The sequence below is a fragment of the Corvus moneduloides genome, chromosome 3 (genome assembly GCF_009650955.1).
Source record: "Corvus moneduloides isolate bCorMon1 chromosome 3, bCorMon1.pri, whole genome shotgun sequence".
Taxonomy (NCBI): Eukaryota; Metazoa; Chordata; class Aves; order Passeriformes; family Corvidae; genus Corvus; species Corvus moneduloides.
Genome location: NC_045478.1, coordinates 87,538,802 through 87,592,778, shown reverse-complemented (window position 1 = coordinate 87,592,778; position 53,977 = coordinate 87,538,802). Strand labels below are relative to the sequence as shown.

The 53,977-nt window shown below is 42.0% G+C and overlaps 2 protein-coding genes across 2 annotated transcripts; one reads left to right on the top strand and one right to left on the bottom strand.

Annotated features, from left to right (window-relative positions):
- The first annotated feature begins 13,524 nt into the window (after window positions 1-13,524).
- SCCPDH (saccharopine dehydrogenase (putative)) lies at window positions 13,525-23,313 on the top strand. Its single transcript, XM_032102621.1, has 12 exons — window positions 13,525-13,813; window positions 13,989-14,101; window positions 14,938-15,018; window positions 15,479-15,608; window positions 17,133-17,182; window positions 18,634-18,764; window positions 19,345-19,462; window positions 20,403-20,522; window positions 20,639-20,695; window positions 21,654-21,765; window positions 22,606-22,687; window positions 23,122-23,313. Exons 1-12 carry the CDS (start codon window positions 13,594-13,596, stop codon window positions 23,225-23,227), a joined length of 1,320 nt encoding a protein of 439 aa, XP_031958512.1. The 5' UTR covers window positions 13,525-13,593; the 3' UTR covers window positions 23,228-23,313.
- A 3,008-nt stretch (window positions 23,314-26,321) lies between these two features.
- LOC116441082 (protein ELYS-like) lies at window positions 26,322-47,436 on the bottom strand. Its single transcript, XM_032102620.1, is given in 25 exon segments — window positions 26,322-26,509; window positions 26,595-26,742; window positions 27,878-28,009; window positions 28,105-28,249; window positions 28,436-28,623; window positions 29,357-29,503; window positions 30,545-30,601; window positions 30,713-30,836; window positions 31,136-31,229; window positions 31,694-31,798; window positions 32,571-32,711; window positions 32,898-32,987; window positions 33,074-33,164; window positions 35,182-35,310; window positions 36,069-36,130; window positions 36,597-36,778; window positions 36,866-36,998; window positions 39,270-39,420; window positions 40,869-40,953; window positions 41,627-41,743; window positions 42,900-43,107; window positions 43,908-44,087; window positions 45,981-46,121; window positions 46,124-46,234; window positions 47,310-47,436. Coding segments are annotated over 25 exon segments (3,234 nt in total). The 5' UTR covers window positions 47,431-47,436; the 3' UTR covers window positions 26,322-26,357.
- Window positions 47,437-53,977: the final 6,541 nt, after the last annotated feature.

Below are 53,977 nucleotides of genomic sequence, written 5' to 3'. Positions count from 1 at the left end.
CTGGAGAGGGGGAGCAGAGCGGGGCGGTGCCACCTGCTGGTGCCGGTGGGATCCTCTCGGCTCCTGCCTCGGACCGGGTGAGCACAGAGCCGTGGAATATCCTCAGCTGGAAGAGACTTCACAAGCGCCATCGAGTCCAGCTCCTGGCCCTGCACAGCACCATCCCCAGGAGTCACACTGTGTGCCCAAGTGCATTGTCCAAGCGCTTCTTGAGCTCTGTCAGGCTGGCGCTGTGACCACTTCCCTGTTCCAGCGCCCAGCCACCCTCTGGGTGAAGAACCTCTTGCTAATATCCAACCTAACCTCCCCTGACACAGCTTCAGGCCATTCCCTCTGGTCCTGTCACTGTCATTGGAGAGAAGAGATCCTGCCCCTCCTCTTCCCCTCAGGGGGAAGTTGTAACTGCGATGAGGTCTCCCCTCAGTCTCCTCTTCCAGCTGAAAAAGCTGTGACCTCAGCCACTCCTTGCATGGCTTCCCCTCTGGGCCCCTCACCATCTTCACAGCCCTCCTTTAGATGCTCTCTAATAAATTTATATCTTATATACCAGCACCCAGAACACAGTACTTGAGCATCCATGGCCTGTTTAGATCCTAATGAGTGATTTTTAAGCTAAAATGTTCTAGTTTCAGTTTCAGCTTCGCCTGATGCATCTTATTTATTCCTCTAAAGAAGATTAGTAATTAAAAAAAAATAAAAATAAAAATTGTTGTGTAAAAAAAATACAGAGTAAGCAGGACAACCAGAGCTCTTAGTATTTACCTCTGGTATAGAATCATTATAGGACATGAGAAAGTGTTCATTAGAAATTACCTTTCTTCTGCAGAGGCAGGTATTGCTGTTAAGCACATAATGAAATACAAGAGCACTTTGTCTCCAGGCCCATTAATGAGCTTTTGGTGGTGCTACATCAGCACTTGCTTTGTTTTAGTGATGTGCTGGTTTTTAACAAGGCCCTGGCATGCTGCCATTAACTTGGTTTTATGTCTCTTTGGTGTGTTCATAGCCGCAGGCCAGATGGTTTCAGCATTACATTCTTCCTCTAATGTGAAAGCTGATCACGGTGCTCCAAATTACCTTAATTCCACATGCTATATATATTTTGTTGTGTATCACTGTGTGTTCAGCATTAGTCATTTCAGCTTAAACCAAACCTAGGAAATTTTGCATTTTGGAATTAGGCAGCAGGTAGAGCTGGTGACTGAGCACAGCTGTCAATGGGGCTGTTACTCTCTTGGGAAGCCTCAGCTGCCACTGGACTTGTAGGACAGGGTAGAGCAATTGATTTGAAAAATTCCATTTCAATGTTTAGTGCATGATTAAATGGTAAACTAGCCTGGGAGGTGTGTGGAGACAGTGCAGCGGTTTCTACTACCACAGCCTTTAGGTGTTTCCCCTTCTTCTAGGATCTTTTGCAAAAACAAGCAAACAAAACTCCTGTTGATGGGCCTGTGATGAGTCTGATGTGATGGGCAGGGAAATGCCTGGTAATGTCAAATGCAAAGCTCCAGTTCTTCATCCTCTTCCTCATTTGGGCAAATTAACTTTACAGCTTTCACTCATGCTTGGCTGGTGGGATAATACTTCTCATGCTGCTCTGATTAACTTCATGGCTGCTCTCTTGCCCACTCTTAAATGCGTATCTGGATTTGAGAACTCCAGAAATGAGCTCTCAGTGAGGCAAGGCAGTGTGAACACAGGAACTATGTGGGAACTACTTCTGCTGCACCCAGAAGAGGGTAGGACTGTAAAAACTTGTTAGTGGCATATATCTAGGAGACAAGAGGTTTTTTGGTGAAACAAGAATCTTGAAAAAGTAAGAATTTATTTAACAGAAGCTAATCTGTGGTTGTGGCTGAGCAATGCAGTAAAATGCAGTCTCATGAGCATAGAAAAAATGATAACAAGACAGAGACATCAGCAGCTGGGAACAGTATTGCTGGTGCTCACAGTTTGCTGTAGCAGCCAGTAGTGCCTAGACAAGAGAATATAACCAAGACAAGGGGTTCCACATTCTTCTGTAGCTTAAGCTCATTGTATACAAAAAGATCCCTTCCTTTCTTCATTCCAGGAGGAAATAATTAAACTGGCAGGTAGAGAAATGACATTAGGAAAAACAAACATGTCTTAAGCTGCATGTTCCATGAGAATTATTTTTTTTCTATTTTAGATTTTTTTAAAAGTTACTGTAAATTTTGAACAAATTTAAATCTTTTCCAAACATTGCAGATGGGATGTTATTGTGGGAGGACCCAAAATCCTGGGGGAATTTAATGAATTGCAAAATCTCCTCTTTAGTCTAACAGTGGCTTTGTCTTAGATTTCATATGTCATGTAGAAAATTGAGCAGTCTGAATTTTAAAAAATTTAGGGATGCACCCATTTGCTTATTCCATAAGCTATCAAGTGAGCTGATTTGTACACCAGCCTTATTTCTGACAACTGCTTTGAATTCATTCATTCATTGTGGCAAAACCCTCTATTACCCTCCCTTCCATGTTTTAGAGAACATTTATCTTACCCACAGCAGGAATTTATACAATCCTGCTGCTTTTGTTTTGCAAGTGGTTTAGAAACAGTTTTGTTCCAATCTGTCTCTAGCACCATTAAAACTGCATTTGGTCTTTTTAGCTTTTCTAGAAACTTCTGAAAAGAAGAACTTAGCTCTGTGAAGCAGAAGTGGTGTGAACTGTTACCATACAGGTACAAAGATCCTTTGCCTGTTTATTTGCTTTGAAAGAATTTGTGTTTGAATTTAGCTTCTCAATCAATAGGTGTATCGTAGCCGGTGGTGATCTCTGAGCATAGAAAACCAACACAATTCACTAGAGGGAGCCCGGACACAATTTCTGAGCTTAGCAAGGAGCTATTACACCTCACCGTGTTACTTGCCATGTGTTTTGTTAGTAAATCTCTCCAGCTGATTAACTTACAGTTCCCACGTGGGCAACTACATAGCCTGCATTATGAAAAGTACCCTGAGATTTCAATTGCAGGTAATTTGCAAATCAATACTGAAGTGGGCAGGGAAGTCTCAGATTTTAATTTGTTTGTGAGCACTGGTAGATACTACCAGAATACCTTTTTTGAAACCATAAAAATGTGTCAGAAGAGTTTTGTTTCACTTCCTGCCTGCCTATTCCTCCTAGTGCTTTCCTTCCCCTTCACTAGAATGTCAGATCCATGTACTGACATCCTTCTGCTGCACTTCCTGCTCCTACAAACCAGTGTATCTACCTCAGACGCTCTCCTGGCAGTGTAACACACCTCAGCCAGAGCCCAGCCTTTGGCCTCTGCCCCCGACCTAACCCACTCACCCATGTACAGCACATTAGGTTTCACATTAGGTCTTTATCTTATGCTTTGCCCTTATCTTTCCTTGCCCCACCACTGTGAGCTGCAAGTGCAGGTTTGGGCACCACTTGTGTTGCTGCTGGAGGCATTCTGAGAGGAGCAGTCGACTGCACTCTACAGCAGCGAGGTTCTGTTGGCTCGCGGTAACTGCTGTTGGGAAAGTGTTTATCTGCTGTTGCAGAAGTGATTAAGGAGTAAAGACCTTTAACAATGTGGTCAGGTATTATCTGCCATCAGGCAGTCCTCCCCATGTCATGCAGTCGCTGCTCACGTGGAGGCCTTTGCTCTCGTTCAGGCAAGAGTCAGCGTGCGGCAGGCTTGGGATCCGCTGCTGCACCATGCTAGCTGATTTTTTCTTTAAAAAACACTTGTAAAAAAGTTTGTCTGCCACACCTTGGGAGCCTTTTTTGCTGGAGAAGACTAAAATACTGATAAGAGAAAAATCATCTGAAACATTTAGGACAGTCTTGGGCACTCTGCTAGAGGGGAGGTGCTACAGGGGACTTTTAACCTTATCACCCCACACATGTTCAGGTCATAGTAAAAATTGTTAATAAGGTCAATTCCTTATTTCATATGCACTGAGCCAGCTTCAGCAGATGACAGATAAGTTATTATTCAAGTAAAGTGTTAAATAACTGATTCTCAGTCCAGGTTAAACACCTTGATGATATCCCAGAAATTCGTAAAAGTGGGAGAGAACTGTCTCTGTGTTGGTCACTGAGACTCTCATTGGCACAAACCAATGCAGGGCTCTTCACAGGCCTTGCAGAGTTATCTGGTGTGTTGCAGGTCTCTCAAGAACGTGGCAAAACATGCTGCACAGCAGATATTCCTCATGTTGTAAGACTATTTAGTTCTTTAGGATTTCTCAGATTTCAGTTACTGGTCCTTCATGCTGCTGAGCAGCCAATTCTACAAAATGAGGGGAATTTGCTGTCTCTGCATTACATTCTGTGGTTTTGTTCTTTCCATCCTCACAGTAAATGCTCCATGCACTGGTTGCTCATGTTAGGACTAAACTCAGTTGTGAGGCAAGGCAGTGGTCTGAAAGTTGAACTTCTGTTTTCTACAGAATGAACAAAATTATACAGTTGGTTAATCTTGTGGCAATTCTCAGAAAACCTCCTTATGAGATGTATTTGTGAGCAGAAGATTTTGAAAAATGTGTCCCATTCCAACATTACAGACAATAGGTATCTGTTAGGATCTTTGCTATGAGGAGATGGAAGACACCTTGCCTTTGTCCATACTACAGACAGATCTAAATTCAATTACAGCTGTGCTGTGCCAAGGTCAGTTAGGGGCTGTTGAATATTAACTACGTGGGAGACACAGACGGAGCAGCTTTGATGTGTTGCTCCTGGCCCTTATTTCAGCATAGGAATACCTCGTCAAGATACGCTGCCTGAGAGCACCATTTGAAACTCTGCTCTTACCCCAAAACTCTGCAGCAATTCTGCTGCACAAAACATCCACACAGAACAAAGCCAGCTGCACAAAACTGAATGGTGTGCTCTCTTCTCCCACTTTCTTTCACAGGAACAGGAGGGAGAAAAGAAAAGCTCCACCACTGCACCATTTCTTCTCCCCTTATCAGGAACTCCCTGCCCTTCAATCTCTGGCAATTCATGAGGCAGTAGCATTGTGGTAATGCAATATCTGCCCCCTTACCCCTCTCTGGCTTCTTTAGGATCTCAGGGACACTCCTTAGGCCTCAGCCTTGATTATTGGCTCGTGGGCAGTCAGCTTCCCCTGAGATTATCAGAAACACTGTCTGCTCCCAGGAACTTCTGTTGCCTAACAAGCTCCTGTTTTCTAACAAACAGCCTTGAAAACTTATTTTTGTCTGAGTAACAGCCTAAATGGAATAATATTATTCTTAGATTTTCAAGGAAAATTCCAGTAACTACCAGATTGGATTGTGGCCGCAGTGGAAATTTACAAATGACCAGAGTCAATCATCTTGCAATCCCATAAAGAGTGGCTCTAAGTGAGACTCTTTGGGATCCCCTGGGCTGCAGCACATCTTGCTCTGAGTGGGACATCTCTAGAGCTCAACAACTCGCAAGTTTGTGATACTCAGAGGACCACTGGCGACAGGGCCTGGGCTGATACCCCCACTCCTCAAGGCTCAACTCCTCAGCTGTTGAGAGATGTGAAGGCATCTGACGTGAGTACTTCACTGAACTCAAGGGGAATTTTTCACAGGTATATCTTTGTACATGTTTCTTTGTATGTGTGCGTGCACATGTGAATTGATTTTAATGTGGTACAGCAAACGTACTATGAGTGTTGCCATTCCACATTCAGAGTTAAATTAGATTCATAATTAAGCTCTTGTTGTGCTTATAGCAAATCCTATCGGATCATTTTGTAAATATTAAGTTAATCAGTGATTAGGTTGTACTACATTCCTGGGACATAAACCATTGATCAAGTCTGATACTAAGTTTAGCAAGGGGATCTACTCTGAACCTCATGACTCAACAAAAGAGGCCCCTTTGCCCTTTGGCACCCTTGCCTTTCTCCATCCTTACACTTTTGGATCCCCAGTCTATGCATAAATCATTCTAGATTGGTTCTAATCTGATTTTCCTTTGTGTGCTTTATCTGAGTAACAGTGGTAGAGTGAACCTTGCCATTGAACTTTACTGTGCTTTTGCAAATTTATGTGATACATATAAATTTATAAATTTAAAAGATACATATTTATCTTGCTTTTGCTGATACCTTTGCCAGTAATTCTGTAAGCAGCTCAGACCACTCATTTGCAACAAACTTCAGTGGGAGAGGGTGGCTTCCAGGGAAGTTATGATGGCACAAAGGTTTTAAAACCGCTATAGGAGCAGAAGAAATAACTATGTGCTCTGCTTGCAGAATGAGAGAGAGAGATTTGCACTGAGCTGCTGTAGTTTCTGGGATGAAGAGCAGAGTTTTGTGAAGGACCATCTTTCCTAACCCTTAACCAAAAGGAAGCAGGTGCTGTGGATGGCTGGCCTCCCACCAGAGCTGTTCAAGATAGTAGTGAGAAAAAAACAAAGTCTTTGGAGGTCAAAAAATGGAATATATTACCACTTTAAAGGTAGCTACAAGGTTTTTGAGAACAGTTATACATGTGTAGTTCAGCTTTGATTTTTAAATGTAACAAAAAATGAGGTGTGGTTTTGCCAGTGTGTAAACTGGATAATCTGATAGTCCTTCTTTGTCTGTGAACAGACAGTATTTAACCTGAGAGAAGAAAAGTACTTGTGGATACCCTTCATGAACACTGACAGATCATTCAAATGCACTGAACAGAAGCAACTGGGTGTGGGACCAGGCACTGAACGGGCCCCCAAGGAGTTCTGTAGGCAGTGAAAGTCAGTGGAGTACAGGGAATAACATCAAGGAACTCTAGGTTTTTGCCTGTGAGCAGTTTTAGCTAATTAGAGCATACAGATATTTTCCCTTTATAATGACCTTGCTCAAGTAAGATGCAAGGAGCATTTCAAGGACTATTAGACTCTGGTTTTATATTCACAACATACTTGGGGGAAAGGTGGCTAGAGAATTTTACAATTCAGTCTAACACCAAAGACTGCAGACAGTAAATAACAGGAGATCTATCCAGCCATCTACTTCCTCTTGCTGCAGCATAAGGCTTCCTCACAGTTAACATTCTGGTGCTTTGCCACAAAATTACAGTGTCAGTTTCAGATGTCCTGTCCATTGGCACCCGTCGAATCACAGGACTTGTTCTCCTATCGACCCCTCCCTTGCTGTGAGGAATGGGTTGTGCTGATCCCTCTGTTTGCTCAGGTGGCACCTTTTCTTGTACTCCAAGTCCTTCACCTTCCATCCCTAAAAGTTACATCCTCAGATATTTCCAAAGTGTTATCATGCCTCTGTAGCTATTTTTAGCTTGATAATATATACCTTGAACTTAGGATTTTTTTCCTGGAAGGTTTCTCCATTCCTATTCCTGGATAATTCATTCTTTCCTGGGTGATTTTCATGCAACTGTCTTCAATTTGTAACAAAGTGGCTGAACTGGAATACAGTGTTTTAAATGACACTTTCAAATGGAGACAGGTTTTTATTTCTTTCTATGCAATCTGATGCTCTGCATTGCTAATGTCTTCCACATTTATCATCCTCTGGGCAAAATATTTATCTTTGTTTCTTTTAGCATAGCTGCATTCCTGGTTTTAACTTCTCTAGTATAGATTAGCTTGCATTTTCTGAATATTTTCACTTTTCATTTCTTACCAGCCTTTAAATTATTTCTCTGCAACTATGGGAGAAAGTTCCAAATTTTTAATTGTTGTCATCAAAATGAATACTGAGCTGGGAGGTACTGCAGAGCCCTCGGCAAGAAAACTCTGACATTTAACTCCTTATGTCTTAATTTACTGTGTGGCCACTTTTATTGTAGAGCATTCAAATGCAGCACTGGTTATTACTTAATGTCACCAGAGAAAATGTGGTCTTCCTCTACATTGTCTTATTTGGTCTCCCTAAACTGAAAAATCATACATTTATCAGTTTTTTCGTGTCTGTGTTCCAAGTTCAGTGTGAGAAGTGGTAACTGCAGTAAATATGGAAGGAAGAGCCTGAACTCCAGTGAAAATCAAAAGTTTTGATCTCTGCTGTACTTCTATTTGTCAATTGTGCCTTCATTTCTTTTTCTCAAGAGATTGTTTAGAGCTGTGTATGAATGGAAATGTGCACAGAGCTTACTAAAAAACAAAAAGATGGGATCTGCAAGTGTTATAGGTTGTCATCTGTTGTTTTGTAATCTCCCAATTTAGAAATAAGCAAAATAGGTAGATGAAACTTTGTTAATGTATTATTATTACTTGTCTAAATATATGTTTGGCTGAATATATATATATGTATACATACATATAGATAAAGATGGTCCTGCACTCGGGGCGCAACAACCCCATCCATCACTACAGGTTGGGGGGCCAGTGTCTGGAGAGCTGCCCAGTGGAAAAGGACCTGAACATGAGCCAGTGTGTGCCCAGGGGGCCAAGAGGGCCGATGGCACCTGGCCTGTATCAGGGATAGTGTGGCCAGCAGGACCAGGGCAGGGATTGTCCCTTGGACTCGGCACTGGTGAGGCCACACCCTGAGTGCTGTGTCCAGTTCTGGGCCCCTCACTGCAAGGAGGACATGGAGGTGCTGAGCATGTCCAGAGAAGGGCAACAGAGCTGGGGAAGGGTCTGAGGCACAAGTCTGATGAGGAACAGCTGAGGGAGCTGGGGGTGTTTAGCCTGAAAAAAAGAAGGCTCAGGCTCTTGTCACTCCCTGCAACTGCCTGAAAGGAGGCTGTAGCCAGGTGGGGATTGGCTTCCTCTCCCAGGGAACAAGTGACAGGATGAGAGGAAATAGCTTCGAGTTGCATGAAGGGAGGTTTACACTGGATATTAGGAAAAATTTCTTCATGGAAATAGTGGCCAAGCATCAGAACAGGCTGCAAAGGGAAGTGGTGGACTCACCATCCCTGGAGGTACTTTAAAAATGTGTAGCTGTGGTGCTTAGGGACACAGTTTAGTGATGGACTTGGCAATGTTAGACTTATATTTGAACTCAGTGAACTTAAGGGTCTTCTCCAACCTAAATGATTTTATGATTCACGATTGGGATTTTTTTTTTAAGGTTAGATGACATTTTCATTTTAAAATAAAATTAAAGTAAAAGAAAGAAAGCATTACTGAACTGCCACATGTAGCAAGCAGCTGCCTGTTAGGTTGTCCACAGTTTTTTAGTTCAAGCTCCTCTTTTTTGTCCCAGTCTAAATGGCTCGGTTTATTACAAATTTTTAACTTCTGTATGGGTTGGCATTTTGGAGCCAATTGCCTCTTGATTAGAAAGTAATATTCTGCACAAGTTAAGGATAAGACAGCACTAAAAACTGTGGGCTTTGTTCCAGAATCTTTTGTTCTCACAGTCTTAGAGTAGTGAGTAACTCTAGCAAGTGTAGCAGGTACAGAGATGCCTGCCTTTTTGCTTTTTCTTTTTCTAAATCCCTTTTATACTCACCCATATAACTCTTCATACCCTGCAGTGATTTACCCATGCATTGTTAATCAACCTTATTTCCCAACACCTCTGCCTACTCTTACGGTCTATTTTTCTTGTGTTCCATAGTAACTTTTGCAATTATGCAAGTCAACGATCTTATTTCATCCTTGGAGGTACACGACAATTACTATGTTGTGTTTAAAAAAATTGCCTTCATAGAGCATTGTGTAATTGACATCATATAGCACTCTTTCTGCTACCTTGTTATTATTTTAATTTAAAATTGTAGTAATAGAACACCTGCATTTCCACTTTAATAAACAAAAAGTGCCCTAAAGTTATAAATGAGTATAAAAAACATAACCACAAATATTGTTGTCCAAGAAATATATAAATATTAATATAAAGGAGTTTATCAGAACAACTGCTGCATGAAATGAAGGGGCATATGGGTGCCTTTATAAATGCTTGCACGGATTCCTCAGACCCTGTTAGATGCTTCAGATGGAACAGGAGAAGCTAGCAAAGGGAGGCAAGCCCATTTAATTTCAGGAATTTGAAAAGATACAACACGAGAGTGTTGTGTGTGCATCTTCACTTGTGTGCTTTTCTATCCCAAAGAACTCAGCAGGGACCTATAGTAGTCAAAGTTATTTTAGACGGAATCAGTCTAGCTAAAGGAGGATTTAAAGTACTGAAATCCTGAATTATCTGTATGCAGATACATGTGGAAAAAACCCCTACCTTCAAATCTGAGAAAAAAGATTTTAAAAGAAACAGCAGTATCTCTTTATTTGGTGAGTTTCTAAAGCTGATTCAGGTTGGAACCTCCTTTGCAGAACTGCACTTGGCAGCAGATCTGACATTTCTTGTCTTCCTATTGGACAAGGAAAAACTGTAAATCATCCCACTGCTTTCCCACAGAATATTTTTTACACTCCTGCATTGGTAGCACTAACTAGGAAAACAGGTTAACCTTTGCCTTTAGTCAAGCCTGCTCTAAGTCTCCCATTTAAAATCAGAGCCTTGACATCGCCTTGATGTTTGCTATTTTGAAACCTACCTGCCTACTTATTAGTTACACAGGCAGGAATGTAAACTGGCTTAGAGACTTTGAATTTTGCTCTCTTTTTATCCAGAGAGCTGGAGTGAAACTGCATACAGAATTTTCAACCTGCCAGAGGTGTCCCAAGAAAAAATTACTTGGAGCTACCATAGTGATACTTTATGTAAGCAAAAAGGAAAAAAAACCCCTAGGTTTGCACATGTTTTGATAGCCCTCTGCTTGTTTCTCAGGTGTCCTTCTGCAATTCTTAAAGCCTGATTTCTTGCTTGTGTAAGCTGCAATTTACATGAATTTTCTTGCTCCAGCAGTGTGTTTTAAAGAAACATTGACAGAGCTGAGATTGAAAGAGCAGGTGAAATCTTGAGAGCTGTAGATTGATTAACAGGGTAGCTCTGCCCAATTCAGTGAAATGTTTCAGTCATCAAGAGGAGACAGGGCACTCAGCACTGCATGCAAGCTTGTGCTTGCCAAGCCACTGCCTAACTACACAATGAAGGTCTTATCAAACACATACGGTCCGAGGAGGCTTGTGCAGTCCCAATGCTTAACAAATGGTTGAGTCAGAATCATAGGTTTATAAACTGCATTGCTTTCTGGGAGATAATGTGGAGAGGGAGAGTGGGCAAGAGAGAGAAACATCTGAAGCAAAGGGGTGAAGAAAGCAGGCTGAGGATTCCAGCCAGCCCTGCAAGCTATGTCAGAATCCCTCTGCAAATCTACAGAATTATTACAGCCTCCTGTATAATTTTATTTATATAATTTATCACTGAATAATTTTAAAAGTCTGAAAAAATAATTATTTTTGTTAACTTCAAAATGGGGGGAAAGTGTCTAATGTTTATTGTTGCAATGTTTTTTCAAAGCTTTTGCAAAAGAGAAAGGAGAATGGAAGACCAAAATCAGTGGCCTCAAAGAAGACTTTGCTTTGGCAGTTGGTGGCAGCAGAGAAAAATTGAGCGTAAGAGCAAAGTAGCTCAGAGGAGTTCCACATCATTGTGAGTGCAGGTGGAAATTATCCTGGTGTGTAGGAAGGGGAGGAAGGTAGTAGAGACAGCTTGACTAAGAGATGTTCAGTGACCTCAAGCACAAGAAACTGGTTTTGCAGGGTTGCTCTGTAAATCAGATCAACAAAATTATCTGAATTAAAAAGGAGAACAAAAAAAGTCTTTGTCCTTCCCTCCCCCACTCTTTGTTTTTTGTTAGACTGAGTTGTTTCACTGGCACAGCTGATGGTGTAGGCCTACAAACAACTGCTTCAGCACTACTCAAGGAGTTGATACTGATGCTTAGAGGAGAGGATCTGCTGCCTTGGAGATGAGATGTTTAGCATGTATTCAGAAAGGTCATTACTCTTCAGTACAAATCTGAGAGGGGAAAAGACTGGCTAGGTAGCAGTAATTTGAAAAAGCCTCTGAGGTGGAACAGATCATGACCTGCAGGTGCAGCAACAATGTGACGCTTGCAGAAGAAAAAAAAAAGAAGGCAAATGTTTGAGTCATGTAGAAACAGATGCAAATATGCTATCACATAACCTTCTCAACTGATTTAGCACTGACAGTGTGAATGTGCGGTCTAGTAGTGAACAAACATTAAGTTACAGGAAAAAGTAAATTAGCTGGAGATAGTTCAGAAGAGAACAGGAGAAATATATGTTCGAAGTGGCCTGTAAGGAAAAAATGCAAGGAATCTTTTTATTATAGGAAGGACTGAGGAGATGCATGACAGTTTCCAGCTCTGCAGCATCTTTTTATGCACTCTTCAAGCATTAAATCTTTTGTCAATGGCCTCAAGAAACAGAAGAAATAGTATGGACCTAAAACTACAGCTTCTAGCTGTAGAAGATCTAGAAGATCTAGCTTCTTGTCTCCTGCCATATGTATAACAAATGCAGGAGGAGACTGCCTGAGGAACGGTGTGCAAGCATCTATCACTGGAGGTTTTAAAACAGGTTAGACGGGCCTCTGTTGGGAACAATCCAGATGTGGTAGGTGCTCCCTGGGAAAAAGGGCCAGTGAGCAGGATTAACAAGGCTGCTTCCCATGTAACTTGCTGCGAGCCTCTGGAATTCAGGTGAGCAGCCTGGCCATGAAAAGCACAGAAAACATGGCCTCACCACTCCATGCAATCATGGATGCTCCGTACTGAAGCGTCTCTGCAGGGCCACTGCTTCCCCCTGCCACAACAGGAATTTCACATTTTGTGCTGTTCTGCTTTTGTCATTGAGTGGAACATAAATGTTTGCTGCAATTGTGGGGGAACAGTGTTTCATTTTACTTCTAGGTCATTAAATTTTTCTCTTTTATTAGTAACAGTCCTCTGACCACCTGTGTTACCTGTGCTGAAATGCCTACAAAAGCAGCTTGTAGCAAAGAGCCATGCTCATCATGAGAGAGGATGTCTGCCATGGGACCAAACAATGATGACCCAGAGGTGGACCAACAAGTTGATCAGAGGGATGGAGCACCTCTCCTATGAGGAAAGGCTGAGAGGATTGGGACTGTTTAGCCTGAAAAAGAGACAACTTCAGCATGACCTAATTGCAGCCTTCCAGTATCTGAAGGGAATTTACAGGAAAGATGGGGCAAGACTATTTACAAGAGCATGTAGTGACAGGAAAAGAGGGAATTGGTGCAAATGGAAAGAAAGTAGGTTTAGATTAGATATTAGAGAAAACCCCTTTACTGTAAAAGAGGTGAGGCTCTGGAAGAGGTTGCTCAGAGGGGTTGTAGATGCCACATCCCTGACGGGGTTCAAGCCCAGGTTGGATGAGGCTTTGAGCAACCTGATCAAGTAGAAAGTGCCGTGGCAGGGGGCTTGAAATGAGATGATCTTTAACCCAAATCCTTCCAACCCAAACCATTCTATGATTCTACGGTGGCCTCTCGCTGTAAACGTCCCTTACGCCGCTGGGCTCCAAGCCCCCTCGGCCGTACTTCTACTTCCTCACGGTGCGACAAACCCCCGCGAAACAGCACCTCTCCCCGTCCCCAGCTGTCGCAAGGCGAGCAAAGGCCACCCCCGCCCCTCACGGGCCGGGCGGGCACCGGCGCAGCCCGGGCGGAGCGGGAGGCGGGGCCGTGCCCACGGGGCCGGCGGGGCGGGCCGGGCCCAAGATCCCGGCGGTGCCCGGTGCTGCCGTCAGTGCGATTGGTGCTCTCGCCATGGCGGCTGGTAACGGCAGCAAGACGGCCGGGCGGCTCTACGACATTATGGTGTTCGGCGCCTCGGGCTTCACCGGCCAGTTCGTGGTGGAGGAGGTGGCGCGGGCGGCGGCGGCCGCCGGCGAGGGGCAGCTGTGCGGCGGCCGCCTGCGCTGGGCCGTGGCCGGGCGGAGCCGCGAGAAACTGCGGGCGGTGCTGGAGCGGGCGGCCGAGCGGCTGGGTACGGGCCACGGCCGGGGCGGGGGGCGCGGCGCCGCGGCCTGGGGAGGCCCAGCGGGTCAGGTGTGCGGGGAAGGGCTGAGGGGCGAAGCGGGGCGAGCTCCGGCGCTGCGCCGGGGAGGAGGGGGCTCGTCCTGGGCAGGGCGATGTCGGTGACGGCGGTCTCCGCTGCGCAGGGAAGGCGGCGTTCGGGGAGGAGGTCGGCGTGCTGCTCTGCGATGTGGGCGACGCGGGCTCGCTGGCCACCATGGCGAGACAGACCCGGCTGGTGCTCAGCTGCGTGGGCCCGGTGAGTGCGGGGATGCGGGCAGGGCGGTGCCCCCGCGGCCTCCTCCCCCGGGGCCGCGCCTCGGCTGCGGGCGGCCGGGCTGCCTGCGCCTCACCGGGGCACGGAGAGCCGCCGCGGCCGCACAGGGACGACACAGCTCTTGGAACTCGACCCCGGAGTTCCAGGTACAGCCGTGTAGTGCAGTGGCCGAAGGGTTTCCCACCGCCGTCGCAGGCGGTGCGGTTCACAGACAGGTCTCCGCACTGAAATACATCGGGATTTGTTTTCAGTCTTTCACAGGCAGCCTAAGATACTGATGGTAAAGTTTGGCCCAGCGTTTTGGGTTGGTCCAAAACGTCAGTGGTGCTAGGGTTAAGTAAGGAACTGGAAGAGGGGCCCACAGGCTTGCTGCCATAAGCACTTGGCCCTTTTAAAACTTACAGCGGCAGTATTTCCACTGCATTCAGAGAGCATCAAAGTGTGCGAGCTGATAGTTGGGTCATGATCATGTCTTTGAATTAAGAGTGTTTAAGTAGAGAATATGCTGATAATAAGAGTGCAGAAAGTGTAAAGTGAAATTAGTGGCAGTATTCAAATGGTCTTGGTGATCTGATCTATGAGAGGAATCAGATGCAGCAGTCTGCAGCAAACTCCGTTATCAGCAATGAAGTTGTTATGCTTTCTTCTCCCCATACTCCCAAGAAATAGAAATGCTATTGCATTTTAGACCCACTTAGAAAAATCAATAGCCACCAAGTTCCTTTTCATTGTAGGGATGTACTTTAGGTAAAGCACATTGGGTGAGTTGTGGTGTGCGGGTTTTCTTCTGTTACATCTGGTGTTCTTTCCTTCTATAGTATAGATTCTTGGGAGAACCTGTGGTACAAGCTTGTGTTGAAAATGGTGCAAGCTGCATTGACATTAGTGGAGAACCCCAGGTATGTGATAGTAAAAAACTGCTACCTTATATCAAGGCTATGCAAAAGGAGGGTTTGTTCAGTATGTTTCATGTTTCTGCTAATGTTTCTTAACATGAAGACAAATTCTGCCTCCTGATCTGTAATTTTAAGGTGCAGTAATTATTTTAAAGTACACTATACTTACTTTTCTTGCTTTTATGACAAGAGCCTCTTCGGTTCTCCCTGGAAGTCCCAAATTGCTGAATTCTGCTTCAAGCCTCTGTTGTGATTCTGCATAGGGATTTTGTACATTTCTTTTGACTGCTGTGAAACTTTCGTACTATAGACCAGAAATTATATATAGATATATAAAAAGGTACTTGTACGTGGTTTGAAGCATGGAGGGTGCTATGACATGACTGTGAAGCGCTGATGGCTAATACTGGGTATGGCTAAGAATGAATTTCAGCTTAAAATATTTGTTCTGACTGTGTTTCAGTTTCTGGAAGGAATGTACCTGAAATACAATGAAAAAGCTGCGGAAAAGGGAGTGTATGTTGTTGGAAGCTGCGGCTTTGACTCCATACCAGCGGATATGGGAGTAATATACACCAGAGACAAGTTGAAAGGTGACTAGAATAAGTGTATTTTTATGGTGAAAAAGAAATGCAGATTATGCTGTTATCTGGTTTCCTAAAGCAGCCATGCTCCCGTGGAAACTCCTTCAGCGTCTCTTTTGGCCTGCCTTTACCAGGTGACCAAATGCGGTTATGGTTAGCTCAGTTGTTCAGAGCATGGTGCTAATAACACTGAGGTTGTGGGTTTGATCCCCATGTGGGCCATTCACTTAAGGGTTGGACTTGATGATGCTCGTGGGTTCCTTCCAACTCGGAATATTCTGTGAATCTGAGAGGACAGAATGTTCAGCTGCGAGGCGCACGCAGGCTGCTCAGCCAGTGTGTGGATGTCCCTAGGCAGCCTCAGCACACTGCCTCTTGTACAGTGAGAATGTTGTAGGGAAGAGACTGTGGGAAAGGGTCCACAGATTGGTGGGTAATCAGGTTTCCCGAGTTTTATTTTCAACTGCAAGCTCCGAGAAGCTGTTGTGTGAGTGTAAGTAGCAGGACAGTGCCATACAGTGCCTTTTACTTTAATAGCAGCTAGAGGGTAACTGAAAGATGAGAAATATATTTGAGAAAAAATCTGAGAGGATTTAATTCTATGTAAATAGTACTTGATCCTGATCTCAAATAAGAGTACTCTGTTCATCGTGTCTGACTTTCAGTTGGGAGGGCCCATAAAGAGTATCCAAATGTTTTGCTTTTATGGACTATTAAAAAGGCTGCTAAATGGGATTGGTTTAAATTGGAGTGAGCATTCAGTTGAAAAAACCTCAATTCAGATCTGACTGGAGGGAGAAACAGGGCATGGAAATGAGTATCTGGATGTTCGTGAGGTTGTAATTTGATGTTTGATACCTGTTTTGAATAAAGATGTCTTTTATCTCTTCCTGTTTTGACTTTATGGCATTACCACCTGTCTATCCAGTTGCTTGCTGTACCAAAACTTACCCATACACAGTTTTCCAATCTCAGAAGGAACTAAGCAAAGCAAAACAAACCAGAATTTGGAGGTGTTGTGTTGTTCTGCTGTTCATCAAACTAAGCATTCTTTGCAAAACACAAGCTGTGATAAAACTAAATGTTTTGGGATATTTTGTATGTTTTGGTTTTTTGGGGGAATTTTTGTGTTGATTTGTTTTGGTGGTGGGTTTTTTGTAGTTTAGGCGTACCAAAATTTTAAGTCCATATTTGCTTTCAGAGTCTACATCATCCTTTATTTTGAAACTTGGATGAAAACTAAATGTAGCTCTTAATATAACTTCCCTTTTTTCAATGATTTTTTTATATTATCTCATTAATTAGATAAAACAAAAAATTAATGAATAGAGGTAATACTAGTGACCTGTAATACTTGCTAACTCAAATAGCTGTGCATCTTAATGTTGTATTATTTTGTTTTGAGATAAAGACATAACTCTGCTTTTTCAGCTGATAGTGTCAGTGGCCTGCTGTTTGAGTCTACTGGAGCATTCTCTGGCTTTGCAGACTAATGACTGCATGTGCCAAGTAATGTTTTCTCCTTTCTTACAGGTACCTTAACTGCTGTTGAGAGTTTCCTGTCGGTGAAGTCTGGGGCTGAGGTTAGTTGGTTTCTACCTTCTTAAACTCTTACGATAACATCACCATAGCCCATCAGAATAACTGTTGCTACATTAAGTCAGACCAAGGAGCAAGCTGGCAGTTCTTTGACGATGTCTAAGAACTTTATTCTTTAAGAGCTACTAAAAGTATCTCAAGCAAACACCCTTTTATATGGTCTGTTTGCAGAGCTGTCTACCTACGCTTTGCTCAGGTAAGCTGTTTCAAGAATTATTTGCAGAGATGTGGGAAGGATTCTTACACAAGTGAAACTGTAACAGGTCCATAGTGTGTTGCCAGTAAGCTTAGTGTTTGGCTGTTTGGGTTTTTTGTTTGTTGGTGGGGGGAAGAGTTGTTTCAATGTAGTTTAATGCATGTAATCATAATACCTGTAGGTAGGAGTTGTAATAATGTGTAATATATGTAATAATTCTAATGTCATTGTTAAAACAATGCAGCAACAATCCAAGCCAGTCTTGATCCCCAACAACCAAACGCTGCTGGCCCTGGCATGAGCACACATCGTGCCTTACAAACCATCTTTGTTCTTACAAACATCTGGAGGAGTGGAGGAAGCCCATGGAATGGCAGAATAATATCTGTCCATTAAGGAAGGGGACATAGTAGTTAATGGGAATGTATAAATCTGTATGTTGGGTATGAAGATGTTTAAATAAATAGCGTAAGTTCAAAGTGTTGGTAAGAAGGGATTTCAGTAATGACAGTTAACTACCCTGAGATGGTTAGAAGAGATACAGATATGTATTAAATTCTGTGGGCCCTGAGTATGTTGCAGATCACATGGAATGAGGCATGGAGATTGCATTGGGTCTGGCTGAGCTGGAGTTAATCCCCACAGCAGCCCTCTCAGTGCTGTGCTTTGTGAGGCCGCTACAGAGGTGTCAGTAACACACCCATGTTCTGGCTACTGCTGAGCAGTGCTGGCACAGCACTAAGGCTGTCTCTGCAACATTGCCCCTTCGCCTGTAGGCTGGGGTGGGCAAGGTCCTGGCAGGGAACATAGCCAGGACAGCTGCCCCAAACTGATATCAAAGGGATATTCCATAAACTCTGTGAGTTCTGCTCAGCAATAAAGACTAAGGGAAAGGAGGAAAAAGGGTGGAGGTAGGGGAGTGGGGAGGCATTTGTTACTATGACACCTTTGTTTCCATGTGCAGCTGTTGCTTTATTAAATTGCCTTTATCTTGACACATGAGGGATTTTTGTATCTTATTTTCTCCTCTCCCTATTTTAGCTAGGAGGAGAGTGATAAGAGTGTCTTGGCAAGCACGTGGCATCCAGCCAAAGTCAATCCACACCATTTCAGTATACTGTCACCATAACACTTACATGTAATAATTGTAATACATGTAGTGATTCTAATGTCATTATTAAAACAATATATGAAACCTTTAAATACTGAACTAATCACTGTTTCATGGTGTGTCACAAGGGTGTTTGTGTACACGATGGGACCTGGAAGTCAGCTGTCTATGGCCTTGCAGATGAAGGCAACCTGAAGAAGCTTCGAAAAAAGATAGGATATGCCCCTGTTCCAGTAGTTGGTGCAAAGCTTAAGAAAAGGTATAAGAAGCATAAGATGCAAAATATGCAGTCTCCTAATAGTTTCAGTATTTATGATACAGATTGCTAACACAGCATTAAATACTAAAAAGATGCATCTAGGCCTTTAGTAGAGTATGAACACATAGATGCTCATCTAGTAGAATTGAAGATAAGTTCAGTTTTACTGATTTTTTTTTTTTTTTTTTTAATATCTTACTGAAAAGAGAACATGTCCCAGCATTTACTGGGTTTCAAAGTTAACATGTTCTAAAGGACTTTTAGTGATATGGCAAACTTTTGCTTTCAGAAGTGATTAGTAGAATGGAAGTAAAAAAATGAAAAGACTGTTACATTGATTATCAAATTCAACTTTGATATAGTGCATATAATAAAGTATATATAGTGATACATATATGTAGTGAATTTTGAGTGAGGCAGGGAGGTATTTGGAATTGCTTGCTTTCAGTGAAAAGTGATTATGTCATAAAAATGCTTGAGAGAAAAGTGGTAATGGTAAGGCCATTATGGTCAGTTTCTTTCAGTTTGTGTGAAGACTGGAACTTCTTTTTTTCTGACTTAATTTTTGTTTCATTTGCAGAGGGTTTTTGTTTTACAATCAGGAATTCAAGGAATACTGCATTCCATTCATGGGATCTGATGGTTCTGTTGTGAAAAGGACTCAGCGTTATTTGCACACCGAGTTGCAGGAAACACCTGTACGTTACTGTTGTTTGTACACTGTGTCTTCTGGGTGCACTGGCCTGTTTCATGCTACTTGAGACTGTGGCTGATGAGCCTGCCTTTGGCTGTTAGCATGATAGTTATGAGAGTGTCTTGTAGGGTTCTCCTGCTGCCTGATTTCTGGGTATGTATTTGTAGAGAATGGAAATCGTGAGTCACAGAAATATTTGAAAGGTAGCCTTCATGATAAATACATGAAATTCTGTTTCTGTGCAGAGACTTTTCTTACTGTGTCAACAGAGCTTCTAAAAGGATCATAATTGTTGTTGTGTAGCTATAGCCAGCTCAGTATAGTGTAGTAAATAGTCTGATAAAGAATTCATATGCTGCTCATTTTTATCTTTAGATTTCTTTGATGCTTGGGTCTCCAGCGTGCAGAGTAAAGGCAGTGTGACGTAATGGTGGAAAGGATGCTTAATTTTTGTTTTCCGTGGTTTCCTGAGAGGAGACGAGCACCAACAATCTGTGTAACTGCTGTACAGGGTCACAGGCATCAGTTAAGAGATGAGGGTGAGATGGTGCTTTAAGAATATACTTGGAAGCTACAAATGAGAAAGGCTTGCCACTGCTATTTCAGTTTCTCTTAAAGAAAAGCACAAAGAGGAGAAAATGAAGATCTAGGAAAAAAGGCTGAAATTGGTTAGCAAAACACATCTGTAAGGTTTTCTGTTCTTGTTTACCATGTTTGCTCCCTCATCACTCTGTAATTACATTGTCTTCCCAGAATGAATGATAAAGTGAAGCATTCTTCAAACAGTTCCTTAGAACTAAGATAATTGTTTAAGGCCCTATTTAAACTGATATCTGCTGTATGAAACAACTGCATCTTAATTTGGGGGTAGATTGATTTATAAAAATTAATTGATGGGAAAGATTGATGTAAATCTTATCACTGAAAATATATTCTTGCTTCAGGTCCAGTATGGTGGTTATGTGAATGTAGGTGGTCTTGGCTCTGTTATCAAGCTGATGTTTGCGGGCATGTTATTTCTTCTTCTGGTGAAGTTTAACTTTGGAAGAAAACTTCTGACAAAAGTAAGTTTTCAAAACACAGAATAATTTAGTGTTTGGAGATACCTTTTTCCCCTCTAATTTACTGTTGGTCTTTTTTTTTGTCGTCTTCCTTTTTTTCCTCTCCTCTATTCATGTAGTACCCGGAATTTTTCTCTGCTGGACGCTTCACAAAGGAAGGGCCAACCCAGAAACAGGTAACTGACAGTTCTATGCCACAGTTATTGAATACATTGTTGTGGTAATGGTGGAATAGTAATTTAGAGTCAACTACTTAGCCTCAAAGAAATAATTTCTAAACGAATCACAGAATATTCTGGGTTGGAAGGAACCCACTAGGATCATCAAAGTCCAGCTTCTGGCCCTGCACAGCACCATCCTCAAGAGTCACACCATGTGCCTGAGAGCATTGTCCAAGCACTTCCGGTATTCTGTCAGGCTGGTGCTGTGACCACTTCCCTGGGGAGCCTGTTCCAGTGCCCAGCCATCTTCTGGGTGAAGAACCTTTTCCTGATATCCACCCTAAACCTCCCCTGGCACAACCTCAGGCCTTTCCCTCTGGCCCTGTCACTGGTAAGCAGAGAGCAGAGATCAGTGCCTGCCCCTCCTCTTCCCCTCAGGAGGAAGTTGTGACTGCAATGAGGTCTGCCCTCGGTCTCTCCTCCAGGCTGAACAGACCAGGTGCCCTCAGCCACTCCTCACACAACTACCCCCCTAGGCCCAAATTCACATTGCGTGTGCCTGTTCAGATAGTTATTGGATATTTAAATAATCGTGCCTTTTGCTCTTAGACATCAAAGTATGCGTAACTCCTATGAGAAATAAATGGGTAATGTTGCTGGGCCTGATGTATTTCTGTGGATGGCTCAGAGCACTCTTATCAAAGGTGATGACCAAGGGAGACTGATTAGAAAAAAGTCAGGACTGAAAGCACTGAGAGAACAAACAGACTTTAGTACAAGGACAATTCCAACAAAGTGGAAGGAATTAAAAATTTAGATTATACCTTTGAAGCAGTAATCCAAAATAACTCTTCTCATGTTTAAATGGATTATAGTATTTGGCAGGATTCTATATATAGAATTGGGATACTTTTGCTTTCCTGGTAGCAATCAGTTTCTGTTTTGGTGACCATGCTTGTCTTGTCTGCTACAGATGGATGGAACCTCTTTTACAATGACTTTTTTTGGTGAGGGTTACAGTGAGGGACAGGATCCCCAGAATGGCAAACCAAATGTGAAGATCTGCACTGAAGTGAAAGGACCAGGTACGTGTTAGTAGCAGTTGACTGCTTTTGCCTAGCATTCCCTGCTCTAAAATAGGTTTATGATTGTATTGCTGTCCCTTTTCACCCTTGAGAAGCACTTGCAACATGAACAGTCAACAGCCTTTACAGTGTATTAACTTGGATACTAGAATTCATTTGATACCTGGTTTTTGAAATAGCCAGTTCATTTGCATTCTTGTCATTTTCTTTCCTCTGACTTTCCCTGTTCTAATTTTCATTTTTGCAGAGCAGACCTACTGAAGGAAGGGGGCTTCAAAGGATAGTTTTTAGTTGTTATAGCCTGGACTTAATACTTTGTTTATTCCCAGTTCCCTGAGAGTGAATTTAAACAGGTCTGGTGTGGTATAATTTCTAACTATCACATACTTCTGATCAGGTTGTTCCTTGAGAGGAGATGATACCTGAAGTTTGGAGGGAGCAAGAATGTACATTCAGGAAGGAGTTACTATAGTATAGCTTCTTTAAATAACTAGAGATGTGGCATAATGCAAGTGTCTCACAGCAAAACTCTGAATTTAGGCACAGGATGGGAAAAGCTCTTGCTGTGTCAGAGAGCCTTCTGTCACCATGATGTGGTCACAGTTATGTGGTTAGAGGTGGTTATGCGAAGCAGTTATTTGTCTGGATTAGATCTAAAGGACTTCACCAGCTACCTGGTCTGATTACTAGGTGTAAGAAAAGCTGTTCTTACATGGAGAAGGCTATTTCATTGCCAAAGACACTATTCTTCAGAATGCTGTAGGGGAGAGCAAGATTACATTCTACATTTCACCACACTGTACTTCATTGGGGGGGTTTTGTTTTGTTTTGTTTTGTCAGAGCCTGGATACATTGCTACACCAATTGCAATGGTTCAAGCAGCTGTATCTCTTCTGGAAGATGCAGCTTCTCTGCCTAAACGGTAAGTACCTTTCCACGCTGAGCAGCTTGCTCTCCCTTAAAGCTACTGTGTGCAAATGTTGCTCTTTGAAAATCCATTTAACAGCCCTGTGGATTTGTGTTACCTCACCCAACTGGCTCTGCAAGGGAGGTGCTTCACCATGAGCTGATTTAAAGCCACTTGCTCTTCACCAGAAAGGATGTACTCACAGGCTTTTAGTCAGGCTTTTGCATCAATGTCTTTATCGTCAGTTAATGGAATGGTTTCTGTAGAGTTTGCTGGATGCGGAAATGAACCTATGATTATAACCACCCTGCCATATTAATCACCCGCTCTTTTCTGGGACAAAGTGGCTTTTTCTTTCTTAGTCAGGGAAGCACATCTTTAACTTCACAGAAAGGTGTCCCTCACTCACTGTGCCACTAATGTTTTTCCTTTTTGATTTGCACTAACAGGGGTGGCGTATATTCTCCAGGAGCTGCCTTCTCCAAAACAAAACTGATTGATCGCCTCAACAAACGTGGTGTTGAGTTCTCTGTTATTAGCAAGCCTGAAGTCTGAAGTCAAAACATAACTGTATGAACTAATACCTTTCCTGGGTCTAACTCTAATAAAACTCATTTGGCTGCAAAAGCCTAATCATAAAACAGTTTCACTGTGCTATTGTTTGCAGCAGAAACAGAAGAAAATTTGAGTTAAAAGCTATAATAGTATTTGCTATAGTGAGCAACCCCCTAAAGGGTGGGTATTGAGTGTTAATTCATAGACATATTAAATTGGTAACTTCTTGGGTACTAATTCTGGAATTTTAATCTCATTCATCTAAGTTCAAGTTCCTGCTTCATGGACTCACTATAGTATCTGCTTCACAAGTAACCATAGCTGCCTTGCTTTGCCCCATTCTGCAACTCTGTGAAGCAGGCAGCCTGGGAACACAAGTGCCTTAGCAGATGAAACGACTAGTTATTCCTCACGTGGTTGGCATGTGTCTTTATTAACATCTTCAATGAATCTTTCCTTTATTTAATAACTGTTCTTAGTGCAGATCTATGTGTCGTTTCTGTAGTTAGGTAAGTAGTAGTTATCTGTATTGTGTTTTGCTTCTGTAAAGAAGGAGGCTTGTTCTGCTGATTGTTTTTGGAATATGACCTGAAGTAATCCGGGTTCTGGCTGCACTGTTTCACACTACTTGACACTGTGGTTGATGAGCCTGCTTTTTGCTGTTAGCATTAAGAATTATGAGAGTGTCTTGTCCTGTTGTCTGATTTCTGGGTTTGTATTTGTGGGCAATGGAAGCCTTGAGTTACAGGAATATTTGAAAGGTAGCCTTCATGATTTTCAGGAGTGTGAATACATTAAATTCTGTTTCTGTGCTTTTTTTTTTTGTTGTATCAGTAGAACTTGTAAAAACTCTGAAAATTACTAATATATATAAAGGTCATAAAAGTCTCCCTCGGTTGCATCACATTCACCTTTTGTATTAGGAGGGAAGTCATAGACAACTTGATGTTTTACAGTGTCATAGCTGTATTGAAAATTGCTTTATGGATGTAGTTCACTATATGGTGGTGTTTTAGGTGCTGCTTCTTAAGTTTATGCTGTCACTGCACTGTCTTCTGTAACCTAAAGTTAAAAGACGTCTGTTATTACTTTATTCATTACCAAACAGACTAATTTCACACCGAGCTAGATGAAACTGAGGACACTGAAACACTGCTTTTCTGGTCACATCACCCCTGAATGTGAAACATATGAACATGCTCTATACTACAAGTGAGAGTTTTTGTATTTGAGGCACTGAGATCAGAGCAGTCCGTGTGTGCAGTTCACAGGCTCTGGTTCTGGTATTTCTGTTCAGAACTGACCATTTCCCACTGCCCATGACCAGGCAGCAGTGTTCCAACACAAGGTGTGTATGTAACCAGCAGTGACCATCACAATGCAGTGCCCTCTGCACTGCTCCACAGCCAGAGTGACCCACTCTGCCTCGGACAGGGTAAAATACAATTGGCTCCCCAATGCTTAAAGCCTCAGTCATGACAACAGAAAGGTTATTTTTCAAATTAATTTCCTGAAGAAACAAAAATCTAGCATCTTGTTATCTGCACTGTTATCTCCTATCCCAGTAATTTGGAATTTCTGTGCTGCTCTTTTAAAAGGCACACAACCATTACTCCATATGGCAGCACTTTCAGTTACTGTATTCCAGATGCCTGTCAACAAAGCAACAGCCACAACTTAGTTCTGCACTAATTAATCAATCTGCACATAAGATGAAGGGACAGTGCTGTAAAAATACCTACATATCTTCATCTAGCAGTGTTCAGGTCTTCCTAGCTCAGAAATATCTTACAGTATTGAAAGAGTTAAAAAGGAGAAGTTCAATAGTATAGATGATATTTCATAACAAGAAAAAGGTTATAATTTAAGGAGATGGCAATGATTTCATTCATGTAGGCAAGGGCAAAAAGATCAGAACCAGGTGTTACCGCCTTGCATGGTAACAGTTTAACACAAAAGTAGTAAAACTACAGAGTCAGCACTGAATCTGACAGAGACTGAGATCACTGACATTGCTTAGCTGCCATTCATGTGACTGGATTAAGAGTGATGCATGCACTTCTTGGTTGTAGAAATCCACATCAAACTATAAAAAGCTACTCAGCACTTAAATACTGACATGGTTAAGCCACAAATTTTATCTTTAAGTAGCTAAGTATAGATCAAAAAGTCCACGTTCAACTTACTTTGTTCCATTCAATAAAAACAAGCGTATTTCTCAAAGCTGTGGGACAAGGTGACCACTGCAAATAACTGAAAATTAAACTTTCCCTCTGTTCCCATTTTACTGCTTTGAAAAGGACTGTGTATACAATAACCACATGCATACTAAAAATACCTCACAATTTTAATCCAGGGGCGTTTCATTTTAAACCAAGCTCACCAGCTTTTGGTTTGGTTGGTTGCTACTGACTTCTTAAAATACAAACCTTATTTGTAAGAGGAGTTTCCAGTAAATTCAGCTCTGATGCTCTTGGAAGATTCTTTTGGGAGCTGGAGCGATGTGTATTTGATCTCAGGGGGCTGGATGCCATGGAAGAAGTAGAAGCTCTGCATGGGGACTGCTGGCTCTCATCCTGTGCCACAGAGCGGGAAGGAACAGGACGAACCACCAAATCCAGTAACCTGTTAAAACACACAATTTAAACTAGGAATATAAAATAAACAAAAAAAAATCATGCTGTGATCATCTCAGATGATGCAGAACGGAAACATTCAGTGAACAAGAAATACAGGTGAACCCTCACTGCTGGGGTGATATATTAGGCCCACATGGAAGTGACAGGCACTTCTTTTTGTCTGTCAAAGTCTATACACCAACAGCTTGGTAGTAGTCAAAGCTTTAGTTTCAGCTGTCTTAAACTCTGTAAGCACATTTACCATAATGTAAATACATGTATTTGCATTACTAAGGTTATAATATGAGAAATAAATAAGTCTCTCCAAATAGCACTTACGAGGAATTGTGTCTCAAATGTTATATATTTCATGTGCAAAAAAGCAAAACAAAGCTGTATTCACGTGTACCTTCCCACCAAGACACTAACATAGTTCAAACAGATTTCTCTCCTTTTTCTCTCTCTATCCCCTCAAACACATAGCACAAGGCTAAACTTTGTTAAAAGGCTGCTTACTTATTATATTCTGAAAAATTGGTTTTCTTGTTTCCTAGCCATGCTTCTTTAAATCTGGACAGTACTTTAGTGATGAAACTTGTTCTTGGGTGCACATTTCCTGCATTACCCTGCCTTGTTACTGTTGATAAAGGCTTTGGCCTTGGCACTGTAAAGCAAGAGGGAAAAATATCAGCCTTGTGTAATCAAAGTGATGGCCGGCTGTACATCGTATTTCCCTTCTCTAAAATTACCTTCTCTTAAGACTGATGAAGGCAAACGGTACGGCTTGGCTCTCTCTACTGCCAGCTTCCTTTGAACTGTGGGAAGCACCTTGCCATATTGGTCTAATAGAGAATTTCTGGCAACTGCTCTCTCTCTCAGGTGAGGATCACGGTCATTCTGACAACGGAAATGTGTAAAGCACGACGTTAACAATTACAAGAAGTTCATTGCACAGAACTATCTCTGCTCGTTCTGACTAGGGCCTAAATTTGCTCTACAGCTACAGGAGAACACCTCTGCTGCACACAGCAAGTGCCACCCAGGAGCACACATCAAGTTCACCTGGTAGTTTTAGCTAAGTGCAAGAAGACTGGAATAAAAGTAGAACATAAAACTCCTAGTTAAAAGAACTGTGGCACTCTGCAGAGCCTCATTCTCATACACTTGTTAACACCTACAATTTTCAAATGGCTTATGGAAGAGCAGGCTGTCCCCTGGTTATCCTGAAATACAGATGTCTGAGATGACTGAATACACAGGGCAACTGCAAATTATGTTGGACAAAATGATGAGAAATTAAAACGAGTTAAGAAAATCTACCTACACACACCTTCTGTTCTGGAACACAGTTTTCACACACAGGACTTAAACCTTCCAAGACTACCTTGTAAGTTGGATTTACTGGAAAAATATACTTTTAAAAAAACAACACATGTATCAGAGAGCCCTAAGAGAAGTTCACATAACACAAAATTTAATCTGGATATTTTGAGAAACATAGGTTAGAATTTATGTCATAAAATTGGTACCATGAAACACAAGTGGTTTGAGAAAATAAAAAACCCAAAATCACAACTAAACCCCACTACATGTATTTTACCTGTCAAGCATCCAGACTGTTCTCAGCTAGAAAAGCAAGATACAGGAAGTGACATACAACATATTCTTTATTCCACAGAAAAAAGTGACACAAGTAACTTCCATAGTCTAAGCCATACATAACAGAGGGATTTGAGGAACTGAATGAAAAGATGGGATGGTAAAAAAGATACACATTTATTCCTAAGATGCAAACAAACTTTAAGTAGAGTCAACCATGGTCTGCAACATTTTATAAATTTACACGGCAGTTTGAAGTAGTAAAATTATTTCAGACAGCTTTTAGGTTCAGCTGTAACTTTGCACATAGGAACTTATTCCTAGTCTTTCAAAGAATGGTATAAAGCCAAAGCAGGATTTTTATTGAGGACTATCAAAAGTGGTTAGTCACACCAACCGAAACCTGCACACTCAGCGGGATGTCTACCCTTACCGTCAGATTGGCCTTCATGGACTGATTCAGCTGGAGCGCTGGGATGTAGTTGGCACGCTGCAGATGGTGGACTAAAAGGAACTCACGATTCTGAACACCAGCATTGGTCTGTAAAAACTTCTCCAAACACTCCTGTGAGAAAGAACACGTTTCAAACATCTACTACAATTCTGCCTCTTCTCTTGCCAGAGACGATTAAGATTTTTTTGTTTCTTCTCCAAACTCACTTTTTCCGTGTCTGTGAAGGGCAGCTTCAGCAAATCCTCCATGAGCCCCATCTCCTGACAGATTTCATACATGTGCTTGAGCAGCTCTTCTACGGTTAACTTCGTGGTGTGCTGCTGCAACAGACCCCAAGCCTCCACCATGCACCTGGAGGTAAGTTTTTGGACATGGAAAGGAATAGGAACACTAGAGCCACCAAGATGCCCCACAGTGATGCTATTCATTCAAAGATCAAATGGATCAAATGGAAATGGAGGGGAGCCCCATTTGTAGCATCAGTTCTCCACATTTCCCAACATGCGGATGCCAAAACGGCAGGAGAGATTTCCTTACCTGTTGGACAATAACACGGTGAGGAACAGCCGCACTTCACTGCTGCTGGACATCGACGGCTTCATCATCTGGATGTACCTGAGGGCTCGCCTGTGCTCTCCCTGGCACATGAGGGATTGAATTATCCTCATGTGTTGCCATGACACAGTCTTGATTGTAGCTGGATGGAAGAGCAGGGCCAGGGAATTCTGGAGAAGTTGAGAGCAGCTTCATTACCACAGACTCACAAACCCGTGCAACAAACACGGGCAAAACTTTCTTCAGCAAGGCTGGAGGGGGGTTAAACAAACTTAGATGTCTAACTAACAAAATGCTTGATCCAGGGCACATCAATAAAAGTTCTTCAGTATTTGCAGAAAAGAAGGAATCAAGCCAGACAGAACAAAGTGAATGCTTTAAGAGGAACATTCAGATTTTTCTAAGTTAACAAAAGTCTGTGGACAAACATTGCTTTTTATAAATATATGAAATAATAAGTTACTCGACCAACAAATTGATTCTATTGACATGGTGACAAGTAAAGAACAACCTTCAGCATCAGAAGAACAGGTTGAAAAGTCACTTCTGCAGTCTTCTGTCTCAAATCTTGCTGCTACTTGCAGCACAGTTTCCACAGTTAAAAGTACCCAAAACACTCTTTTAGAAACAGTGCCCAACCAGTCTGCTGAAAACCTAACCATAGATGGCTTTGAACATTTAAATATTAAAATTAATAAAATTGATTATGCCTTTGTTTTAATCAATTTCCTGTCAAAGTAGTTAAAGCAAAATTTCAAATCATGACTTATTGCCCAAGATGTCAGAGCTGTGTTACAAAAAAGTTTCTAATGCTTCAACAGCTCCTAAGTACCAATCTTTAAAAATACTTTTATTGATTAAAGCTCTGCACTGCAATGTCCAACTCAACTGTTTCATACTTACTTCATAATCATTGTGATCTAGAAGCCAAAACCCTTGAATAAGCTTAACGAGACCCCAAGGAATAGCAAAGGCAGTTGGAAAGGAGTCGATCGAAGTTTCTGTTTTATTTGGAAAGGAATGCATGATGTCCAGCAGCAAGTAAATTGTCTGAGAGTATCTAATTAAGGTGAATAAATTGCTAAGGCCAAAAATTTATCACATTTAGCAAAACATAGTAATATGAAAATGGTAGGAAGCAGAACACCCTAATGTATTGATCTCGCCATTTTAAGGTATTGCAGCCTGTTGTATCGATAGTCACGTCCTAACCACAAATCAACATTCTGAATAAACAGCCAGAGAAACACTTGTGGATTTCTGTAAGGAAATCAAAAAGGCAGATATTGCATATTTAAATACTGCTGTTATAAACTCAGGCTCCTGCTTCAGTCAGTTAATCTACCAGCTGGACATCCAAAACACTTGAACATCCAATGCTTAATTATTAAAAAAACAAGTTCTACAGCTGTTTTGTTTTCCTCACTTCCTGACTTCACAAAAAACCACAAATTATGGTACCCTTACAATGCAACTTAGCACTGTCTGATTGAAACTGTGTTTAAAACTGTATGTGGATCCCTCACTCAATGTCTCATCTTCCCTTTCTGACATCCTTTGTTAAGGACGTGTTCTAGTAAAGCAGCCCTGGAATACTACAACCATTTTTAACCCCCTTGCTCTCCAGGCTCCCCTCATGGTTTAGCCAACAAAGGCAAGCCTGCATGTTCCAGCAGCTCAAAAATTAGGTTTCTGCCCAATGACTGTTCTCTCCTCCCTCTTTATTATTCTGTGTGCCTGCACTTCTAACACACACAAAAAAGCAAATATTGTTAGCTGGGCTGCGAGACAAATGATTTTGGCAAAAATCAGCTACTGGAAAACCACTGTTACAAATCCTTTTGCTCTGAAGCAGCACATTTCAGGGCACCATTCTAACTCACAGTCCTTTGCTACATATAGGAGTGCTTTAAAAAATTATAAACTGTGTTGAATTTTGAGAAAAACTAAGGGAGGATTTTATCTTGAATATTTTAGGGAACATATTTTCTTGTATCAGAAAAGACTTTGCGAAAAACACCTGGTGACAAACGTGGAAGAACATTCATGTGCACACACTGAAGAGGTAACAACAAAATCTGCAAAGGATACAATTGCATGTTTGTCACTTTCTTCAATGCTTTCTAGCAAATAGAGATCCAGCAGTGCCTGAAATGAAAGATGAAAAGGTTTTCTAATGCTCCTGTCTTTCAGAATCCCTGGCTTTAGGGGACTGCTGCTGCTGCTGCTGCTGGGGTTTTCAGTGAACAGAACACTCACGTGTAAACTGACAGGTGGGTATTTCCCAGTGCCGCCTTCATCTCTCTGCCACAACTTCTCAACTTGCTCTCCCAGCTGGGAAACCATTCCATCAATCATCAAACAGTCAGAATCCCACTTTCCTCTGCAACAAAAGAGAGCAAGGGTTTGGACAGAGGAAAACACTCATTCCAGCCTCTCGGTGTCACAGATTTCTGACACGGAGGAAAGATGCTCCTTAGGTCACAATGAATTAATGAGGCAGTCCAAAGCAGAAATCAAGAGAAGAGCTGCAGTGACTGTTTGGGTTCCAGGTTTGCTTTCCTGCTCTGTTATGTGGAATGCCAAGGAAGTGCAGACAAAGGGTTTTAACTGCCAAAGTAACCATGCTCACCCAGTCTAACTAACAGTGCAGGCTTTCTAGAGATTTCCTGTAAGTCTTACCTTGATAAGCGCTGGAGTTTCTGTCGGTGACCCGTATAGTAGCTCTGAATCAGAGGGTAATTGTAGAAAGGTCTGGACAAATGCATATGGTCATCTACAGGTGATAAAGTAAAAGCAAGTTAAAGAAGTAAGACCACGTTTTTCAACTACAACTTTGGACTAGACAGACAGAAACTACACAACCTCAAGAAACCTCCAACTCTCAAAGAATCCATGTTTCTGCCTTTGCTAAAAGAGAACTAAGATAAAAGGCTCAACTACTTCTTCTTGTCTCAAGATCAGTTTCAAGTTTGCAGCTGATGCAGCATTCAGAGCACGCAAAGTAAGCTCAGGTCGCTCCTAAATAAACAACTCTTTTGTCGGTTTGGAATGGTTTTTGAATGTGTCGTGTGAGCATCTGTCAGACAATTAAGGCTGACAATGGAATTTATAAGGTGTCTAATTTCAGAGCATTTCCAAGGTGTATTTTCACCTCCAGCAATACACAAAAGGTTCCAAACATGCAGGTACTGCTTTTACTCTCAAAACAAGTGTTCTGGCAATACAGGTTCTGCTTACCTAAACCCTCAGGCAGGAGACTGGATCGACAGAACCAGATCACCACTTGTGCATACAAAGAAATGAGGCTGGTTACCACCTGCTTATTTGTCAAGTCTGTAAAACCTGAAAAAAAGGCAAAAGATTATTTGGATATTGCAATTCCTCTCCTTTTTACAAAACTCCCTTCAGCAGAACAAATAGAAAGCCTAAAAAAACATGGTGGAACTCTTTTTACTTGTATTTGTCCCCCCAGATCACTTCTGAATTTGAAAAAACGAAACACCATTCACCCACCCCCAAAAGAAACCAAGCACTACAAAGAAACAGACTCACTAAAAATTAAAATTTAAAAAAACCCAAACCTTATCAATTAGATTTACTCAGGAAAAAGACATTTGTTTCCCGTGTAGCAGAGATTGTTACTTCAGCAAAGGGAGTGTCTTCTTTTGCCCACAATATGCCAACAACAATTAATAAAATCAGAAGCCAAAATAAATCAAGGAACTTGCTTTTACACATTACTCATTTCAGCTTCCTTTATATCTTCCAGCAATTTGCACACAGCTATCGATCACGAGCTAAGAACTAGGAACACTTCTCAGCACTGCCACACTCAGTTGCTGTAAGTGCCACCCAGGTGCTTACTCAGCTCACTGCTGAAGCAATGCAGCCTCCCCTACCCAGCCTCATGACCTCCACAACAAGCTGCTGCCCTGAACTCAAAGCATCTTAAATCACAGTCCCAGCTTCTCAGACTTAAGCCCCTCCTCCCAGCTCAATCTGACACTCTCCCAGCCATCCAAAACAACAGCAGCTCCTGTCTCCACAGTTACAACCCAAGCATCCTTCCAAACCTTAACAAACGGACCCAAGGCTTCGCAGTGCTTTCACCAACCTTTCTCAGTAAGCTCTCGGGCTTCTGTTAGAAAACAGTTCAGGACTGTGCTGAGGTTGCTCAGAAGCAGCTGGCAGTGCTGAAGGGACTGTAGTGTCTGGGGGTCAATGAAGTTGCAGGAGCCGTCAAACAGCGGAACACCTTGTCAAGGATGAATATCAAATCATCAGTCAGCAGAGCAACTGCAGACTTCCAGAGGACACTTCAACAACCACACAACACTTAGAGAACACTTAAAGAAGCAGTACCATATACCGGCAGATTACTGAATAGGATCCACTACAAAGAATGACCTGAGCTTTCAAAAACGACCACACCAGTACTCACATATTTGGTCCAGTTCATCTTTTGTACAGATCACTTTGCTCCACGTCCACTCAAGAACAAACCGTAAATTTACAGCAGAACTTGGCTGCTCTGTAGAAAGAGAAAACAAAAAGGACGTGAAGCCACAATTTCTCACCAAAACAGACAGAACATAAAAACACTGGAAGCAGCATTACCTTCAGAAGTCCAGTGTTTAATGCATCCCGTCAGAAGTTCTAAAGAACCTGTCTGCACAGCAGCTGACAACACCGCTTCTAACTGCTCCTCCTAAGCACAACAGACAAAAGCAAATCACAACCTCACCTACTTTTCATTCCCGAGCCATCGACACAAGTGTTTGTTTCTAACTGGATACTCATTCAGACATCACAAAGTCCACTGGTGCAAACGCAACTAATTCCCGATTCTTGATTCTTTCTGAATTCCAGCCACGGGCTGGACTGATTGCTGGTTTGAGGAACACAGGAAAGTTTTCCTCTGACATTTCAACCTCACACAGGCTAATGTTAATCTCTATTTCTGTGCCTTGGGGTTTCAGTCTCCATTTACTGAGTCCCAGTTAACTATTTGCAGTAACATCCTCTGCTCACACCCATGATGCACTTTGGGCACCCCCCTTTGCCATCAGGAACACGTGAAGGGGACAGAGCAAACACAACTGTGTTTGCATGGAAACAGTGAAGCTGAGGCCAAGCAGCTCCCAAGACCAGCAAGACATGAAGCAGCTTTGACAGCCAAAACATTAAGCTACAATTTGTTAAAGTACCATAAAGAAGGGAAACATTTCAGTTCCAATAGGCAGAAATTTCTGTTCAAATTCTGTATTCTAATGCCATGGCAATCCTCGAGAAGGATAATGCACAGGCATGCACACACACGGCAAATAAGCTTATTTCAGCTGGTGTTCAGACATTTCTTTCAGGTGAAATGATCCTGCATACGATTTTTCATTTTTTCTTCCCTCTATTTTTTTTTAAACAAATCAAAAAGTTTGTGTTCTAGGTAAAAACATTACATTTAAGAGCAATTTCTACATATTAAAAGACATACAGATATTTCCATTGTTTTCTGAAAATGCATTTCAGGCAAGGAAACATGCCAACTACCTCTTAGGGTACCAAACAAAATTCCAAGCTTCTTGACCCTAATTCTGAAATTTTTCTTTCTAGTATTCAAAAGCAATCCCTGCTCAATGCAGTCTCTGAACAATATAATCACAGTTCAGCAAAGGTCATCATAAAATGTCTTGCTTTCCCAAGTAATTTCACACCAGAGTTGACATCAGAACATCTAATCAGAATGTAAGAGCCTACATCAGGCTTGAAAAATAAACATTCTCTGGGCTGGGTCAGCTTGCCAAATTTGTTTTAGCTACCCCACTATGCAGAAATGTTATTTTCCCTAACACATTTCCACATTTGGTGAAGAAGCCTACAGACAGGAAGATGAAGGCAGGAGGAAGACTGCTCTCCCCTTCCTAATGCTTACTGCTGCACTCCATGATGACCATCCAACCCTTTAGCTTTGCCCTTGCCTGGAGAAAGATGGGTTGTTCATCACAAAGGCTCCTTCTTTCAGGAAACTCTTCAGATGAGACAAAGTTCGTTGCACCACAAATGGAAAACCCGTGAGAGAGGGGTGTGAAACCACTGTGGTGGCAGACAGAACGTAGCAGTGTTGAAAGATACAGGTGATGCAGTTGTTGCAGCAAGAGGGCACTCTAAGAGGAGGAAATCAAGCCACCACAGCTGAAGACAAAGGCTACAGAGATAAGATCACTTTTGAGAGGGTGCAGAAAAACCTACTGATGAAGAGAAAATGAGGGGAACTGGCAATGAGATTGTCTGGTAAGATGACAATTGTAATTGGTCAGCACTTCCTTGGAAGCAAATGATGTCTAGTGCAGCAAGCTGGTGTTCGCAATAGTGCACATCTGAGGGAGGCCACTCTGCCACCTAGTACACTGCAACCAAGGCTCTGAGACACGAAGAGGATAAAGGCTGTTCCTAGGGAAAGCTGCTCTCTGATGCACATGCCCAGCACTGACTGCATGCTTCCGCGTGAGTACCTGGGGCACGGAATTAACACACAGGTCACTAAAGACAGACCTCTTAGGGCTGTTCCCAGTCAGAAGGTTGGATCTAAAAATATTATTACTTCTGCTACCTAATGTCAAAACCTGCCTGTCAGAGCAACTTGTAATAAAAAAATCATGGTCTTATAGCCTCTAGAGCCTTCAGATAAGATGGATGTATTCCCCCTGGATTCCCCAGTGTACACTCACCTGACTCAAACTGGATGGCTGGACATCAACCAGTCTTGGAGACAGCAAGCCAGCTACAAGACACCGAGTGTAGCTGTCACGAATGGCTTCACTTATTAAAGGACCAGATTTCTTCAAGAACTTCAAGGTCTGAAACATCAATCAAAACACACAGATTTAAGACAGCATTCAATCACTAGGGCTCTGTCGTAAAAACAACAGACAAACTAACAGTTTCAGTTTATAGACAGTATCCTGTAAAAGAAAACACTAACCCTTGCAATGCTAAAGGAAGTATTTTCCAGCCTGTCTGTCAATACTCGAGCCCTGGTATTTTCCCTGACACAAATTATATTCTGTAGAAGTTAAAACTAACACACAACTTTAAATCACACTTCTGTGCTTGTTTGTGCCAAAGATGATTTACATGGGTATATTTAGTGAGCTGGAACTTAATTTGAAAGGATTTGTCACAAGCTGTGCAGTGGCTCAGAAGTTATAATTTGGCCAAGGTTGGGAGAAAAAACATGCATTTCCTTAATAATTCTGAAACAGTTAAATAACTTCTCCCTTTCTCCATGCTGTCCTCCTTTCTCAAGTTCATCGGGGTCCATACCCTAACTCCACGCTGTGCAGACAGTACCAAGAAGAAAATGCTTTCCCCAACTTCCACCACACCCTTTCTTCCTACTACAGCAATGCTGCATTCCTTTCCAGCCATTCAATCCCTGCTCTGCCTCCCTAGAACAGCACTATTTGCATGAAACTGGCAGGATGTGACTGCAGTTATGCATGTGGATGGGCTGTGTGAGCATAAAGTGGTCTCTGACACTCAAAGCACTGCAAGAGAGAAGCTTGAAAAGGTTCATCTCTGGACAGTCTCAACAGAGATACAGCAAAAAAGTCACCTCCTTCTGGAAGCCGGTGCAAGTCATGTGAACAACTCCCGAGCTGAGCAAGCACGTAACATCTGCAGAAACAAGAACGTTTGACAGACATTGTTACCTTATCACCAGTTTGTGCTTTTTCAATAGTGCCCTCTGGAAAGACAAACCTCGAGCAGCCCTTGCCTTCAGCAGATCACCTACAAACTTTCTTTAAAAAGTAGTTACTGTCTGACCATAGAAACTTAAGCTCCAGTGCCACCCAGATGCTGTGCTTTGGGCCTCAGCTCCAAGTCATTTCATTTTATGACCATCACCCCTTCCCAGGCTGTGTTACAGAAGCCCCAAAACCCAAAAGTCAGCAGCCTGTCAGATATGTTGCACAAGCTAAATACCTTGTCAGGACAGGTAACCAGGTTGGAGAAGGTTTGTGGGGGTTGCTTGGTTTGGTTTTTGTGTGACAAACAATGAACAAGAAGGAGAACCCCTAAGTGGCATTTGACCTCAACTGAAGCTTGTCACTATTCAAATGAAAAGCACTGAAATACCTACCAAAATTATAGGTGCTTGGATTGAAAAACTGTTCAGGTGGTGGATAAGAAGGAGGAACCCCCCGACTTAGACTACGCTCGTGTACCAGAATATCCAAAATGAGATTTGGAGAAGTCATGCTTATTACAGGATCCAGAGACCACAGTGCAAAATAGGGGCAATCATGACGGAATTCTTCTGGCCTTAAAGAAAACAAGTGCATAAGCTCAACAGAGACTTTCAAATTAATCCTTTGTAGGGATATTGAAAGCAACTTAACTAAAACCTACCTCAGTGAGTCTGGCATTTGAGCATGATACCAGCGATTGATGTCAAACACACCCAAGTAAGTAGATGGTTTTCCCTGACCATAGGTATTCACTTGCCAACTGAAGATTGATACACTGGTGTCAGGAGAGATTACTGTCAAAGAAAAGACATTGTTTCTTCTTGTAGAAAATATGAGATATTTGCTCTCATGAAACTCACAAAGTACAACACTTTACCAGGAATAATAAAAAAAATATGGAATAGCAACCATCTCTGCAATATGTTTCAGTCATACTGCATCTTTTTCTTGTTCAAATTATACTTGTTCCTAACAAAATCAAATACACAATTATTAATTACTTAGGTTTTACATGCTGTGTGAATAATTTGGGGAAAAAACATGCTAGGAACACAGATTGCTGTTTTTAGAAAGCACACTTGTAAATTATCTCATACAGTTGTATCACTCAGCTAGCATGATTGATATATACGAAGTCTAACGAGTCACAGTAAAAGAACAAAATTATCAGACTAAATAAATAATACTTAAAAATACAAACAGGAAACTGGAATAGAAATTTTAACATAAAACTTTCCCAATGTTCTATTCTAGTTCTCCCAATAAGCAGAATGTTCTGTGTTCTCTGGGGACAATGCATTCTTGTGACAGTACAAGTGGCCACTCTACGCTCTGAGAATACAACTGACACCAAGCTGTGGTGGTCAGGCACCAAAGCTTAATGCCTCACTCTAGTTAGGGTGAGAGCCCAAAATCCCCCCAGTTCCACAGTTTACATATTTTTGTAAGATTGGTCCATGTTTTCCCCACCCCATTTTATGTTTAAGTCTATGTATATTTATTTCCCTTAAGTTAATGTAAGTTCTAGAAAGTTCTATTAGACTCGACACCCCATTGGCTCCTTCCCTTAGTCCCGCCTATGTGTTAATCCCATTGGTTCCCTTGCTCTCAACCCCGCCTCCTATCCCATATCCCATTGGCTGTATCCCTTATCCCTGCCTTTCCTAGCCCCACTATAAAATTCCTGGACACCCTCAGATCCTTGGCTCTTTCTCCCTACCCTTTCGTGTGACTAAACCTTCTGCATGGAACCTACACGAGGAGTCCCTTCTCTCTACTTCTTTGCCTCCACCTGCGTGCCCTCACACCCTGCTTGGAGACAGCTCCCTCGGGTGAGGAGCTCATTCTCTCCTGCGTCCTCTCTTTTTGTGTGGACTGCCTAGGACCAGTCAGGTTGCGGCTAGACCTCCAGGCTCTCTTTGAGCTGGCGCGCAACGTGACACATTCTCTAGATGTAAAACAAAGTACGTGAATATCATTTACTCTAATAGAGCAAGGAACAAAAAGAAGGCCGTATGTTGAGCAAAATGTTTCTCTGTTCTCTCTTCAGTTCATCACTACCATTTAGGGATCCTCACACGCTTTGCTATGTCTCATTGTGAGCTTCTGTGCCATTTTGTCAGCTTCTGAAACTGCCTTTGCGTAGAAAAATTACCTTCACAATTCAGAAGACAACTTCACTGCTAGCCTCAACACACATCCAACAGAAGCTAATGTGTGCCTAGAAATTAACTTGAGCAGGTTCTGAATAAAATCTAATTAGAAACCATCAGAAAACTAACAGTTTTTCGCCATGCCTCATACTTGATAAAAATGAGACAGAAAAGGTTCTTGTTGTTATTTTGGGGATTTGGGGTTTTTTAATGTGGTGGGGTGGCTCATGTTCAGCCAGCTGTCATGTAGAACTGCTAGGTACTTTCCACCAGGCACATTTCCAGCCACTTTTTCCCAAGCTTGTAGCATTGCAAGAGGAGTCTGAACCTCATACAATTTGCTTCAGTCCATCAATCCAGCCTGTGCAGATCCCTCTGCAGAGCCTTCCTACCCTCCAGCAGATCAACACACTTCTCCAGGGTGGCGTCATCCCAAACTTACTGAGGGTGCACTCGATCCCCTCATTCAGATCATTGATAAAGACATCTCACAGGACTGGCCCCAGTTCTGAGCCCTGGGGAACTAGATTCACTAGATGCAGCCAGAGGTTTGAGCAGGATAAAAAAAAAATCAGGCAACACTCCTAAGCAATAGACAGAATGATATTACTGTTCAATGAAGACAACTGCCAGAACAAGCTGACTGACCAGCATTATGCAGATGACCCCATACACTGCTCTAGCATCCCAGCAAACATAAAATAAAACCTACTTTTTCCCTTAAAGAATGATGTTCAGAGGGATAAGAATTCTCACATAACTTAAGCACTCAGTTTTTTTTTTAAATAAGCCCAACAAGGTTAGCTAGACGAATATTTAAGACTTCAAGATTGTGAGTATAGAACAGTATTCATTGCTTAGATTCCCAAATCATGTAGTTTAGAATAACCAAACAGGGACATCAGAACAAACCTTCATTAATGATATCCTCTCTGTCAGCATGGTTGTGAAGTTTTTCTATGGTCTGAAAGCTGAGGAATTTAGTATTGCTGGTCTGCCGTCTCCAGGGAAAGATGCCACCACTGAGATCTAAACTGAAGAGTTTGACACAGTATTTAAAACCCTAGGGGAAAAAAATGAAGAAGAGAGGAAAGGTCAGTTTGAAATAACAACATACATACGAATATGAAACATAAATTCATAAATATGAAACAATGCAATATCTGACATGCTTACTATACTGCATGTTTCCTGTCAATAGGAACTACATCTGACATGCAAGAGAATTAAGTGTCAAGTCATAATGGGCAAGTTTGGCTGTAAAGGCTTTTGCACATTTTCAAAATCTAGCATTTCCCTAACATTAGTCTAGATCTAAAATGTGTTGCAGAATTCCTTGCATCATCAAGGTGTCTTTACCTGAATATACAGTTAGAGAGACATCTGAAACAATGCAACACATCAGCACACAAAGTCTTTGCTCCATGTTTTGATCACAGAACCTGACATTACAGCAGCTAAAGGTCTGTCACGAGACGTTATCGATAGGCACATCAATAGAGTGAACACCCATCTCTCTAGTAACGATGAGAACTTCCTAGAGATTTACAATCTTCTTTCAAACCACATAAGCTCTTATCAGCTCCTCCTCTAATCTTGTAGGCAACTAATGGGTGAAATATCCCTCAATTCCTTATCGAGAGGACATGGGATGAACATGGACAATGTGTTTAAGATTCCAAACTACTACAGAGTAAGCAAACTGCTTTGAGATATACAGAAACACATATGCAGAAAGGATGGCCCTGAACCTCTGCCACCATCACTTTCTAAGTAAGCATTAACCCAAATACTGTCTTTCAGTACAGCCTTCATTCAACCTGTCTACCATACAACATGTGAATGTGTGTGCATTGTGGACAAATAGCAGCTCTACAATTAAAAAAGCCCAACAAAACATCAAACTAAAAAATCAGCAAAATCACTACCAAACAAAAAACAAGCTTCCTAAACTTTCAGAGATCTAAAATGAACTGGCATGAAAGCACACATTCTCAATCTATACATTTAATTCATCTAATCTGAGAAGAGACAAACTTTCTCTTAATGGTTCCAGAAAATGCTACAAATAAAAACAAAATGTGTCTAAAATAAACAAACAGATTAAAAAGTCTTTCATTACTGAAAAGAAAAAATGGTAAAATTTGCCCTAAAGCATGCACATTCCATTCTCTTTTATTCAGGAATTTTAGAAATAACAGATACACATGCACAGCAGCTAAGAAAAATCAAAACCATCTCTTTGAAAAACTAACATGAAGCCTAAGCAAAGAATCTCATCTTTCTTATAAAATGACTAAAATAATTTTTAATAAAAGATGCTGTCCTGAACAAGATGTCCACCATACCAAAGAACAGTTCCATAAGATAAAGCACTATAATTCCATAAACCCATCAGGCTTTCATTTTAATAACTAGAAATTTCAGTTTTCATTCATATACAAAGAGCCAACTTAACTGATACTCAGGGAAACTTTATCTTTTCATCTCTCACATATAGGCCTGTCTTACCTCATATGTGACTTGTCCTGATGACAGGTGTTTCCTGTCACCAAATGCTAACTGCAACAGATGTAAACTCACAGCATTCCCTTCCCTGAAAAAAAGTATAAATGAGGAGATTTGATTACAAAGCGGCTTTACAATCCTCATTAGCATTTTATTAGATCTAGGCTGAAACTTACTTAAGAGCATGCTCTTGCTGAAAAGAAAAACACTGCTTCCCAAAACATGATAATTGGTCCCATTCAGCCAGTAAAACAGAAAGCAGGAAATTTTGACACTAACAGCTTCAGGGGTAAATGCTAACTATATCATTGGAAAGCTTTAATATGCAGTATGGACCTACAATTGTTGGAAATCGCTTTTCACAGTAAAGCATTCTCCAGAAAAACTTCTTTAAAGTCAAACTTAAAAAGACTGCCACTCTGTGAGCAGCTGGGCTAAGCAGCTTGCTGATGCTGAGAGAGGAAGGTATATTTGTCCCTTTCCCACCAAAGTTACAGTCCCTCTCTTGCATGCACTGCACCCTTCCACACTCTGACTTATTCCTTATCCCAGCTGGAAACCATTGATTTGCTTGCTGAACACTGTTCATTTTCTGCTAGGGAAGCTGAACTGGCACACAAGGACTCCAAAGACTTCTGAAGCTCTTATGAAGCAACCAGTAATACTGTCATTACCCTCCTTTAGGGACAGCTGTATGTGTCCAAATATCAAAAAAAAAAAAAAAATAGCAAAATCAGTCGGTTATGGTAATTTTTATTTACCTTTGTTGTGTAGACTGAACAGCCCACAAGTAGCAACAATTTTGAAGATCACTCTCAGGCTCTTGAAAAGTAAGAGCACAGACAGGAATCCTCCCTCCTCCAAGCTGAGTGTAGTGCCTACAGGGTTGCAAAAAAAGAAAAAAAAAAGACAAGAAAAGACAAATAATTGAGTCAAGCAAGTGACTATTTTTTATGCAGCAGTCAAGGTGAGGAGATTTCTGTCCATCAAAGCAATAACCTCTGTTCATGTCCTCCACTGCCCCAGGAAGAGGAACAGAAATTATTCAGTTCAGCTGTTGGGGAAAAGACTGTTCCTATTGTTGAAGCCTACTTTAATATTGAACTTAAAATGCAGTAAATCTGAACATATTTAAAACAGCACCAAACAGAAGGAGCTTCTCATTTCTTTACTTGGACATTGTAACAAATTTTTTCTTCCAGACTTCTGAACTTCAGTTGTACATTCACAATCTTTTCCTGACACCTAATTATGCCTCCACTCTCTGTTTATGTATCAGTAATTTTTGGTGAGTCACTGTAGATTTGCTAAAGTAAACCCCTATCTGAATCTGGCCAAGTATTAAAGGTGAGATTGCTCTTCAGAGATTTGAAATAATCTCTTAATTTTTCTATTGTTTATAAATTTACATGCTTCTTACTCTCATCTCCAAGGCTTCCAAAGAAACTTTGGTTCATGTACATCCATGCCTTGGAATACGTCAACCCCCTACTTCCATCAAGGGTGAAATGTAGGAAGAAGTATGCTTTCAGGCACAGATCAGCTACTGAATTATCATGTCTCACCAGTTTCATCCTGGTCACTTAAAAAATGTAATCACCAAAATCACATTATTCACATACTGACGCCTTTCAGTGGATGCCCTAATTGCAGTAACTGGTTCTGAAAAATAATTTCTAAAACCTGTCTCATTGAAATACACACATTGCCTGGTTTTACTGAATACTACTGGACAGAACAAACTGACTTACAAAAATCAGATCTATCACATCCCTACTGTCTGACATGTCCCAATGCTTTCCACAAGTCCTCAATCCACAGGCACAGTAAGAAAACTATCCCAGTCCACTGCGGAGAAGGCGCTGCACTTAATCCATGTGTGAGTTATTTCAGAATAGGATTTCTGAACACTCCAAGGTTATAGCCAACATCCCACTCACAGAAAAAAGGTCTTCTGAAATGAATATATTTCAGAAGCAGAAAAATTGAGAGCACTGCACCTCCAAGCGTGACCTAGTGGAAAGTATTACTTACGCCCTCTTCAAAGTTTTCATATTCCCCAGTGACAAGTAGCCATCAGAAAAACCCACAACGAGCTGGTTGCTTCTGCTTATGTAGCACAGGGTTGATACTGCTGTTCCTGAAGGACTTCGTAATTGAAAACAGAGATGCCTCCCTTCTCTGGTCACAGCTTCTCTTCTCTGTGGAACTTCAGCAGGAATTCTAGTGACAACTTCTAGATCTACACACATAAAAGCAGGCAAGAAATGAATGTATTATGCCACTTCAGCTGCATTTGGAACTGATGTGATTATACAGTGTGTATAATCTAATTCTACTGTCCCAGGCAAAACACCCATTTCTGCAACACCTTTTTTGCTATTTCTGTTTCTGCACCTATTCAGAGAAAAGAAGGACTCTCCAATGGGACAGGTATTCTCAATCCTATTTCAAAACTGGGTACAACTGTAACCTTTCTAGACAAATTCTGCTTGGACTCTATAAATCAGGAGTTTGGGCCTCATGATGAAGCTATTTGAAGGGACATGAACTCCTGAAACCACTCTTACAATACCCAAAACAGTGGGCACAATCTGAAAACACAAATTGCAGTATTCATTCACCCAAATGCAGGGCTTTGATAAACCAGATTTATTTCAAAACACAAGCCTAAAATTTGCCCAAAGTCATTAATGGAAACAGGAGAACCCTCTCAAGAAATATGGTACCTCTGACACAACTTCCTATCAGGCAGCTGCACGGACTCAGATGGAAAAATTCCTACATCCCACTGACAAGAATCATAGGGACAAAGGGATCTGGGCAGCAAGAGGTGTTCTTAACAGCAGGAGGGGTATTGAGCCACTCCCAATTTTTGATCAGTTCAGGACCACACAATGCCAAACTGCCATCTGCAATCAGCAGTGTCAGAAACGTCAGCAGTCAGTCAGCACGCTGGGATCTTCACTGGGGTACATGCTGGCTTTTGAAAAGAAACAAATTTTCTTACTTCTAAATTCAAGTTTAAAAACTGCAGCTTACCCGATGCTTCTACTTCATTCTGACTGCAAGATAAATCATCCAAACAAAGGTCAACCAGAAGGACATGGCCAACGTCTGTAGCCACCGCTGCCACTCCAAAGAGCCATCGCAGGCTCTGGTGCAGGTGCCGGGTGCTCACACTGGCTCCGCCGTCACTGCTGATGGGTTCGATGGCAGTCACCTGCGGGAAACTGCAGTCAACAGCAAAGCTCTTCTGACAAGCTCAAGAGTAATCACTCAGAAGGGAAGCTCAATTCACTCAGAAGTGAAGCCAGCATTAGCACATCAGAAATAAGAAAGTAAATACAGGTTCGTAAGACTTAAAAACAAAGCATTGTTCCCAATTATACCAAGCAAAAAGGAAATTCATAGAAAGAAAGCTCTCTCCACTTAAATGGCCCATTCTGTCTTTACAGCTTACCAATTTCCATTTCCTACTTAGAAATAATTACATCTGAGAAGACACATGAAATCAATTACATGCTAGAAGCTTTACTGTATGTACGGGACTTAAGTAAGAAAGACAAAGCTAAATCTAGTCCTTCCACTGCTCACAGCCCATCGGCACTGTGATACAGTCCAGGTCCTCTTTACCAAACATTTCACAGGATAAATCAGGGCTGCAAGGCAAACAAGGCAGTGGCCATGGGCCACAGCAGACACACCATTTCCATGGGAATGAAACATTCCTAGAAAGGCTTGGAGGGAGATGCTGGCTTAGTAAAATCTGTGCTGGTCCTCACTTTGACTCATAATATCCAACAAAAATTTTAAATGCGTGCCAGCACTGTCACAGATGGGAAGGAAAACTGTAGAAGGCAGCCTAAACCAACAGCAACAGACCAAACAGGAACTTGCTCAGCCTGAGGCACGAGCTCTCTCTGCTCCCGGACAGGACAAGCATTCCCCACAACCTCAGGACAAGGTGAAGACCCTTCAGCACCCACAGCACACCCAGCACAATACTGACTGCTCCAGCAGAGACCCAAGCACACCAAGGCTCCTGCACTAAAGCTGGACAACAGAAGAACAGGGGCTATCGATTGGCCTCTTACAAATGCAGCACCATGAAAACAGGCAGCTTTACAGCAACAACAAAGGTTTGTCTGAAAACAAAGCAAAGAAGTGAGCATCACAAGGTGGTCCATCTTTTTAGGGAGGTTATTTACCCCCAGAAGTGGGGGAAAATATCCAAACCCTTAAGCCCCCTGAAGTTTTCTCCTCTCCCATATCAAGCATTTGCTTACGACTGCGCTGCCTGGACATCTGCTACACAATCCACCCTTTACCTTGGACACAAGAATTCCAATCTTAGAAGTACCTATAGTTATTTAGGAAACTCGGTTTTCTTTCAGAATTTTTATGATTCAAATTAAATCTCCAATCTTCTCTGCTGCTCAGAGGACTAGCAAAAGTATTTTGATTACTCGGATTCTTGAGCTCCAAGTCTTGGTGACTGTGATGAGGAAATACAGAACACATCTTGCTGCACAATTAGCCAAGGTTCAAGTGTTGCTGCTTCTAACTTTTCTGTTTAGGATATTTTTTCATTGTACAACTAGATCTAAATGAATCTTTACTAGTTTTCCATAGAATCTTCCAAAAATGTTCCCCGGTTACTTCTATTTTCCATGTAGAAGCTCCTGAAACGACATATTTTTCCACTATGCTATGCACTGCTTTTTCCTATTCTCCTAGTGTACTGCCAGCTCATTCTGGGAAAGAACAAAGAAAACTTTTCTCAGCTCACTGAATCTGAATGCTGCCCTTCTGCCTCATAGAAACCGGGAAAATTCGGAAAATACCATGCGACAGTTCTGAAATATGCAGTCGTTATATATCCACGTGGAAAATAATACCAGAAACATGGTGCTCCTTAAAGCCTTAAAACAGAAAATGCAGAAAAGGGTGTGGAGAAAATGGCTCTCTTGGCTGGGTATTCTTAATTGACAACGTGTTAATGTAATACAGAAAACATACATCCTACAAAGAGACATTCCAAAGCTTTTCCTCAAACAGGATTATGCAGCACCAAACAACACAAAATCTTTGTTCCCCCAAAAAGATACATACCCCTTCCTGGAAGAACAACTGCTTTAACCACTCTTGAGATCCCAAGGTCATAGAGACAGAGAACACTTCCCTCTGCTTCCTCCAACCCAACCAGGAGTCCAGTCCTCTTCTGCCAAGAAAACTCGGTCACCACGCGAACAGCGGAGGCTGCTCGTTCACTCCGCTGAAGCGATATGCAGAGAGCCGCTCTCCCGTCACAGAGCTCACCACCTCCAGCTGAGGGCCACACGCCAGCCACGCCAGGCCACTTCTGCCTGCAAGGGAAAAGAAACATGACTGAACAACTCCCCAGCAGAGGAACTGCAACAACAGCGAGGCCGCTGTCACTGCGCCTTTCCCTCAAACGCGCCAAAGGGAGGAAGACCGAACTACCTACTTCTGGACAATGCTTTTAAATCACCCACTGCAGCCCTCAACCAGTACATCCTAAAATTAATAACCCTGTTCCTTTGCATTTGTACTTGTCATTCCTGCACTCAAGAACGTTGACTGTTTGGGATAAAGATTACAATAGACTGATCTCTAGCGTGTACATCATACTTGCCTTTGCTTTTGCTAGAAAACACCTACATATGTACAGGAACACAAGTCTCAAAGCACACTTCAAATACAGCCCATCTAAACCAATTCATTTCCAGTTTAAGAATTTTGCTTGACACGTGACTACTCTGGGCAGGGATTTGGACAGGAAATTATCTTCAAATGGGCACTGCATTTCAACTTTTACACTTCAACAAGTGTTGTTTCACTGAAGAATTTAACACTTGTTCCTTCACTGGAGAACATTCAAGCTCAAAGAAGGATCAGCTCCATTACTGCACTTACAGTCAGGTAGGTAAGATTCTATCTGGTCTTAACACAAGCCCAGACATCCAGACAGGCATCCAGCTCTACCTTCAGATCACCTAGAAAGTCAGCTAGCTAATCTGCTTAGCTGCTTTCAGCAACTCTCACTGGGTCCTCATCTGCATCCTATTAAATACCTTGGAAATACATGGGCAGCGCTTGAGCTGGTACGAAGAAATACATCCCAAAACAACACAATTTCTTCTTTGAAAACTGCCTTCTATTTCATTCAAAGCTGAGGAAGGCTCATTGACTCAGCATGGTCAGCTAAATTATTTTAATGGCACAAGATTGGAGCAGGCTGTTGCAATTTCTGTGTTCAATTCTATGAATGGTTTAATATTAGCATTTCTAATTGTTAAAAGATCCTGTTTGTGCTATCAGAACCTGATGCATCTTGACAAAACAAACCTGATTCTGTGACCCTGTGCTTCAGGCAATAACAACTTTATACCAGAACCAAATTTAAAGGAAAATGCTCACCTCCAGAAAACTTCCCACACAGCACAGAGTCTAGTGTGGTTTCATCTTCCCCAAGTGCCTGAACAGTCACCTCTGGAAACTGCAGCAGACTGCTCGTTACCTGAGCCGTTAGATCTCGCATTCTTCACTGTAAATAAAGAAAAAAAGGCCAAAAGAAAGACTCATGTCAGCCATAAATATCTTTGAGACTGACCCAAGCTTCATCAGTATGCAGTGACAAATCTCCTATACATCATCTGTAGCTCTTTCTGCTTAAAAAAAAAATGGAACTCAGGACAGTTTTTCATCTCACAGCAGAGCAAAAGGAGAATCTTGTGCTTTTCTGATGCCTCTGAGATCAACAAAAAGTGACACAGGGATGGACAAGATAAATAATAGGAAAGAGAAACAACACACTGAGTTCAGGTGTACTCATCCAGGTTAGCAAGCTGTGATCTCAGAAAAATCGTATTTCAAAAAGTTTGTGCTCTCCAGGAAGCACAAACCTATAGCAGAAAATGAGAAGTAGAAAGGATTTCAGCACTCTATCCCAATAGCCCCAACAGCTAAGATTCTGTATCAGACGCAGACCAAAGATTTGACTTCCTTTTAAGTGAGAAACAAACAAAACTAACACAGATCAGAATTGGACATTAGAGCAATTTTACCCAGCTATCTGCTGTGGTTCTTGTCTGACACAACTCTACTTTCATCCAAGAGCTGCAGTCTGTCTAAGATAGCTGAGCAAGCAAAAGTTCCTGAAGCCTGTGCTGTGCCAATCTTGTCTCTACATTGCTTGCTTTACCCGGACGGAGAGACATAGGTGCCAAGGGTCTCAGTACAGAACTCCGCAGAGTGGTATTTCACTGCTTGTCCCTCCCAGCGCAAGTTCTAGAATCTTGGGTTCGTCACGAAATTCTAGAAAGGCCTTCTGGAACCACTGGCAGTCCATCTTGTCTGACTGCCCTGCTGCTCAAGCCAGCACCCACAGCAGGCTGCCCAAGCCTGTATCCAGATGGGTTTGGAACATGTTACTCTCCAACAGGCTTTTACAGCCAGCAAGCTGACAAGATCAACTGCAGAAACACCTGCAACCCATGCAACAGGCCCTGGCAGTCGGTGATTCTCTCCTAACTACTTAAGGATTCTATTCTCCCCACCACACCAGTAAAACAGTGTCACAGCAGGAAACGCCTGTCACCACTGTTTCTCCAAAACTGTATGTGACACCTTAATTCCCAGAGCAGCAAGTCACGCAGTCCTTGGCTGTCATCGCCCAGGCCTCCCGCAGACACGGCCCTGCCTGGCTAAGCAGCAGCCATGTTGTTGTCAGGCGCTGCAGGGCGCAGTTCAGCCTCTACCGGCCGGGCGTGCCCTGAGGAGAGGTCGTGTTGGCTGCCTCCAGAAACAACGTATCCATCACCTGCAGCAGGGTACCCTGCGGGTTTGGGAGATACGCTGTAAGAAAGACATTAAACTATTAGAGACCATCCAAAGGAGGGCAACGAAGATGGTAAAGGTTCTAGGGGGGTAGCTGTATGGAGGAGTGGCTGAGGGCACCTGGTCTGTTCAGTCTGGAGGAGACTGAGGGCAGACCTCATTGCAGTCACAACTTCCTCCTGAGGGGAAGAGGAGGGCAGGCACTGATCTCTGCTCTCTGCTTACCAGTGACAGGGCCAGAGGGAAAGGCCCTGAAGCTGTGTCAGGGGAGGTTTAGGGTGGATATTAGAATATTAGGAACAGGCTCTTCACCCAGAGGGTGGCTGGGCACTGGAACAGGCTCCCCAGGGAAGTGGTCACAGCACCAGCCTGACAGAGCTCAAGAAATGGACGATGCACTTGGGCACACAGTGTGACTCTCGGGGATGGTGCTGTGCAGGGCCAGGAGCTGGACTTCAGTGATCCTGTGAGTCTGTGTGAGAACATGCGCTACATTATAGTGTTCAGATCATACAAGGGTCCCAGTGCCAGCAACTGGTGGGACCACAGGTCATTGTGTGAGTGTCAGCAACCAAAGTCAGGTCCAGGTGACCTCGGGTCCAGGTCCGCAGTGTCAGCAAGTGATGGATGGTCTCAGTGCCAGAAGCTGGGCTGGAGACCACAGTTACGGGTGGTTGCATTCTTCCCTAGCCAGATGTGCATATATAAATTGCTAGCAGACCTTCAGGTGGGCTAGCCAGTGAACAGGAGGAAAAACCTGTCTCTGGGACGATTCAGTGTCTCAGCCAGAGGTCAGGGAGGCAGCCCAGGGTGGGGGCACAGAAAAACTGCCAGGCTTGAAGCTGTGCTGATCTTCTGGAGCTCTGTAGACATGGTGGGGTGGGAACCTACAGGCGAGGGAGGGGAATTATGGTGAGTTGCCACAGTGCTCGAAGGCAGGTGTTAGAGGCACAGCCCTGTCTCCAGCAGCCTGCAGAGCCACACGTGCTCTTGTCATGCCTGTGCATGGTGCATGTTTCAGCCTCGCTACCCACTGAACCTGCCATGGGGAAAGCAGCACCCACATCCATGGGTCTGGGACAGAAACACCCCAAAGTATGGACTGCACCAGGACAGGCTCCTGGGGCAGGAAGGAAGATGCCCTGGGTTAGCAGATTTGTAACATCCTGCCACTACTTAGGCAGGCACTGACATCAAATGTTAAGCTTGGCTATAATAAATTCACTAACTTAAACAAAATTATTTTAAGGTTTATCTGTAAATCTAGTTCTAATACATCAACATTTTGTTCAACACTAGTTTATAGGATTCACTATGTCTTGTACTCTTAGAAACTGAGTATATGGAGCAACTGTTTTTGCCAATTTGAAAGCAACCGTGTCCTTTACAGTACAACCTGGAAAGGTCTTGGAAATAAATGACACTTTGTGCAAATCCTATATTACTTGTTCTTTTTCCAGTGTTTGTGCAATTTTGAAGAGCTCTTTGCACACAAGAGGTGCCAGGCCTCTGCTTGCACCATAACTGATCATTGTCAAGTAGCTCTTCCCTGGGCTGGTCTGACTCTATGCCAGCAGAGCTGCATTGCAGCCTGGCCAGGTGTCCTCCAGCACTCCTTGCCCAAGACCACACAAGACCCCTCTCTAAAAGAACAACCAAGTGCATCCTCTTCATAGGTGTGCAAACTGCTGTTCAGTAGGAGCGTCCCCACTTAACAGTTCAAATTAGGAAGCAAGATTTGTAAACATGCTCGAAAGCAGCAGAGTTCCAGGATGACAGAAGTGTAGGTGGACACTACGTAACACTTCAAACCACCACCAGACATGTGCCTTACACTGAAGTGAATGTTAGTAAGTAGAGATAAAAAACCTGACCGTTCTACAACAGTGTATTAGCAAAAACTGATTTTAGTTGCTTCTTTGAATAAAATCTTACCTGGCCTGTGTAACTGTTGGGTCCTGCTGAGATGAGTACACTGTTCTTGTCCTTTAAGGAAGACACCATGGTCAGAAGCTGCAACAGGTCAGATCAAAAGCAAAGGTTTTCCTGTGCAATGGAAGCCTATGGTCATAGACGGTGGTGCTGTTGGTTTTCACAGAAATCACACCCCCATCTCCTGCATCCTTCTCTTACTGTTACTACAATCCCAGCTGTAGTATCAAAATACAGGCAAGCAGTCATGCACTACTAATTGATGTTTCAGTTCAGATGTAAACCAAGTTCTGCACAGCACATCAATGACTGCCGTGGGATGAGCCTGCTCTTGAGTCACGACACAGTCAAGGAGAAACTGACCTGAACAACGGACACATCAGTAACCATAATTTGCAGTTTTCCCTCTACCTCACATATGGTCATGCACACAGCCCAGTGCTGGAAAATGCATTTTATTTTGGCAACAGCTTTAATTCAACAGGAACCACAGAACGTTTATCTTCAAGCATATCAAAGAGACTCATCATGACTACTTTGGTGAAAAAAGCATTCCTGGAACAGAAACTCAGAAGCTTGCACAGAAGACAAAAGTATGAACAAAAGAAACAAACACTGTCCTATTGCCTAAAATTCTACTATTTCAGTATTTTCAGACTGGCCTAGACTAATTGGTGGCAAGCATTGTCCAACTATTCATGAGAACCTATAGATTGGTTTCTGCCTGTAGCTTTTTTCCCCACCAGAAATCAACAACTTTGCTATATTATTAGTTACATGGGAAGTAATGAATTGCAGCAAATAATCCATTGCACTGACAACCCTGAGAGTAGTCTTCCGTGAGAGGGAAGTTCTGGTGGGGGATTAAAATAGTCTATCTGTGTCCCTTACTTGCACACTGGACATGTACAAATATTAAGGCAAAATAAGTCAATGTGAATCAATTGGCGCTTCAAGCACTGAGTGGCTATTGAAAGTAAAATAGGTTTAAATCTCCTTTGTGTTATAACCTGGAATGAATACTTTCATCAGCCTTAGCTAACAATGTAAGAAAACAAGTCTTAGGAGTATTTTATGTTAACCCTCTGAAGTAACTCCAAGAGAACCATTTCCACTGTGACCTTTCTTTTCTTTACAAAATACAAAATACAACAGTCCTTAATGTTATTCATACTCCCATCACTAATATCCTCCTGTGTGTTTCTGGAAATAAAACCCTGCCATTAAACCCATGTTACTCTTTCTGAAAGGTAAGATTCTGGCTGTCCCAAGGCCTTCAACCTTCAGAGGTACAGATGCACAATCCAGCTTCATCTTTTGGCATCCAACAGTGAGATTAAAGCAGATATGTGACTACACTCCTGAGAAATTCTAACCTTCTTTAGGGGATAAAACATACACCCTTCAAGCAATTACTTTCCTATAGAAAAGCTTCAGGATGTTCTATTAGTGATGAGCTGTAGTTCCTGTGAAATTCCCATCTTGTTTTTCAAGAAAATTGCAGCTCTATGCCCTACAGCCTCCCTGCATCCATCCATAATACATCCCACCTCCCTCATCACAGGCCCCTCCTGTCCTTCCCTGCCCACCTACAATTCTCTCCCTCTCAGATACATGTGCAAACTGCTGCAAATCATCTTTTCACTCATCCTTCACACATGTGTAGCAAGCCTACACAGAAAAGCACCCACATAAAATCTATTTTCTTCACTTCATTATAAACCCATCCTTGACTGAGGATGACAGAGTTCGTGCCTTAACACTGTTCTCCAGCTTCTTGCTTTTCTCAGGCTCTAAACAGAAAGTCACAGTGTCTGGTTTTGCTTCCATTTCCTTCCTATGTCCTTTAAATTTCTCAGCTCCCACTCCTGGTTACACATTATGCTCACATTCCTTTTTAAACTGCTCCTCGGGGAAACTGGTCAGACTGGAGAACTATGCACTGAATCCAAGTTACAAAAAAGGGGAAGAAAAGAGTAAAACCATTTTACATGTAATCAAACTCCTTTTAAGTACAAAAATTACTAGAAAATTGCAAACCTTTAGGAAGTTATTGAATCTATATGACAATGCCAATTGTCTTTTATTGCTATTGCTTGCTTTCTTCTTAAGCACAGCCAAATGAGGATATTTTAGCTGAGGTGTAAATAAAATAGACACTAAAAATTAATAAAATCAGCTAATGCTGTATTTTCATTGTTCCAATTAATTTTCATACCAAAAAATATACACATATAAGTATAAATGACAGAAATGCATTAAAACCCTATTAAGCAATCCTTACTAGCATTTCATCAGTCAGTTCCATTTGACAATAATCAAAGTATTTTACAAATATTCTTGCACACTACAAAAAACAATCAGATGTGCCATCTGTATGCTATTTCAGTTTTGAAAATCTGACCTTTTACCCCATTTTCTGAGCTATGCACTGCACTTCTGTGCAATGTGAATATAAAATTAATATTGCTAGAACTTCCCTCCCCTTTCCTCTTTGACCGTATTTATAGTCATTCAAGTACAAAATATACAGAGAAAATGATTACTAACTTGACTCAAAGGTCTCAGTCAAACTGCCACTTCCACATTTTAAACATCTGACTTTTTTTAGGCTTTCTTTCAGTAATGAATACTTCCCCAAGGAGAAAAATATCCAAGTGCATGCAATTGCTTCTCTAGAATGATCTGTTCTGAGATAGCAAAAATCACAGTCCCAGAACAATCTTCTTTCACAAGCTTAGTCTCGTTATGAATACATTCATTCACTATGTACAAGCTGTTAGTTAATAAATAAATTATGTCTTAAAATGAACTGTAGTAGTTTTTACTAATGGAAAAGTTAATATCAGGTTCCACCGTTCTGTAGTCTTCAAAGTTGCATCCATATATAAATTAACATACAGAAAAATCATCCGTTGTCTCAAAGACTTGCACATCAAAATAGTACTTTCCATGTCTGCTTTTAAAAGAATAGGTTTGTTGACTTATTTATACAAATTGAAACTTTATCGGGACATATACTCCTTAACCCAAGACTGTTAATGAAATAATTATTCAAAAAATACGGTTTGTAACTAAGATTTCTGTACATTTTTGTACCTTTTTCAGGCTATTACATTAGCTTCACCATCAGGTTTTCAGTGCTGTGATATGCAGGCTTCAAATACTGCAAAGGCCTGTTTACAGACAATACGTATTGAAATTATAGTAGCAGTCACATTAAGAAAATAATTTTGGCTCAAATTCCGAAGTATCTGGGTAGTATCCTTTTAAATTCTGATATGCTATTGTAAGCATCACACCATCTGTACAGTTAA

What these genes read in the sequence shown, in the direction of transcription:
- SCCPDH (XM_032102621.1), top strand. Translation starts at nt 13,594, where the DNA reads ATGGCGGCTGGTAACGGCAGCAAGACGGCCGGGCGGCTCTACGACATT. An exon ending in TGCTCAGCTGCGTGGGCCCG is followed by an intron (nt 14,102 to 14,937) that starts GTGAGTGCGGGG and finishes TTCCTTCTATAG; the next exon opens with TATAGATTCTTGGGAGAACC. An exon ending in AAGGGCCAACCCAGAAACAG is followed by an intron (nt 20,696 to 21,653) that starts GTAACTGACAGT and finishes TGTCTGCTACAG; the next exon opens with ATGGATGGAACCTCTTTTAC.